Raw genomic sequence first — 60,948 nt, forward strand, 5'->3', positions numbered from 1 at the left:
ATTTAGTTCAGGCGGTGCATCTTCTTTTTGTGGGTTCATTGCCATGTTTGAGTTGGACTTGCTAGTGAGTTGTTCTGCTGCGTAGCATAATGAAATATATTTTTTACCTGCAATTGGGTCGTCATCTGTGCATCCTGGGGTCGAACCGTAAAACTCACAAGCCGGAACGTGACAGTGCATTCTGAAAAATAACAAAGATTCTCTTCAAAGGCGGTAAGTAGTTTCTTCAAAGCTCATTATAATCAAATCATTGCATTTTTTGGCTAAATCAGATTTCATCAATTTATAACATTATGTTCAATATCTAAATATGTCTATGTTACGCGCTAACGATGGATCTGCGCGATCGATCGATAGCGCTGCGCCCAAGATGAATCCATCATTAGCGCACAAATCGATTGATTTCTGCGCTCACAATCGATGGTATATTACTGCGCCCGGGATGGATGTGTGTACTTTGTAATAAATAAACAAATCAAGAATAAAGAAAATCAATCAATCAGTAATAAATAAATAAATATAATAATAATAATAATAAAATGGCAAATAATAAAAACTTAAGAAACCACATATAGTTGCAGGGTAGACAAATTATTTTTTTCAGATTAAAATGAACAAAGCATTATTAGAGCCCTGTAGACATGACAAAACACGACTATAGTCACATTTATACTCTTTTTATTTACAACATATTGCGCAACTGCAGGGTCTTGAGACACATGCTAACTCGCAAACTAGAGCTCTAGCGACCTAAATGGTAGCCTTCAAGTTATTTCCTTTAAACTTAAATAATCAAAAACTTACCACTTCCACATGGATAGGGAGGATAACTATTAACAGTTATTTCACCTTTAACATGAACATTAATCAAATGTAGTAATTTTTTCTGGGTACATGATACCATACAGCATCCATATCAAACTTGCGCGGGCCGCACTAACATTAAACTTTCATATCAAGGCGGGGGCCTCAAACTAGTGTCCTGCGGGCCACATTTGGCCCACGGGCTGTGTGTTTGAGGCCCCTGAAGTAAATCTTCCTGAACAAATGTATAATAACAAAACTTGCCATTCATTTTATACAAGTTAAAAATGTAGCTCTATCACCTTAACTTGCCCTTGCTGGCAAATCTTATACTCCAAAGACATGCAACAAAAAAAAAAAGCCATTCAAAACAAGCTAATCTAGTAAAAATGTTTATTTTTAGTCCTGTGTGCCTTGTGAGATTAATACATATCACAGACATTTGACTGTGAAATCATTTTCACAATGCCCTCTCTTTATTAGATAATCTAATGCCCTTCGTGTGGCCTCCCAAAGGAAGCAATACTCATATGGAGATAGAAAAACAAAGCAGAGAGAGACAACACAGAGGTAGTGCGATAATGAAATAACTTATGGAGATGTGCCTCTCTGAGAGACAGTGAGGGCGAGAGGAGGTAACTGCTATTTCTTCATACTACCTCCAGCTCAGGTCGTCTTGAGGACAAGGCATGCTCTCTGCTGGACGGGGGGAAAGTGGAAAAATAAGTCAACATTTTCCAGATTCAGGAATGAGCGTGCAGATTATGTATGAATTTGTTGTCTAATTTTTCAGGTTGTAACTTACCTGGTGAATAAAATAAAACCTTAAACTATATTAGGAAAGCAGGAAGTGAACAAATGTAACAGTTACTGATTGTAAAAGTACCAGATGGAAGGGTAGGATTTAATAAGCTTTGCTTCTTCCTACTCCTTTTGGACATGTGGAACTGGGAACTGATTATGGGATGCATTCAATTCTAATCTGATGCATGTTCAAATGAAATCAAACCATTACCATTACCATAAATTGCAACATATAGCTACAGGTATACAGTAGTCCCTCGCTATATCACTCCCTCATTATATCATCCCCCCCCCAAAAAAAATTACTAATTAATAAATGATTGCTATTATTAGTAAAAAAATATTGACAGAAGTTATATGGATTATTGTGGTCACTTGAGACATGTTACATTACATCACCTTTCACACTTCATGGCGACTGGCTACTGAGTTTAAAAAAAGTTTCTCCTCGCATTTCCTGTGGAAGTGGTCAATTTTGGGCTTCATATATATATATATATATATATTCTACTATATATATATATTCTACTTAGTACGACACTGGCATTGAAACATTCTCCCATCTCAGTGGTGTGCTTCCAGGGCCTGCAACACCTTCTCTGCTGGCCTAACACTGTCAGAATGACTGACTTACATTTACAACTGATAGTAATGCAGTAGCATTTTTTTTGTTCAATCAGATTTCAGCATCCGTGACATGTCCCTTTAACCATTAGCCATGAGACTGTTTCGTTTATCAGATTTCAGATAGCCTCACAGCTAGCAACGTCAGCATTTTCCCATGCTCTGATTGGCTGATGTCTGAAAGGCTTTGCTTAACACTCAAAGTTATTAATGTGCTTGAACGCCTAACACTTCCATCCATCCATCCATCCATTCCAAGTTGGGTTGCGGGGGCAGCAGTCTAAGCTTTAGACTAAGACTAAGACTTCCCTCTCCAGGGTCCTGAATCTTCCCTGAGGCCTCCTACCGGTTGGACTTGCCCTGAAGCATCCTGACCAGATGCCAGCTTGGTTTGCCAGTCAAGTGCATACGAGTGAGTGGTGAGTGTGAAATATATTTTTTTCATTTTGGATGTTTTTATCATGTTAATAGATATTGATTTTGAACTGCTACCGGTGATATTGTAATGATATATTAAAATATAAAAGGTTAACTGGGTTTCTTGTATTAGCGATATTGGTGTTCATTGCAATTCTGTAATGCAACAAAATGTTGTGTTGCATTTTTGTATATTATTGATGACTTATATCATTCCAACGTGATAATGGTGCTATAAGAGGTCACTTAATTCCTTACAGAATGCCCTGTAAAATATATTTACAAATAGTGAATATTATATTTACAAAGCCAAAACATGCTGACATCATACATAAGCTTTACCCACGCTGGCCGCAGTGCAGTACCTTGATTGTTCAAGAAATTGACGTCTAACACCTCTGTTCGATGTCGTCTTTGCTCCTGGAGAGTCATAAGCTGGAATTCATATGTACACCAAACCCTTCTGATGACTCTTCTCATTTATTTCGAATTATTGTAATTAAATACTCATAATAATTCTGGTCATATCTGTTGATGGCAATTCCGAGTGCTTCTCGAGAGGGGCAAACTTTGATGCTGAGCCTCCTGATCCCTGTGAGACTTTCATGTTAATAAATGAGATCTCCTGCAAAGCAATACTGCTTTAACCCTATGTATTATGGATGAGGCGAAAAAGAGAACGGCACTAAAAAGGAAGAATCACCTAGGCACACGTAAGTGCCAGAATCCAATCTTGGCTCCATTAGTGCAGGACAAATCCTATACAGTGAGAAGGGTCTCCATACGTTTCCATGAGAGAGCTCAGGAAACCATTATGGAAATGAAAGGGGACAAATCACACTTTACAGATCACTGCGTTAAGAAGGAACAAAATCTTGCTGCAGTATACTTTTGGAGGGTTGGACAACACACTTTGTTTTCTGGACTTCTGGACTTCTGACGATCTGTTTTTTTTTTGGTATTTGTGTCATTTTTAGCTACAAAAAGCTGTTTTATTGTTCATGTAGATCAAAGATCGTGCCTCTTTCTTTACTCTTCTCCATGAAATATTGCAGTCGAGCAGCATTCCATCATGTGCCAGCTCTTTATCGCCACTTCTTCTTTTCCAACAACCCCAAGAACTCATTCTAAGTAGACTCCAAGTCACAACAAGGTTATTCGGGAAGACAATTTGCCTGTGTTTTCCAATGTGTTAGCATCCCCTGCCAGCATATGCTCCATCACTGTTGGTACAGATCCTTACAAACAATCTCCCAAATGCTAATTGAGGTAATTAAAGCCGCAGCATCCAGAGCATACAGGTGCAGGTGGAAGACATTACTCATGTCGTCTTGCCCTTGGAGGTAACCCTCTCAATCTAACGAGGTAAACAAGACAAGTGAGTAATTTTTCACTGTTGTCTATGTAAAAAGGGGGAGTGAATAAGAAGCCATATTTCCCTAGTGGTCTGAGAGTGACATTGTTATCGTGTATGAAAACAATAAAGATTCCCTTCTTACCTCAATGCCAATATCTTTTGAATCATATTTGACTTTGTGGTCAGAAACGTCTTCAAGATTAATGTCGTTTTCCTGCTACAGATGGCGTCAAACCAGATTGTCAGGTTCAAAAACACTTAAATACAGAAATACAGAAGAGACAGACAACAATATTCAAAGTTACTCGCAGCGAGGAGAATGAAACAACATAAAACTCTTTTCGGGGGTCTTACTACATGGTCGTGCAACTCTAAGGAGGGGGGGCAGTTGCACAAGCTGTGTGTGTATATATAAGAGTAATTACTTTTATTGTTTTATGAGTTCTTATCTTGTCACATTATTGCAGGATTAACACGAACATCTGCAGGGTTGCTGTTGGCGCATCCAGGCACCTCCCAGGACCTGGGGGTTGCTGGGGGTCTCTGATCAGGGTCACAGAAACCTTCCTTCTATAAGGGTGATAACTAACACTATAATAATTCTATCTACATTTTATTCTACCACAGATGTGCTATATTCTGTTGTATTGAACCTTAATCAACTTAATTGTGAAAAGAAAATGCCATGCTCATAAATGCCACAGATAGAGCTTGGTAGCGATGGCAGCAGGCGTCTGACATTACGACTGAGACCGTGCAGACAGTGATTAGATTAATGCTCGTTAGGGAATATCTGTATCCGAACCACCCCCTCACCGAGCAACAGGAACCTTGGAAATTAAAAAAAGGGAAAGTAATCCTTCTCTGGCCTTCCATACATCAACTCCTGAGAAAAAACAGTTCATGCTAAATTAATGTACATGATGTTCCCAGTGTATTACCTATAGAGCGGGGATTCTTACCTGGTGGGTTGCCAGTCTTGCCCAAAAAAATATTGTGTAATGACCCAATGTTCGTGAATGCACCTCATGTCCGTGCTATTTGCTTGCTACACCACCACAAGGTGAGCATCATGTTTATGGGTGACATGGTCAAGTTTGAGCAGGAGGGGATGGAAAATGAGTGTGGACTTAACATGCCGTTCGTCCCACACACCGCTTTTTGACTTTATACGAGCATCTCACTGCTCCAGCTCACGTTGCGTTGCATGGAGGATTTCTGGTAGACAAGACCGGTATAGTTTCATGCCCAGTTTGATCAACAGTTGTCCCTTTTGAAACAGAAACTCCTTCTGACAGAGGGCACTGCCATATTCTTCTTATTCTTGGTCTTTGTTGTTTAAACTTTAAAAAAATTCTAAATTGTCAGACAACATACTGGTACAATGGTACATGTGTTGATAATATTTCATACACCATACATGTAAAAAGATGTTTTGACCTACATTGGTTTAGTTTTAGCATCTTTAATGCACAAAATGTATCAACGATGCTAAAATGTAAGCTCATTTAAATTTCAGCACAGTTCCTCATTCCTTTTTTTTTTTGGTGCGCTTTATTGGATTTCCATGGTGACATTCCCCCCCAAAAATAAATTAGATAACGATTTTAAAATCCACTGTTAAATCAAATGAACCCAATCTAAAGGTCACCGCTATTCTTGATGTTTCTGAAATATTCATTAGTCTTTACATGTGCTTGTCAAATGGATTCAGCGCAAATAAAATTATAGATCTTCATGAGGATGTTAAAATTGGTGTTGAGCCATTTCGACAGAGGTGTGGAAATGTTAATTTTGCGCGCTTTTATTTGGGAATGGCAGGAACTCAAGCTCATGGGTCTGTACACTAACAATCTTTTGCTTGCTGTCTTATATAAAATCCACAAATGTATGGTAAATAACATGAATAAAAGGATGTTGTGTTACAGGAAACCAGTGGCTCAATGTACCACTAGATTACAAGTGGTCCCATTTTGCAAACAGCTACTGGAAAATAAATCATATTTTGTGATCATATTGTGGCAAGACGAACTTGGGAGATTGTTAAGTTCGCCACCTGAGTTGAACCCCAGGAAATTATAAAAAAGGGGTGATCTCCACCTTGGCCACGCAGGTCAGATACCACTGGGCAGGATGTGTTCTCAAAACAATATTAACAAAATGAATCATAAAAAAAAATCACACACCAGTTCAAAACTAAGAAAAATTGGCAAAACAGGTAAAACGCAGGGCTGCGGGCTTACCATGTGGCAGGATAACCAAAAAGCGGGAAAGTAGGTCCTCAAATGAATCACCCGTGACATTACACAGCATCCTACAACAAAGAACTGATGTGGACTAAAAAAAAAAACAAAGAAAACCACAAATTATTTAATAAACTATGAAACCAGTAAATGAAGTACAATACGATAAACCCCAAAATATACACAAGTCAACATAATCAATGGAAAGTAAACCAAAATAACCATTCATTCATTTTCTACCGCTTTTCCTCACGGGGGTCGTGGGGGTGCTGGAGCCTATCCCAGCTGTCTTTGGGCGAGAGGCGGGGTACACCCTGGACTGGTCGCCAGCCAATCACAGGGCACCAAAATAACCAAAAATACCCAAAACATTTGATACATTGACAAGGAAGGCCGAGGAAAGAGCCCGGAATAAAAGTTAAGCTCATGTGTGACAGCACCTGTTGCATGTTTCCCACCTGTTCCAGTATTATTCCACGTGCCATATCTTAAATATCATGCAATTATGATTGTGCTACATATGTGTGTGTGTGTGTCAAGAAGGCCATCTACGGGAAGCTATTATACTGAAAATGCTCTAAATCCAGAGGTGTATTAACAATATCTAACACTCCCCACATTCAGTGTGTGGCCCTCAGGGGAAAACGTTTGGACAGCCCTGATGTAAACAAAGGCAAGTCGATAAAAAAAAAAAAAAAAACTAGTGAACTGGCATTGTTCGGCTACAAGCTTGAACTTTTAATGCAGTACTTAAGCCAATAAGGAACTTTTTTATTTCATAAAATATCAAACTATCATTCACACCGTTCAAACTCTTATTGTTATCTGCATTGGAAATATGGGGTAATAACTATAAAAGCAATCTTCACTTGCTAAATGTACTGCAAAAAAGGTCGGTCAGGATAATTCATAATGCATAATAAAAAGTAAGATATTTGAGAACAGTGGAATGTTTTATCAGAGCTTTTTCTTGTAGAAAATTGGAACCAAAGCGCCGTTTTTTTAATTTTTTTGTTTTTAATAAATGCGTTTTTTTGGAAAACCTGATGCGGCCCAGTTTCACCCAGACCCGAGCTCCAGTGGCCCCCAAGTAAATTGATTTTGAGACCCCTGCTCTACAACATATTCAAGACTGCAATACTGAGAACCGTCAAACAGTTTTCTGTATTTTAATTTTCAAATGATGAAATTGTCTGAAAGATGTCACAAAGTACAGCGCTTCTGGAGTCCCGCCTACACAGGGGTGTTACCCGTTCCTGAGTGGATCAGTGTGTGTGACGATTTCCGCATCCAACCAGCTCCAGTTTGTGCCAGTCAAGGGTGTGATGCATTCGTTATTTAATTCTACAGTACGTCTACTGTCTAATGCAAGTCAACTCTAACACCCGATGGTACTTTTGTTTCATTTCGGAAGGCACAATAACTGGGCAATTTAGATGTGATCCTCATGTGTCCTTCCGTCCCCTCGGATCATTGGGAAAGACGGCAGTCTTAATAATTGGTGCTTGGAAAGTCACGCTGCCTTTGTGACGCCTCTGCTTTTGCTGTCATTATAAGTGAATGTATTCACGACGTCTTTTTAAGTCATTTTAAGCTATGGGTTATGATCATTAGGATAAAAGGGTCTTACTTTACCAAGCCTGAGTTTGCCTTAAAGGGACAAACTTCAGAGAACACTTCTCTCTCTCAAAACTTTGTGCTCAAACTGAGGCAACTTTAATTATGCCTGTCATAAAGGCTTCACTTCCCTTTTGCTACCGAAAAGGCAAAACTCTGATCTTATGTGTCTGGAAAGGAGTTCCTCAGATGTTCTTTATGTGATGGCTGCCAGCTGCTGCTTCCAATGAGGACTGGTATCAGTTAGGCATCCATAGTGATGGTCAGTCCCGCCTCTTTCTGCATAATTATATAAAGCATCTCTGCTGTGCATTTCCTTCTGTGTTTCCATGTGAAAAGCAATGCTACTTAAATGGCACATTCATTCTGCCAGTTGTTTGTGAGCGACTTGGTTGCACGGTGGACGAGTGGTTAGCATGAATATAAAGAAAACAAATGCAATGCTACTTAAATGGCACATTCATTCTGCCAGTTGTTTGTGAGCGACTTGGCTGCACGGTGGTGGAGTGGTTAGCATGAATATAAAGAAAACAAATGCAATGCTACTTAAATGGCACATTCATTCTGCCAGTTGTTTGTGAGTGACTTGGTTGCACAGTGCTTGAGTGGTTAGCATGCATACAAAGACAACAATTGCAATGCTACTTAAATGGCACATTCATTCTGCCAGTTGTTTGAGCGACTTGATTTAAAATATGTACCAGTGAGGGCTGCACAGTGGATGAGTGGTTGGCATGGAGGTCACACAGCCAGAAGACCCGAGCTCGATTCCACCCTCGGCCATCTCTGTGTGGAGTACCCGGATAAAACCTACGCATGCACGGGAAGAACATGCAAACTCCACATAGAGATGGCCGAGGGTGGAATTGAACCCTGGTCTCCTAGCTGTGAGGTCGCCGCACTAACCACTCGCCCGCATAAAATAACATATTTCTGAAAAAACTTCAATGTTGCAAAAATAACTTTAAATTTCTGCAATGAAAAAGTAGAGTGGTTAGTGTGCAGACCTCACAGCTAGGAGACCAGGGTTCAATTCCACCCTCAGCCATCTCTGTGTAGAGTTTGCATGTTCTTCCCGTGCATGCGTGGGTTTTCTCCGGGTACTCCGGTTTCCTCCCACATTCCAAAAACATGCTAGGTTAATTGGCCACTCCAAATTGTCCATAGGTATGAATGTGAGTGTGAATGGATGTTTGTCTATATGTGCCCTGTGATTGGCTGGTGACCAGTCCAGGGTGGAAGACAGCTGGGATAGGCGAGTCGAAAATGTATGGATGTCGCAGCGACGTAAACCAAACTATTCTTGTTTTAAAAGCCCAGTGTTGCTTTTCTGCTAGTAATGAGAAAAAATACATTCAGCTTTCATGGAAGGTTATTGTGTAGTCGTTTGATGTAACGGGGTAGTTTGAAAGTGTACTGAAGTTTTTATTGTTGTTCCACGGTAAAGTGCTGTCATTAGTGCCTCTTGGATCAATACGCTCTTAACACAATGTCCATATTCACTTGAGTGCAGGGGGCCTTTAAAGAAGCTGTTAAAAAAGCAATAATGGCCAAAAAGACACAACTGCATGTCTCGTTGAACCGCCCTCGCCAAATGGACTCGCCCAGTGAGTGAGCTTGAACTCGAAAAATTTAGAGCTCATGAATAATTGCGGAACTAACATGACAACACTTTTAATGTAACATATTTCAGTCGGGAGGACTGCGTGCATGCAAGCTTGGGAAGCTCCCTGTGGAGACTTTGTTTCTCTCACTTCACGTATGAGGGAGTTATTTTCTTTAGGAGTGCATTAGGTTGAATGTCAAAGAGGCTCAGGTTGTTGTCAAAGTCATTAAAGCTGACCACTGGACTGGGGTCATGACCTGTCCCATTCTGCTGACAGGTTCAACACCATCTGTCCATCTCTTCCTATACCTCAAGATCACCAAAAAAAAAATCTATAACCTAGAGCATGGTTAAAATGCTAACCATGTTTAGAAAGCTTGCTGCTGCTGCCGCTTTCCTTCCCTACTGACATTTGCACAGAGCTTTCTGCTAGTACAGACAAGGAAGGCAAATGTTAGCAGTGCAGGCTGTTGTTGGTGTGTAGAACGGCCATAAGTACCCTTGTTTAATTCAAAGCATGAATTCCACTCTGCAGTCCTGTCTGCACAAACCACCTCTTTTTTATATATATATATATATATATATATTATATATATATATATAAACACACAAGCACAACCAGTGACTTTGTGTGCAACAACCACCCTAAATCAATGAAGAAAACCTTTCAGTTATGTTAAGGCCAGCCTGTTTTTTTTAGAGTTCTATTGATTTTTACATAAATGCAGATTCAAATATCCAACATTGTACTCTGACTTTTTTCCCCCCTGTCAGTTTCTCGACTTTTGGATGTAACCTAAGGCCTTTTTCAATCTACATGAATGATGCAGCACAGTTCCAGCCACCAACACAGCTCTAATTCCAATAGTGAGGAGGTAGAGTGGAAACTTAAGAAGAGGGCTAATAGTGACCTAGACTGGACTTATCAGACACACATAAATAAAATCAGTGATATACTGTATTTTCCGGACTATAAGTCACACTTTTTTTTTCATAAATACACACATTGCATGATGTGGGGACTCTATGGGACTGCCTTAACACTTTTGAGACTTTAGGCTTTCTTGCTAAATGAATGGTAGCCGTTAGCATATAAACTAATTTACTCATGTCTAAAGGCAAATCCACACATGGCATGATGTGGGGACTGCCTTAACACTTTTGGGACTTGAGGCTGTCTTGTTAGGTGCTAGCATGGTAGCCATTAACACACTGGGCCCGAGGTTCACAGCACAGGTTGCAAGCCCATCAAAATTTCCATGGAAATTTTCTACTTCAATATGTAATGCAATCACTACTGGGGAGGGTTTGTTAGGGTCCCTTGCCAAGGGTCCCCTCTGTAGTGTCTATCAGTCCTAACATCTATGGTATGCTTTTGAACATTCAGCCCACTGATACCAAGCCATCCATTTTCTACGCCGATTTTCCTCACTAAGGTAGCAAGGGTATGATGGAGCCTATCCCAGCTGACTTCACACTGGACTGGTCGCCAGCTCCACTGATACCCTGGTTCCTAAGTCAAGTGCTTCTAAAACTAAGCTACTCCCGCTGTTTTCAGGATGTCCATCCCTCCCTCTCCCCTTTTGTCCTGTCGGCCATGTTTTCTTCTGAATTGCTGCCAAGCTCTGTTTGCTTCTGTAATTAGGAGCCGTAAGCATGCTTTCAAAACTCCATTTTGAAAACGGCAAACGCTCCAGTGGTTTATTGATAACGCATTACCCCCTGCTGCAGTACTGTATGGAGATGTACAGGGAGTGCCTGCAGCCCTTTCAGGTGGATCGCCATACAGGCTCTTTCACCGCAAGATGAAATAGCAAAATGTTATTACACCACCATATATAATAGACTACAAAAGCCAAATATTGGCGCACACACGAGTACCAAAAAATACACCAAAAATACACAGAAAAAGGCTATATTCAGTTGATGGAATAATGTGGCTATTAATGCGATGCTGGTGCTACAGGCAGGTTTTCCAGGGTTCCTTAATATTTAAACGTGACACTGGTGACCCTCCACATTTGCGAGGTATCACCGCACATCAGTCTCCATGGTGTGTATCAATGACACCCCTTAATGGTATGTGCACTGGGATTTATATTTTCAATTAATCTGCAAATGATATGATTATCTGCGGCACTGTGCTCGGGTTCTTTTTGAAATGACTTGCACTGCTCATTTTGTTTCCCCTGCTAAGATAATCGGGTGAGTGGAAAACCCTGCTTGTGCACGGAGAATGTCAATATCTGTCGACTTGTCAACACCCTCAGTCCTCCCACAATTTCACCTAGTTGAGAAGAGTAACTGTAAAAGCTATTTTATATAATAAAAACATAAAATCTGTATTATGCAGTGTACTGTATGGATCCAACAGCCACTTGCATGTAAACCCGTGCAAACAGAAAGAAACGCTACTCATTGAATATGAATTATTGATTCGAACATGTCAGCATGTCAACGTGGAGATGTTGCAGGCCGCCGCTGTGGGAAACTGGGATATACCGTATGAGTGTGTTTACCTGGAAGTTTGAACTGTCCTAATGTTTACAGAACAATGAATAACAACGCTCTCAGAAGGCAAGAGGCGTTCAAAGATTGCTTGGTAAGTGATAGTCTTCAACATGGAACGGTATTGAAAACAAAATGTCCATAAAATGAGGCTAGAAACATTTTCAGTGGATGTTGATGTTTACTATACCTCTCTGTAGCAGATGTGTAAATACATTATTTTCTTTTTTACTTTTATATAAAACTCTTTGGTAAATGAATCTAACTGGGTATATGAATCCCTCACTTATCACAGTGAATAGGCTCCAGACCCGGCTATTTATAAATCATAATAATTAGTCAGAGTCAGTGTACGGTCTTCTAAATATGGTTTTTAACCTCTCAACGAACTTATTGCCTCGCGGCTACATTAGCTTAATAATTTGGGGGGAGGGGTCGTCTATATGAAAACAAAACAACAACACAGCCACAGCAAGTTAACGCATCACATAAATCAACTTGTTGATAAACATCAGCTAATCGCAAAACATTCCACATAATTTAAAATAGTTCATTCCTAATGCCCACAAAGCATGCTGGGTAGTCCAGCTACAACAATACATAAAATTCATATGAATGAAAACAAAACAACACATCCACAGCAAGTTAACACATCACATGAATCAACTACTTGAGAAACATCAGCTAATCGCAAAAACATTCTACATAACTTAAAATTGTTCATTCCTAATGCCCACAAAGCATGCTGGGTAGTCCAGCTACAACAATACATTAAATTCATATAAATGAAAACAAAACAACACATCCACAGCAAGTTAACGCATCACATAAATCAACTACTTGAAAAACATCAGCTAATCGCAAAACATTCCACATAATTTAAAATAGTTCATTCCTAATGCCCACAAAGCATGCTGGGTAGTCCAGCTACAACAATACATAAAATTCATATGAATGAAAACAAAACAACACATCCACAGCAAGTTAACACATCACATGAATCAACTACTTGAGAAACATCAGCTAATCGCAAAAACATTCTACATAACTTAAAATTGTTAATTCCAAATGCCCACAAAGCATGCTGGGTAGTCCAGCTACAACAATACATAAAATTCATATGAATGAAAACAAAACAACAACACATCCACAGCAAGTTAACGCATCACATGAATCAACTACTTGATAAACATCAGCTAATCGCAAAACATTCCACATAATTTAAAATAGTTCATTCCTAATGCCCACAAAGCATGCTGGGTAGTCCAGCTACAACAATACATAAAATTTGTATAAATGAAAACAAAACAACACATCCACAGCAAGTTAACGCATCACATAAATCAACTACTTGAGAAACATCAGCTAATCGCAAAACATTCCACATGCCTTAAAATAGTTCATTCCAAATGCCCACAAAGCATGCTGGGTAGTGCAGCTACAACAATAACACAAAGTATGAACAATAATATGTTAACTGCTCCTTGTTTACTTTGTCGATGACCTCCTCAACATGTTTTGCAATCAAGCAAAAATGCAACAAACACAGCAAAATGGCGGAATGTTTATTGTCAGGCTACGGGATCTGTGACCTGACACAATAAATAGATGGCCACCACTTTAAACATAGTGATATACCGAGCTAACTAGTTAGCCTTCAGTTAATTTATTCAAAATATAAGAATGGCTTTAATTGATTGAGGAAGGACCAAATAAGCAGCCAATAAAAAAACAAAACAGTAATCATTTATGAATTAATTTAAAAAAAACGTGATTAAGTGAGGGAGCGATATTGGAACTGTGATGTAGAGAGGGACGCCTTGTAGTCGAAATTCATGTCCTCCCTGGGCAGCAATTGCTGCTCAATACGACATTGGCATAAAACGGGAGTACATAACATTCTGAGAGAAATTCTCACATCATATTAGAGATATTTAAAAAGAAATTGACTGAGCGTCGTTGTCTAAAAGTGGAAAAGTAGTTTCATTGATGCATGTGGTTCATTTCTTTTCTTCATTTGGTAGCAGAGCATCTCAGTCGGCAACAGATAACCATTTTTTTTTTTTTTTTTTACAGCAGATTGAAAGCATGAATAGAACCGAGGTTTGATAGTCACATTTGTAATATTCCCCAAACATTTTATAATAAAACATGGAACTGTCACACAAGCAGAATCTGTACTAGAAATCCCCAAAACATCACTTCTAAAATATATTTCTGTGGTACTATTCTGGAGATAATTTCAGAGAGAGAAATTGGATTATGACTTGCAATCATAAATTTAACATCGCCTCTTAGCTTTGTTTTCATCTCTACTTACTCCTGAGGGAAATATTAGTTTTTACTAGCTCAATAATGCAATATTCGCAAAAAGTAACACCTCCCTCTCACCAGCACAAATTATTATTATAAGATATTTGGCAGCTGCCAAATGACACTAGAAATTTGCTTTATGAGGTCATTATAGAAAGAAAAGTATATTTGCTCACCAAAATACTGAAGTGGTGGAGGATTATTTATACATTTCTATATGGAGTTTCATGTAACACATAATGATTTAATCTATACTTGATATTACATAATTCTGTTTACTGCACTGGCTGCACATTGGTTGAGTGGTTTGTGTGCAGGCCTCGCAGCTAGGAGACCCGAGTTCAATTCCACCATTGGCCATCTCTGTGTGAAGTTTGCATGTTCTCTCTTTTTAAAAAAAATAATCTGGTTGCAGGGTGCCCGAGTGGTTAGGCCACACAGCTAGGAGACTCGGGTTCGAGTCCCCCTTCTGGGCATCTCTCTGTGGAGTTTGCGTGGGTTTTCTCCGGGTACTCCAGTTTCCTCCCACATTCCAAAAACATGCTAGGTTAATTGGCGACTCCAAATTGTACATAGGTATGAATGTGAGTGTGAATGGTTGTTTGTCTATATGTGCCCTGTAATTGGCTGGCCACCAGTCCAGGGTGTACCTCGCCTCTTGCCCAAAGACAGCTGGGATAGGCTCCAGCACCCCCCCAAATGAATGAATGAATGATTACTGTATTGTCATCTGGCTGCAGGGTGGACGAGTTGGGAGCTGGGAGACTCGGGTTCGATTCCCTATCTCTGTGTGGAGTTTGCGTGGGTTTTCTCCAGGTACTCCGGTTTCCTCCCACATTCCAAAAACATGCTAGGTTAATTGGCCACTCCAAATTGTCCATAGGTATGAATGTGAGTGTGAATGGTTGTTTGTCTATATGTGCCCTGTGATTGGCTGGCCACCAGCACCCCTGCAACCCTCATGAAGATAAGCGGTAGAAAATGAATGAATGTTTACTGCACCAAATGTACACATTTTTTAAGTGTTGACTCACCACACCAGCCTGTAAACACACACACACACACACACACACAAGTGTGTATCACAGTCTCACCGAGGTGTTGAAGTGACAAAACTTTTTGAAGTGTTAACAGAAGAGAAGCATGCACAAGATCGGGCTGTGTTAGCGACTAAGTGCACGAAAGCGGGTAGAGAAACAGCTTGCCATCCCTCACGATCATAATCTCCTCTGTGCTACTTACTGCACACCTCAATATCCAAGGCAACACCAGTCAGATTGTAGCTTTGACAAGTATGGATTGCTTAACAGCAGCTGGCGAATCCTCAACCCACAGGCACATGAGCACATCTCACTCTAATTAGATTTATTTGCTGCCTCCATAGAATTTGCCTTTACCATCACCATTCACTTTGAACGTGTCATGTGAGTTCAGTGGATTCCTTCTGTGGGCTGCGGATAGACTGGAGATGGAGATGACGGGAAGATTGAGCATGATGATGTTTTAACAGAATAATTAAATATAGACAGAGGTCTTAGGACAGATTTTCATCTGTTTAATCAGAAATTACGGTATTTTTACGCAGGGTACATATCGACAATGTTTTTTTCCTCGTCTTTCACCTCCAAGAAACAGGAAAGGGGTTCACTCAATGTATTGCTTTCCAGCACCTCTTTGTCTTGGTGGACGGAGGCGGGGCCGCTAGCGTGCAGAAGAGTATAACAATTGAAATCTTTTATGTTTTTTTTTTTTGCAATAATGCAATAATTATCAATAAGAAATATATTGTAATGTCCACTGAAGGAGTGTGTTTCTGTTGCTGTGTGTTCTCATTAACAGTCAAATTCACTCAGTAATTGTCCTTAAACCCACAGAAATGTAATTATAACAACAAATGTAAGCGAATGGGACCTTTCACACAATGTTCTTTTTTTAGTTTAGTTTATTCATTCATTCATTTTCTACCACTTTTCCTCACGAGGGTCGCAGGGGGTGCTGGAGCCTATCCCAGCTGTCTTTGGGTGAGAGGCGGTGTACACCCCTGGACTGGTGGCCAGCCAATCACAGGGCACATATAGACAAACAACCATTCACACTCACATTCATACCTATGGACAATTTGGAGTGGCAAATTAACCTAGCATGTTTTTGGAATGGAAAACCCACGCATGCATGGGGAGAACATGCAAACTCCGAGGGTGGAATTGAACCTTGGTCTCCTAGCTGTGAGGTCTGCGCGCTAACCACTCAATCACCATGCAGCCTAGTTTAGTTTATTTTGAACATAAAAAAAACCATTCTGAGTACAACAAACCAACCAAAACCAATACAAAATAAAAGAAAATAATTATGTATACATACACATGTTTAAAAGGGAGTGGGATGAAGTCAAAACGTATCAATTCCCAACCACCCAAATTCCAACCTCATTCCAACAAAAACATACATTAACCCTTATCATCACAGAACCAACCACCCTCACCCAGCCCAAGGCATCTAACCCTTGCGCCAAGAGCAACCATTCATTCATTAATTTTCTACCGCTTTTTCCTCACAAGGGTCGTGGGGGTGCTGGAGCCTATCCCAGCTGTCTTGGGGCGAGAGGCGGGGTACACCCTGGACTAGACAAACAACCATTCACACTCACATTCATACCTATGGACAATTTGGAGTCACCAATTAACCTAGCATGTTTTTGGAATCTGGGAAGAAACCGGAGTACCCGGAGAAAACCCACGCATGCACGGGGGAGAACATGCAAACTCCACACAGAGATGGCCGAGGGTGGAATTGAACCCTGGTCTCTGATCTGTGAGATCTGCGCGCTAACCACTCGTCCGCCGTGCCGCCCCAAGATCAACCAGTTTGTTAATAATCCTCCTACAATACATAGTCTAGTCACATTTTTTTTTCTAGTCAAAGATTTTATAAAGAATTTAAAAAAAATAAGGCACTGTGAAAAAAATAATAAAGAAAAACTTCCAGAAAGTTTTGATCCTAGGACAGCAGCAGAGGTTTTATCCATGCTGGCAACATGCTTTTACTTGTTGGAGAGCATATGCCATCCAAGCCTCCTACCTATTATCTAAACTGCCTCTCCTGTGCGGGGTTGCAGGGTCACGTCCCTTTCAAAACATTCCCTTTAAGGATGCATCAGAAGAGTGTTTTACTAAAATATTGTACCGCGGACCTTTTTACTTTTTGAAGTAACCCTGGCAAGTTGTGCTTGGCCCCCGTGTGAGTGAAAGGCGGTTTTAGCCTTGTACTGACCTTCGGGCATGAATAGGGATTAGTCTGTATGGATTCTGCAAGGATATAAAGCGGCGAAGTCAAGACAGGGCATTTCTCGCTCATATCTCAGGCAGCACTTGTACTTTGTTTTTAAAAAATGTCCGCAACAGAAAAAAAAAATAATCTCACAATAGTTGGAGGTTATTTCAGGTAAAACCATATTCGTTTTTTAAAAATCTAAATCTCTCTCTCATGGATAATCTAACCATCCTAACATAGAGCTGAACAGGAGCACTCAGATTGTGCAAAATGATAAAACTCAAGGGAGGAGAGTTTCAGAGTGAGAAATGAAGGGGGCAAGGGGTGAGCTGCAGACTTGATAGATTCAATTTTATGGCCAAGAGGAATTTGAAAATCCATCACATATGGGCTAGAGATCATCGCAAACCAGCCTTCTACACCCTTTTCCCCCCTTTTGATTCAAGTAAGTATCAGGGAATAGGAGACATATCCCCACCCTTTTGCTGAAAGAAAAATAGAACTTTACAGCAATCTGCTGAATTAGCACTCATGTAGTCAGTTTTGTTTTTTACCTGTTAATTGCATGCGCGATGAAAAGAGCACAGAAAAAAGCATCATACAGTATCAAACAGTCACGACTCGTGCTTTTGTATACGCAGACCACCAAAGCTGTCATTATCATCACAGAGTCCTGTATGGGAGCATATTACATGTAGAGGCCATTTATGTGTTCATTGTCAGGTGTCACATTTTGTGAGTGAGGTGGTGTTTGGTGCATACGCATTGACGTGTAAGGATGATGGTTTATGGAGATGGAAACATTGCAATTTTTTATTCAACTCCATTTTCACATCATCTCCATCTCACCCTGTCTGCGTGGCTTCTGTTGTCTCATTCATGTCGCCATGGAGATCTGGTGTATCATTAAAACATCCTCCCTCGTATGGTGTGTCAATTAGCAGCTGTTGGACACAGTTGGATCCAGGTTTCCCGTAAAGCGTTCCTTGCAGCATGGTTTCTTCGACATAATCATTTCTACTTTGTGGCACAATTCCAAGAGATTCTCTGCACGTCTAAAATTGGACTCCTTTTCCTGTGTTGAGGCTGTGTGAGCGTTCACCACCACCATGTTTGGAAAATCAAGTGAAGGACATAGTAAGTACGTACTTGCTGTGATTGGTCCTTAGAATATTCCATCTCCATGGTGATGACCAATGAATCAGTCCATCACTTTGCCAGGATAGAAGTTAGTCAAACGATTAACTTAAAAAATATGATCAATTGGTTGTCAAGTAAATTAATCATAATTAATCTTGCAACTACAGCGGCAAGAAAAAGTATGTGAACCCTTTGGGTTTTCTTGGATTTATTCATTTCATTTTCTACCGCTTTTCCTCACAAGGGTCACGGGGGTGCTGGAGCCTACCCCAGCTGTCTTCAGGCGAGAGGCGGGGTAAGACCTGGACTGGTCGCCAGCCAATCACAGGGCACATATAGACAAACAACCATTCACACTCACATTGGCTTTCTTGGATTTCTGCATAAATTAGTCATAAAATTTAATTTTAAAATTAATTTAAATCACAACATTAAAAATGTACATTCTCCTGAAGTAATACTCCACAAAAAGTATATGTTTTGATTTTTTTTAACGAACACAAGATGTTAACATGGAAGGCGGTGGAAAAAGTATGTGAACTTTAACATTTAATAACATTTAGTAAATGCAGAATTGGGGGTAGCAGAGATGAGGGTGTTGAGGTTCTCATTGGGAGTGACCAGGATGGATAGGATCAGGAAGGAGTACATCGGAGGGACATTACATGTTAGAGGCCTTGGAGATAAAGTCCTGTAGGCCAGACTTAGATAGTTGGGACATGTCCAGAGGAGAGATAGTGAATATATTGGTAGAAGGAGGCTGAGGTTCTCATTGGGAGTGACCAGGATGGATAGGATCAGGAAGGAGTACATCAGAGGGGCATTACATGTTGAGATGGTTGGGACTTCTGTCTTCCATCATGACAGAGAGGTGTAGCTTGCACGTGTTAATTTTTTTTAATGTTAAAGTAATTAATTAAATGGCTTAGTCGCTGATATTTTTGACATCCCTAATAATTTGTCAGTAAAACATGTTTTTGAAACCTTATTTTGTCCTGAATATTTATTTGTCACCTTTTCCTGTGACCATCGCTCAGCAAGCGAAACAGTCGGGCCCCAGTTGGAGTTCGTACGTCAGTGCTATTGGAGATAGGTGTGTCTAATTAACACTCCTGCGTGGTGCTATACGGCGCGGCGGTTGCGCCGAGACACCTGTCCTGTCACAAAGCTTTTAACCACAAGAGCGAGACCACCGCCAACATTTGACGCATCTCTTCCAAAACCCCGGCACTCAGCAGTTATCCTTGTCATGTAAAGATGACACGGAGCAGGTGTTTCAGGACAGTATGATGCAGCGTTACCCAAGGGGGTGTTGCTAGCGTTGATCGGTCCACATGTATAATGAGGCACATAAACAGATGGCGGAGCACCGAAATTAAATGTTTGTGATTTCTTTAAAAAAAAAAAAAAACGCTCATCTCCGTCTGCCAGAATGAATGGAACGATGCTTTGTTGGTACAATGTTTATCAGGGAGGATGCTTCGGAAATTTGCATTTGTATTTCGCTTATCATAATCATCATGATACCGAACAAGATTAGTAACAGGAAGTGCAGTGAAGGGAAAAGAGGGCAAATATGTTCTGCATGTGTGCTCATGCACATAGCAGGGAATATTATTTGTTCCACATAATGTTTTTTAATCACACTTGTGGGTGTGTGCTGATGTGAGGACTATTGTTAAAGTGGGCTTTTAGCAGTCAATCAGCTTCCTTTTGACCTATCTGACCCTGTGTCCCTGGCTGGGTTCCAAGGATCCCACAGTTCCATCTTCTCTGCCAGCGTGGTCTCACAAATCCATTTCTTAACACAGCCATTTTTTTTTTAATATTTTTTTTTAGTTCCACTGACACCACAAACACATACATTCATGATCTGGGCTTATTTTCTGTGTAAGGAGTTAACTACATGCTCCTCTGTTGTCTGCAGATGTAACAATTTATTCTGAGTCTGTTTACTTTAATATTCGGGCTGCGACTGTCATGTTTAATTTATATGCTGTTTGTTCAAAGTGCACACACGCGCTGCCATTCCCTCTAAATTGTTTGTGTAATACCTTAGATAGCATGCAATATTTTTATGCCGCAAAGCTACATTTTATATCTTGCATTTATTGAAATGTTGATTATTACCGCCAGGGACCTTTTTATATTTATTGGTCATCTATCAAGGTATTGTTACCCAGCAAGGTAAGGTAGAGATGAGTGTTAAGGCTTTATATTACAGCAAAGTAGCAGTATTATTACTGTTGATTTTGCTGCATCACGTAGCACATTTTTAGTGTCGGTCAAACTCAGCACATGTTTTCTGGTATGCCATTTAACTAACGGGAATCTAAGGAGGGAATCAAACTCGGGTCTCCTAGCTGTGTGACCAAACCACTCCATCACCGTGCAGCCAAATGACAATTAAATTTTTAATACGTTACACTATTCTACACTCTGTGTGTATGCTACTAGGCCCCGCCTCTACCCTCCGAGACACAGACGATATATGACTATAGTACTAATATTTTGACTTTGTGGCTGGGTATGGAATACAGTTTGTTCCAAGTAGGGATGGGTATTAAACAACATTTTTGTGTTTGTTTATGCCAAAATGAACAGTCTTTGAGACGGTAAATGTGATGATTGGTTGGATTGTTATATAATAATTTCTCCACTACCTCATTTTCTCAGCCTAACATGACCAAAGTAATAATGGATAACTTACCTACCGATGACAGTTCATGCAAGACGCGGTTTTAATGACAACTCCTCCTGACTGCTCTCCCACGGAAAGTTGTGTGCTGCAGCGAAAGCGGCCGTTCATTGTTACCTCATTTTTTTTTTAGAATACCTTTATTATTACATTCAGTGCAGCAAAAAGGGGTTTTTAGATCTGGTCAGTGCATATATTGAAATCTAATTACATACTGTAGCAAACGTAGACGAACATTTCCTCAATATAGGCAATAACCGTAGCATCCTTCTCTAATGTGATCTTTGTTTGCTCACTTCACTCAGCAGAAATGTTGTTGTTTCTATTGATGAGCTATAGAATTACGTATATATTATACACCCATCCATATTCCATACAATGTATGTCTTTTGGCATCTCCTTGAACCTCCTATATATTGTTCATTTCTTTAACACTTGGAAAAGATGCTGCTAAATATGGGATGGGAGGGGGGATTGTGCGTGGGAACAGCATGGCAATGGGGGAAGGGTGAGAAGGTTAGTCTGTTTGTATATATATGTGTGTGTATGTGTGTAGGTTTTGCTATGGGGGGGTTGGGTTGGTTGCCGGTGGGACCTGCCTCTCAGTGTAATTGAAAAATGTGACCTGGAAAATGTTTGCCCAGCGGAGCATGAAAGTTACCTCCACATCGATGGAGGTGTGCTCCGAGACGGCTCACCTGCCCCCCTGACAGCAAGAGCCTTGTATTGGGCGGGGGCTCACGTGAAGAGCCACTTTAAACCCCTGCTATGAGCAGAAAAATTAATTATTTAATATGAATCCTAAAGTGACCAGGAAAATGCAAAATAATTCATGCATAATCCCCTCAAGATTGACCTTAACAAGGACTCCTGGTGTGCTCCTCAAGTGTACATTTCACTGTGCATATTTCAAGTAATCCTCACAGAAAAATAAGGAATTTCAATTTTCGACCGGGTATGCACATTGAAAATATGCTAACTGAGGTCTCCCGTATTGGAAGAGGTTGCTGGAAAACATATTTGATGTACCAGGATAAGAAAAGAAGGAGCAACTTGAACTGTATAAGCAGATGATTTTTAGTATTCATATTTTTCTCATTCAATTAGATTCAAATTTGCTTCATTGGTGTAAACTAACTGTAACTATCCCCAGGTCTCGCACACATCTTCACCAATCCTCTTACGTACCAAGGGCATGCCGTCTATGGAACTCGCTGCCAGCTCACACCTTTCCCACCTTACCAAATATGGATATATTCAAGAAAAATATTAATCAGCATTTAGTTGCTATTTTGACTTAAAATAATTAGTATTATTTCGGTCCTTAAATGGAAATTAACTTTAGCTTAGTGGACCGCTTTTCATCAATTCTCTGATGGCAACACCGGGTCCCTTAGTTATTGTAAAAAAAAAAAAAAAAAAAAAAAAATATCACAACAATATTTACAAAGAACCAAGAATCAATTCAACAAAAAATTATGAATTTCATTAATTAAATCAAGGAAAGATTGCATTGTACTGTTAAAATTCACTGTTTGTGGGCGTACATGTGTGTTTTAGTTACAGTATATTATTGTAGTAATAATAATAATAATAAATAAATAAATTTTTGTATTTTCATTGTATGTGTGATTTTGTGTGTATATGGGGAAGAAATAATCAAAAGAAATAATAAAATATAATAGTAATAATTTTATTAAAACAATTGCAATTATCACAATTATGTTATTTGTTATGTTTTAATTTAAAATTATACATTAATAATTAAAGATTCCTTTAATGTATTCAAATGATATTTTTTGAATATTTTTTCCACAAAATAAAAGGAAAAAAAAAAGAATGATCTTGTTAAAATCCTCAAAATGACATATATACCTTCTCCCTCATTAAAAGAAGAAAGAAAAAACAACAACCATAAATATCATTATTTTGTCTCATATTACATTTGTGGGAAGTTATTACATTTACAGATTTTCACTTTCCCACATATGTAATAATTTCCTGCAAATGTAATATTTATTACATTTGAAATTCAGTATTACGTTTGCAGTAGGCAAATTTTATAACGTTTGTGGGAAATTTATTACATTAAAAGCAGCAGATTTGTCTTACAGTTATTACGTTTGCGGGTGTAACAAGGAGTTTCTAATGTTTCATTTTATGATGGTGATAAAATACAATCAAAAACATGACCTCTGTCCTGCAAGCTCAGGTTCCCTTGAGCCATTTTCATTAACCCAAAACCATTATTTAAGCAAACACGTGTCTTTCCACCTCAGCAGGTACCAAGATGCATGAGTGCAGGGCCACACTTTGATAGATCCATAAGACGAATACATACGTAGAAGTGCAGAATCAGCAGAAGATGGTGCTATGATGTACTTTCTAATTACTGTATTGAGACTGGCCAGTACTTCATTATGGGTGGCCATAGAGAGAGAAATGCATATGTCAAAGCCATGTTTTACTACATTGAGTGCGTGAAATGCAATTTCATGGACAAGAGACATTAAGTGGCTACACATTTCCATTTATTCATCTATGCATTTCATTCTCAGTTGTTGACTCACCTGTGCATACACACACAACAATACTTTGCTAGTGAAGTAACATTCTGGGAGGTTTGCAGCGACACACAATAACCCACATGTTTTAGATTTTCCAGAATCTGCACCTATTCCAGCTGTATTTTGTTTAATTTGTGCTTCCTGACTAAAACGGTGTGTGCCAAAATTTCTTCCAACCACAGCCCGCTTCCGGGCATGGCCACTCCGAATGCCACTCCGAAGTGCTTCCCTAACTAAGAACCATATAAAGAAGCCACCCTTTGTGATGGAACATCACTTCCTGTCCTGTGTCACACATTTATTGAAACAGCATGAATGTTAATTTATGTCTTAAATTACTTATTTTCTCTGATTGTATCTCCTATATTGGGTGATATGAGTACAACGGTGACTATAGGGGCGAGAATTTGGGGTCAACAGTCCAGAGCAATGGAGATTGTGAAAAGGAAGTGAAGAAGCATGTGCAGGATGGAACGGGTGGAGGAAAAATGTTAGGCGTGATGTGTGATTAGAAGAGTTTCAGCTAAAATGAAAGGAAAGGTATACAGATTTTTGGTAGGACCAGCCATGTTGTTTGGTCTAGAGACAGTGCCACTGAGGAAAAAAAACAGAAGGCAGAATTGGGGGTAGCAGAGATGAGGATACTGAGGTTCTTATTGGGAGTGACCAGGATGGATAGGATCAGGAAGGAGTACATCAGAGGGACATTACATGTTAGATGCCTTGGAGATAAAATCAGTTATCGGCCAGACTGAGATGGTTGGGACATGTCCAGAGGAGAGATAGTGAATATATTGGTAGAAGGATGCTGCGTTTAGAGCTGCCAGGTAGGATGCTGAGGTTCTCATTGGGAGTGACCAGGATGGATAGGATCAGGAAGGAGTACATCAGAGGGGCATTACATGTTAGAGACCTTGGAGATAAAGTCAGAGGGGCCAGACAGAGATGTTTGGGACATGTCCAGAGGAGAGATAGTGAATATATTGGTAGGATTCTACGTTTAGAGCTGCCAGGTAGGAGGCGTAGAGGAAAACCAAAGAACCGTTTTATGGATGTACTGAAGGAGGACATGAGGGTAGTTGTGTGGGAAACCGATGCAGAAAAGCCCAAGGAGAAAGAAGAAGAAGAAGAGTTGACTATAGAGATGTTATTTCATGTGTAGTTTGCTGTAATAATGGCAAAAATTTGCATTGAAAAAGTCATAGACAGTTTTTCTATGCTCTAACTATGAAGATAGTTTTATTAATATTGAATCCTATTAATGTGCTTTTTATTAACCACAGTAAATGAGGGGATACTGTATAGGGAACTATATTTTCCATCATGACATTGTAGAATATTTCACAATATACTTTATTTTATTCATTTGAAATTCATGTTCCCCTGCTCACACAACCGGTTGCTTAGAGACCTCAATTTGGATTGCTATCTCATTTGACATTTCGGTCATTCACCACTGATAAATTAGAAGAAGTTTAGCGTATAGAAAAGGCATAAAGACAGAAAGTTTCTGCATTGGTTCTTCACCGATTATACGAACATACTGTTATCGTCTTTAGCTCCTAAATAACACATATGCGCATATGCCATATCAGGCAATGTATTAATGACAATACAAATAAACTGGTAGAGTGTGACTCTAATTAAAAGATAATGTCAACTGGTTTGTCGAATGTTTCCTGTTTTGGGCCTGCCATTTTGTCCTGGCGCCTGCTATCTGTTGAGCACTATTGCTCTCGGCTTGCAGGCTGTATCTTTTAGTTATGCTGCTATCTCTGCTCCTTCACTCTGGACCGTATCTCCCTGACTTGGTGGCATTTATGCCAGCCATCATGCTTGTCTGTGCTGACCCACTATTTCCTTCTCACGAAGATCATATAACCTTTTAGCTTCCTGCATCGCATTCAGTTCAGAATAATCAAGTGGATGGCGAAACAGAATAACCGAGCATGAGTCAAACTGTATAGACGAGCATTGGTGTAGCACGTTTAATGATGATCACTAAATGCTTAACTTAAATATTACATTATCAAAATATTGATAAACATACAGCACTACACTAAAGTCTTAGAAACAGTGGCAAAGCCATACAGTTTTCACTGGGATGGCCAAGGTTCGACCATTACTCACATACGTAGGGTTGGTAATAAGTTGATACCTGAATGGTTGAGGTGGTCAGTGGGATGGCCGGAATAGCATAGTTTAATGCATAGTTTCTGGATTCTGCACATCATAATGGCTGCCAAACCTGGGCATGGCATGATATGAACATTAATGCCGACTCCTTGGTTTACATGCGCACTCAAAGAGAACTTCCAATTTTAACAGATTTGTGTTCTCAATTACGCTTTAGAATTCGTCAAAGTCAACATTGTGAGAAAACTGGACTGGAATCGACCAAAGTAATCATAGATAACTTACCTACCGATGACAGTTCATGCAAGATGCGGTTTTACTGACAACTCCTGACTGCACTCTCACGGAAAGTTGTGTGCTGCAGTGAAATGCGTCCAAGCGAAAGCATTAGTTAGGCTGCATTAATGTTCTGCACCACCAAGCGTTTGCATTTGTCTGAATTTTCCCACAGCCCTAGGGGTGGCCGCTGGGAAGTAAACAAGGGTGGCCACAACCATCCATGGCAACCCCAAGTAATCATGGATAACTTACCTACCGATGACAGTTCATGCAAGACACGGTTTTACTGGCAACTCCTCCTCTCTTCTGTTTTCCCACGGAAAGTTGTGTGCTGCAGTGAAATGCGTCCAAGCGAAAGCGGCAGTTAGGCTGCATTTAATGTTCTGCACCACCAAGCTGCGTTTGTCTGAATTGTCCCCCAGCCCTAAGGGTGGCCACTGGGAAGTAAACAAGGGTGGCCACAGCCATCCATAGCAACCCCTTAGCTTCAACACTGCTTAGACCACAGTAAATTAGGATGGATACAGCAATTAGTAGGATTTTGCAAAAAAAAAAATCTCATGATCCCTATGACGTTTGCACATATACTGTTCAAGCACACATATACACACTATCATTTCCAAATAAGTCTGCCTTAAGACTTTAGTTTTGTTTGACAACGACTTTAGACTTGAACTTAAACGAGTCCTTCTACAAGGATTTTATGTATTTCTGCCTGGAGTATTGACTGTCCGTATCTCCAGAGCAGCAACTTGCACGTTCAGAATGTTCATCACTCCACAAACTGGCCGCTGCAGGGAAACTTGAAAGAACACGAGGGAAGAGTTCTGACGCGCCCCTGTAGATGCCTCAAAATCTGCAGACCGTCTTCTTCAAAGAGCCTGTTTTTGAACATGACAGGCAGCCAAAGCGCAACAGACTTTGAATCCAGTGCACTTTTTTTTTTTTATCAAGAATTTATGGTCTATTTGGAAGTAAATTTGATTTCCCATGTATTTATTTCTGCAGTGCAAGGAATTTAATTTGATTGTACATCTCCTCATTTACACAGTGACTCTTGCAGGTCTTAATGTTGATGTTCTGCATACCAGACTTGCATTTTCATCAGCGCTTGATGTTATTGCACATGGCAGCGGTTGATATGGTAAAGCCTTTGATTCCAAAGGTTCTGAGGAAATGCTGCACGGAAAAAAAAAAAAACGCCCCAAAGGCACATGTTGTTTATTTGCCCAGATATGTATTAATCCAATCAATTTGCCTCCACTCGCACCTTGTACAAAATTGCAATAGACCAGATGGACGCTGAATATTCTTCAAAAAAAAAATAAAAAAATCTTCATGCCCTCAGGCCAAATCCCAGGCAGTTTTATATGTTGAAATGATTTAGTATTTATAAATTCATAGTTCACCTGCAGATTATGGTATGATACTGATTTGCTTGCATTGCGTCCTCATAAGTTGATTGCAAGGAAGGTGGTATTTGTGATAAAGGGCAACATCTGTGTTTTCAAGTAACTTTTAGTAACAAGATAACCATAAAAGGAAAAGCGAGATAACGATAAATGCATAAAAGCACATTTTCTGACGTCCGCATTCGCCGAAGGTCAATTAAACAATGTACAAACAACAATGAAAACACTTAGAAGGAATATTGTGTAACCTTTTCAGCCGTGTTTTCATTTCATATTTATTGCCCTCCTCTCGCACTAAAGTCACTCTGAAGATCACTGCTGGTGTATTCATTTCTTTCACTCCATAAAATATCGAGCCCCGGGACACGCTTACACAGTCTTGTTTGAGAGAGAGAGAGAGAAAGGGGTGGGTGGGTGATACGTCTTAGTGTGAGGCCATGTGTGACTGCATGTGTGTATGTGTGTTCTCGCCTGTGTCGCAGTGTCATCCCACCCTGGAAAATGACTTATTAAAATGAAATTACGCAGTGCCCTGACCCACGGCAAACAGCATGAGCCTCAATTTGTCTAGCAGTTGAGCTGTGAATAAAATCTGATTGGCAATAATTTGGCTTTGCTGTTGATGTAGCATCCTGTCCTACTCATCCTTTTCTTCTCGGCGCCGTTCGCCCGCCCCCTCTCCAACTTATCATGGCGGTGTTGATCTAAGGGTGAAATATTACTAATCTATTGACGCGGGGGTCAGCGAGCAGAGCACTGTGATGACGGTAAATGGGCGCTTGTGAGGTTAGAGAAGGGTTACATGAAGCAAGAAAGGCTGATGGCGAAGCAAAATGCCAAAACAGACGACTGATCTTCAATAAACGTGTGACTAATCAAGTGTACGAGGGCTGCTTATTGTCCTTATGTAGCTAAAGTTGACATGGCTTTTTAATCACTCGTTGCAGCCGTTTATTATGTATCCAGGCAAAGGAGCCTCTTCTGAATTTTTGCCAAGGGCCCCGTCAGACTCGATAATTGGCTCTTCATGTTGGTTTTTCTGTTCATAATGATATCGGCGGGCTGCACAGCGGTCGAGTGGTTAGCGTGCAGGGTTAGTCCAGGTACTCCGGTTTCCTCCCACATTCCAAAAACATGCTAGGTTAATTGGCGACTCCAAATTGTCCATAGGTATGAATGTGAGTGTGAATGGTTGTTTGTCTATATGTGCCCTGTGATTGGCTGGCCACCAGTCCAGGGTGTACCCCAACTCTCGCCTGAAGACAGCTGGGATAGGCTCCAGCTTATGACCTTTGTGAAGATAAGCGGTAGAAAATGAATGAATGAATGAATGATATCGGCATAGGAGCGATGATGTTCCACACAGCAACTCCTGGCTCCACCTTCTCCTCACCAACTAACTATTTTATGGCCCCAGCCCCCATTTATTATATAAAAAAATATTTTTTTTGTATTTTTCTTAAAACCAAAAAAAAACCAAAAAACAGTGACAGTTGAAGGAAATTTAGAGGCATTTTTTAATTATAACATCGAGTTTGAAAAAATCTGTAATGCTTTATAAAATTTTTTGGGAGTGGACTTTAGTTTGAGGGTAAGCTGCTATCAGTATCTGTTGATACTGGCATTGAAAATGAAGTGGAGGACAGCAGGGATGAGCGAGTACACAACTAACTGTTCACCCATCTAAAGTATCTGGCTGTGTCCTGTGTGTGGGGTGTGGTTTAACAGGAAGTGAGTGTGGCTTAAAATTGTGCCTGAAATTGACATTGATTGACTGATAGAGTGGGGGGGAGGGCAGTCAGTGTGTTGTGCGTCCAATGTATCTGTAGCCTTGACACAGCCTGCACACAACAAAAGTTCCTCCTTCACGACAATTGCTACGTCGTGTTGGCGTGCTCTATTCCGCACCCACGTTCCCAAATTTCGCCCACTAAAATGCATTATCCGGAACATACGTATATGTACCTGTCTAGAACTTACTGGACAATATTGGTACATCACATTTATAGTGAGCAGAAGCACGAGTCTTAAATGGCTTATTTCCAGTGCGATGTCTAGATGCCACTATAATGTTAAAAAGTAGTTAAAAATATTAGAAGATCATAAGCATTTCTTTTGCCATAACTACAAAAACATTCAATTTATAAATAAGGATTCCTACTATACAGAAATTCACTTATCACAGTTCGGTGTGGAGCCAATGACCGACCAATTATTGTATTTGTTTAAATATGATAACATTGCTTCACATATACACATTTGCTGCTGCCGTCTCTTTAGCCTACAGCAGTACTGCAGTACTTTCAAATTCATCTTGCTTGTCCACCTATGAAAATACACAACCTCTTGCAGGAAGCTAGACACCTTTTGATAGAGGTGCATATTGGTGGCAAAGGGTGTTAAAGACCCTACTGCAGTGGTGGCCTTGGACAGCTTGATATAGTTCCAGCAATGAGCGGCTCATAAAAAGTGTTATCCGTTGGACTCAGGAAGACATTCTATCTCTGTGCTGCTAACGGCACAGCCTAAAATCACCAGCTCCATCAAAGTCGGACCACCTCGCTTCCAGAAAACGCACCAGGAAATCAACACAGGAAACAATAAGAGTGTGTTTGCAATGCATTTGTTGGGATACATTAACTATTTAGCATGGAGGCTGAGTGTGTGCTCTACTTTTGTTTCTGAAATGATAGAATCTTATGTCAAAGTTTGTTGTATCGATGTCCGTCACCATAACACATTTTGTTGAACGATAATTGTCAATAATCACCATTATTGACAACATTTTTAGGGATAATTTTTTTTAATAATTATATGGTGTAATAATGAGTACTTCATATCAAAAGAAACAAACTTAAAATGAAACGTATTTAATTAAACGTATTTAACATTGTTTTAAAATAAATTCAACAAAAAAAACCCTCTCCCTCTTTTAGCCCAAAAAAATTAAATTCAGTAAATTATAAGCATACCAAAAACAATAGAAAAATAGACCCTGCCTCACTCATGGAGTGGTAATGGTAATGGAGTAAAATGCAATGTTTCAACACGTCTTTTTTTACAGTTCAGGAATTGCTGTTTGTGAAATATGCATGTATGTTCTCCCGGGCTGTGCTGTCAAACATTTATAACATTTCCCAAAATGTTGGCTTTTGGACCGTGTTGAAAGGTTGCATTTCTTTTGAATTGCACAGTGTCTGTCACGCTATCTGTGAGCGTGCAGCATTTCATGCTCCTCCCCATTCCCCATCTTCTTGTCACTACTTTTGAATAAATGTGATATATTGGTTTGTTGATGTTCATGAGCTTAGCATTTTTTGGACTATAAGTCGCGCCAGAGTATAAGTCGCACAAGGCCAAAAATGCATAATTAGCTAGAAAAATATATATAAGTTGCACTGGAGTATAAGTCGCATTTTTTGCGGATAATTTATTTTAACTAATTGACCAAAACAGACATTATGTCCTCTTGGAAGTTCTAACAATAAAATAGAGAACACGCTGAATAGGTGTAAGATATGCTAACACAATGCTTATTCAGCTACACAAAAAATAAACATGAACAGAAAATGTGTCCAGTGTTTATGTAACAAACAGTTTTTTCATTTAGAAGTCGCTCTGGAGTATAAGTCGCAGGAACCGCCAACTTATGAAAAAAAAGTGAGACTTATAGTCCAGAAAATACGGTATCCATTTTTTGATTGTCTTTCGATACCATGTCCAGTAGCATTGTGTGTTTTAGTGTACCCATTCTACACTATACAGTAATCTCTCATTTATCATGGTCAATTGGTTCCAGACCAGACCGTGATAAGTGAATTTCCCCAAAGTAGGATTCCTTATTCATGAATAAAATATTGTTGTGGTTAGAAAACCTTCTACGGTCCTCCAGACATAAACGCCCTTATAGTTAACTTTACACTACTGAATAGTATCCATAATAAGAGTAAATAAGCTGTTTAATACATAAATAAGACTTGTGTTCACGTGTGATACTATAAATGTATCCCCTATGCTCCAATGAGACCTTTCCCACCTTACACTCCACAGAACCATCACCCGCACCACACACACACACACACACACACACACACACACACACATGCCAGGTGAGGAAACACTTTCACAGGAGCCATCTGCACCAAGAGTTCATCAGACCACATCCACCAGGACACTGACAAAGGGCACACAGCCTTAAGCAACACACCAACCAATAGACCAGTACCACGGACAGCACCCTGTACAGCAACGCCCTGGTTGACATAGCTCCTAATGCAGAGGGCCCCGTTAGAGGAATCCTGGAAAATACAAGTCAATATAGTCAGACACTGACTAAATATGAAGAATAAATAAATATCATGATGTTGTTATTGTATGTCATACATCTTTCATATACAATATCAATAATTTATTCGTCTTCTACCACTAAGTTGGGATGAGAGGTGAACTGGTCAATAGTCAATAATTATGCCAACCAGTGTTGTCTGATATCTCTAAACTGGTCATTTATCGCCAAGACAGCTACTTCCCCCTGGCCATCAGACTGCTCAATGCCAAATAAGCCCCTCTACCTGCCCACACGCACAACTAAAACTTTAAATTATTGTTATTTATTCTAAATTATTTGAATTATTTGTACAAATTACTGTCCACGCTGTACATTGTTCATATTTGATGTCATTTATTATTTATTATTTATTATTTATTATTTATTATTTATTATTTATTATTTATTATTTATTATTTATTATTTATTATTTATTATTTATTATTTATTATTACACAGGAGCCAGGCAACAACATTTCGTTGGCAATTTCACTGCTGTGTTATTGTGCAATGACAATAAAGAAAGTCTATGTCTAAGTATCTGTGCGGAAGTTGCACAAAACCTGAAAATATATATATTTTTTTTTATTGCATCAACTCTGAAGCAGAAACAAAAATATACAACTTGTCAACCTTTTGTGGAATTTGTAGCTCTTAAATGTCTTCCGCCTACTTTAAACTGTGTTGACAGTAACTTCTCAGGGTTTACCTTCTATGCTGTTTTAGGGTTGTGCTCTTGTCATCAGTCACCGGACAATGGGAGAACTGCGCTCCTCTGCTTGAGTCTTCCTCCAGAGACAGATAACTTGAATTTTCCTTCAGAGCTAATAGAAATTTAACTCTAGCCATAACTCCTCCGAGTCCTGGAGGCTCAACACAAGGCAGGACCTGGGAGGAAATAGCTTCAAATGTCATTTACTTAACTGTTCTCTTCTTATCTTTTTCATTTCTTCCCCTTCCCTGCTGCCATATCTTTTCATGATGTTTGCTGTCATTGGCAGCCACTTGAGTGGCCATGTCTCAGAAATATTGATTCCTCACCTCTCTTTTTCCCTCCTTAGGAATCCTTTCTTGTTTCCCATGTTGCATTTGTGACTGCGGTATTGACGCAAAACACACTCCAATAAACATCTCGTCCTTTTTCATTCATTCCACTCTCCATTTTTTTGTTTTTCTTTTTCAATTTTACCATGCTTGAATCCAGCGACATGTGATGTCAATCACTGCCACCGGGGACTCATTCCTCCTGATAATGAAAACCGTTTGAGAGGTCACTGTGAACTGAAAAGACTGGCTGCGTTTTAGGTGGACATCAGTATTCCAATACTAACTCAATTAAGGCAACGTCTCCTAAAAAGAACAGAGACCCCTTGGGTTGAGGCTGAAACGCAAGTTACCGTTCCCATTTTAAGAGAACTTTGTGGAAGGAATATATGATCAAGGGGCTTTAATCCTGGTATTATGTCTGGAATATTATATAAGCACCTGTAAACACAATAACAGAAATGTTAGGATTGAATTGGATAGTAGGGTTATTGCTATTCATGCAAACAGCTAGTGTTGGTCTCGGTAGGATTCACAAGGACAGAGAGTTGAGTTTGCAGCAATAACTTTTTTTTGCTTCTTAAAGTACACTCGTGGTATCATTTTTTTTTTTTTTTTTACATTTAAGAAAAAGTTTTACAGCTATTCCCGGAGAGACTGAACTCTTGCGTTTTGACATAAGCAATGAATAATGACAGGGGCACCAAGGGGGAATTCTATTACTAAGCGCCAGAAGACAACTGACAGGAAAAAAAAAAGGTTGCTTGTCTCATAGTGGCATTAAGTTGGTGTCTTAACCCCTAAACTAGACCAGCACCCCACACGAGTGTGGGACTTTGATAAAGTGGAAATGACAGGACATTTATTTGATGGTTAGAGAGTTGAACGTAGGAAGAAATATTAAAAGGTCATACTTTCATAAATTTGGTCCTTGGTTATCACTGGTACTCAGCAAGGATCGCTGACAAAAGCAAAGATATCTTTATGAAAATAAACTGAGAGTGAGAAGAAAGTTGCTTTTTAAACTCTAATGGGGGTATATATTTTCATATTAATGACATTTTATATTAATTATTATATATATAATATTATGATATATTTATTATATATATAATTTTTATATATTATATTATTCATTCATTTTCTTCTGCTTTTCCTCACAGGGGTATATTATATTATATTATATTATATTATATTATATTATATTATATTATATTATATTATATTATATTATATTATATTATATTATATTATATTATATTATATTATTCATTCATTCATTTTCTTCTGCTTTTCCTCACAAGGGTATATTATATTATATTATATTATATTATATTATATTATATTATATTATATTATATTATATTATTCATTCAGCAGGTCGCCAGCCAATCACAGGGCATATTTAGACAAACAACCATTCACACTCACATTCATACCCATGGACCATTTGGAGTCATCAATTAACCTAGCATGTTTTTGGAATGTGGGAGGAAACCGGAGTATGTGGAGAAAACCCACACATGCACAGGGAGAACATGCAAACTCCACACAGAGATGGCCGAGGGTGGAATTGAACCATGGTCTCCTTGCTGTAAGGTCTGCGCGCTAACCACTCAACCGCCGTGCTACCGATATATATTTTTATGCATAATATTTCCTCATTGTGTGTCTAATTTATTATAATCTGCAGTCTTTGGAGTGTTTGATTTCTGTTAATTGATACCGATCATAACAAAAACCACACAAATAAGTCTCTTGTTGTTCCCCTGTATTCAAATTTCAATAATACACATTGATTGCCTTACCTCGCTTCTCCCTCTGACTGTTAATGCATATTGACCATAATGACTTCCAACCCAGCAGATGCCCAAATGCTCCTCACTGAGGAGGGCATTAGCATTGTTGCTTTACTAGCTCCCATTAGCAGTAAACAAATGCACCTGTCCCTGCTTACCGTCTTGTTCTGTATTGCCTCTGACAACTCATCGACGCTAAGTCATAATCACAAGGGAGGAGTAGTTCATCTCTATTGCATGTAATCATTTTAAACATCAATATGGGCTATATGCTTCCACCTGGACTCTTCTTAGAATGTTTGGTGAGTTCACGATGCAGATTTGTTGAAATCTGTCCGGTCCTGTACTGTACTCGCGAGGTGCAGTGGCAATTAGGAAGCGTGCAGGTGCTAAGCTGATGAACACGGTTGACAGCGTTAATAGACTGAAGCTGAGGTGCCCGGCATCCCGATCTGTCTTGATTCTCGCACATAGCGTTCTTCATCAATTACTCTATACAGTTCTGCTTTCCGGCAACTTGAGCATGAAACGCCAGTCCCCGGGGGGGAGCAGCTGTAACATTCCACATGCTGTATTGTGCATGAAATTACAGAATATCACATTGAAAATTGTCTCATATTCAAAGCGGTTTCCCCTAAATTTGTCATCTGCAGATACAGTCTACAGTAGCCTGATTTGATTAGAATTGCAAGCTTGTGATCTGTAGCTGCAATGCTATCTCCGAGATATGGCGAGAGCTCTTTGCTCTCAGTGAAGAGAGATGATGCCCAGATAAGACATTGATGGATATGCTCTCTTCACAGGGGCACAGAGGGAATTAAAGGTGTCCTCTCCCATCTAAAAAAAAAAAAAAAAAATGGTTATTATCTCCATCACCTAGTCCCTGCACCTGACACCACGCAGCACCTTTACTCAAGATAAGACCTAATCTGGACTTGCTTATATCTTTCTATATTTGAGTCAAGGTTATAAACACACATGAAACAGTACATGTCGTCCTCCTTCAATCCAAGACTGAGGAAAAGAAATGGGAAATCAAAGTGAGGCTTTCTACTGTATGTGCAAAAGGAGCTCTTAAAGTTGAATCATTTGGAACTGGGAGTGATATACATTTCTAAAGTTACACACAACAGTAGGAGAGTAAGGAAATCAAACAACGCACAACGATGAGCAAATTAAAAAAACAATACAAGCAGTTGATGTTTGCTAAATACAAGGATGAAGAGTCTTGAACCAGTCATGATGTGCTATATATATCACTATATTGACACTTACTATGGTACACATAATGTCATTATATGGTCATATCACCTCATACTTCGGTACGAGGTGCATTATTAAGAAAACCAACAAAAAAAAAAACTTAAACTATATTATGGAAAGCAGGAAGTGAACAAATGTAACAGTTACTGATTGTAAAAGTACCAGATGGAGGGGTAGGATTTAATAAGCTTTGCTTCTTCCTACTCCTTTTGGACATGTGGAACTGGGAACTGATTATGTGATGCATTCAATTGTAATCTGATGCATGTTCAAATGAAATAAAACCATTACCATTACCAACATCGGAGCCTATAATGATATAGGATTCTAGTGCAGCATAGCTAAAAAAGCCCTGTCCACAATTTTTGGATTTTCATAGAAAATCTGTGCAATTCTAAGAGTAGATCCCAGCAAAGATAAAAGCTGTCCGTAAAGCATCTTAACTGTTATGCTGCTAAGCTAAAAAGTGCTAAAAGTGGAGTGGCACAGAGAAGAAAGTAAAACACTGGCCACTAAACATCCCTTACTTTAACTGGCAATGTGCTATAGAAACTGTGAACGCTGTCACATCACACCTTGGATTTCACGGCTTCACTCTATCACGTTTTTTCTTCAGATAATTAGGTTTCCGCATTTGGAAGTGAGCCGTTAAAGAACTTAAGGATGGCTCTGAAGGCTCGGTTTCCGAGTTTTTTTCCAACACTGTCTATTTGTGATGTCATAGTGTGCCAACAGTTCGCACGCCATACACCCAATGACTACTTACTTTCCTAAAGTGTCAAGCATCAGGCAGAAGTGGTTGGAGTTGATGATTCTAAGCCGCCAAAAGAAACAAGTGCAAAGAGAGCTTTAAAGACAGACCTACATTAGTTCAAACACCATAAGTCAGGGGTCTCCAGCCAGTAGCCCATGAGCTACTAGTAGCTTCTCAACACTTTTCAAGTCGCTCTCTAAAGGGTTTATTCATTTATTATCAACAGACAAAATTAGAAAGTGGGGTTCGGCAGTGGTCCGCAAGTCATAGGTAGAGCTTGGGAGTGTGACCAATCACAGTGGATTGTGCATGTCCGGAGAAGGCCTGTGGGTGGAATAAGTTCAAACCGTTTTGGAAATACAGCTGGAATAGGTGTAGAATTTGGAAGATCTAGAAAGCTTTAGTGATATTGTTTTATCGTGTTTAGCTGCTCTATAGGAGTCGATATAAAGGGTTGAAAATTAGCATCATTAATAAATCATCAGGGCTGCACGGTGGACGAGCAGTTAGCACGCAAGACTCACAGCTTGGAGATGTGAGTTCAATTCCACTCTGGGCCATCTCTGTGTGGAGTTTGTATGTTGTCTCAGTGCAAGCGTGGGTTTTCTCCGGGTACTCCGGTTTCCACCCACATTCCAAAAACATGCTAGGTTAATTGGCCACTCCAAATTGTCCATAGGTATGAATGTGAGTGTGAATGGTTGTTTGTCTGGCTGGCCACCAGTCCAGGGTTGTACCCCGCCTCTCGCCTGAAGACAGCTGGGATAGGCTCCAGCACCCCCCGCAACCCTTGTGAGGATAAGCAGTAGAAAATGAATGAATAAATCATCACTGTTTTTTGGTTGACTAGCATATTATTAGTCAAAAAGAAAGAATTGATACTTGATTCATCTCTAAAAGATATTCACACCCATTTAAACACACTTCATCATCAAAATTGTCAAGTAGAAAAAAGGCTAAATAACCAGGCAATAAAATATAACTATAATATATAAATATAACAATATAGGGATAACCATACTAATATGGCAGAGTACAGTGTGGCACTCGAATCAACTACTAAAATCTATTAAAAACGGCTTTTCAACAAATGAAAGACAAAGGAATGTCACTTGGTATGAAGTTGAACATGCCGCAGTAGCCGAAATGAGCTTTTGTCTTTGTGGTGACTGAACGGCATCTGCAAAGCATCTTTTAGCAAATGATTTTCATGTGTTTCTTCTTGACACAGTTAATGACACCAGCTGTCAACAGGACTATATACATTCCATCAGGTAAGGATACACATTAACCAAAACGGCCTTCTTCTTTGGTGATTTTCTCCTTAGGACAAAGCGGCTTGTTATGTGAAATGGTGATGACAGACAGTGAATCTTAATTCCCTCGGATTGTTTCTATAACCTTTCTCAACTGAGGAATAACATAGACATAATCCCAGCACCACTGCTCTTTAGATTGCTCCCTCGCTGTCATTTGACACAAATAAGACAGTGACGCCTGGGATGTGGCGCCGCTTACCTCGCCAGTAAGTAGGGGAATGTGCCATCTTATGACCTCCTGATGCATTTCAGAAAAGGTCAAGCTGACAGTCGTCGTCTCATCAATCCGCTGTTGTGATTCTGTCAGTCTTCTTCTGGGACCCCGAGAGGTGCGGTGGTAGGCGGAAAAGTGTTACAGAACAAATTTCTGATTCTTCACCACCCACCAATCGCTTTGCCTTAGAGAGCCGGACTTAGTATAGGAGAGGTGTGACCTTCGCAACCCGCCTTATCTTGTGCAAAGGTCACAGTGAGGGCCTCTTGAAAACCAGAGGGGTGGGGAGGATCGATCTGGAGGCTTCTTTTATTTATCTCAGTGGACATGCTGCTCCTGGTGTTCTTCCAGGCCAGTGGTGAGCGGGAGAGATAACAATCTATTAGTGTTGCAGATATCCTCCTCCTTACCTCTATCTCCCAGCAGGCCACCTTGTCCCTCCGTCTCCCTCCCAGCGACCCTAACACAACAGCGTACACTGGTCCCGAGCCAGAAGTGCTCAATGCGAAGAAACTTGGAGGTCATCAGAACGGGATGGTTCACATCTGAGGGGTCAATGCAATAAAGCCGTGTCTTTGGTTAATACGGCGTATTAAGGGTTGAGAAATTGGGCCATCCTGATAGAAACCACAAAGCTATTAGGAGAGCAGGACTAAAAGGGGGAAGATCATCAACATCACATACAGTTTTCTGTCCGTCCCCTTTTGACTTTTGCGGCGCGGTGTGTAATCGCTCGCTCTTATCGCAGTTTATCTTTTCAAGAGCGCAATATGTAGGAAGTGCTTGCATCAGTTGAGAGAAAACCGCCATCAGATAGAAATGTCATATGGTGAGATGTTGTCGATGACTTAGATAATTGGATTAAAGAGTTTTTATTCATTTGGCTTTTCCAGTAGCAGATAGAAAATGAATCAAATGGCTCATTGGCTATGTTGCTGAAACGGGGAGAAGTGATCACAAGCGGTGTTTCCTCTCTACGACCTTTAGTGGGATTCAGAGTAATGGTAATGATTTCAATTCATTTGAACAGGCATCGGATTACAATTGAATGCATCCCATAATCCGTTCCCAGTACCACATGTCCAAAAGGAATAGGAAGAAGCAAAGCTTATTAAATCCTACCCCTCCATATGGTACTTTTACAAGCAGTAACTGTTACATTTGTTCACTTCCTGCTTTCCATAATACAGTTAAAAGTTTTTTTTTTAAATAATGTACCTCGTACCGAAGTACAAGATGATATGAGCATCCAATGACATAATGTGTACCATAGTAAGTGTCAATATAGTGATATATATAGCACATCATGACTGGTTCAAGACTCTTCATCCTTGTATTTAGCAAACATCAACTGCTTGTATTGTTTCTTGAATTGGCTCATCGTTGTGCATTGTTTGATTTCCTTACTCAATCCATTCCATAGTTTGATTCCACATACTGAAATGGTCTAATATTAACAATTCGACTAGACTGGGACTTTGTGTAGGTTGCCTTGCGAGGTCACCCGCGAATGTCGGAAAAACTTGAATAATTTTTTTTTTTTTTTTTTTTTTTTTTAGAGATGCTTGATGGTTGGTTATTGATTTTTATCAATAATCCAGTGACAGGTGGTCAGGGCCGGCAATTTTTGCCAGTACATCATGACTGGTTCAAGACTCTTCATCCTTGTATTTAGCAAACATCAACTGCTTGTATTGTTTCTTGAATTGGCTCATCGTTGTGCATTGTTTGATTTCCTTACTCAATCCATTCCATAGTTTGATTCCACATACTGAAATGCTATGGCTTTTTAACGTAGTCCTAGCATATAAGTGTTTCAAATGTAGTTCTTCCCTGAGATCATATTTCTCCTCTCTTTTAGAGAAGTATTGGATTATATTTTTAGGTAATTGGTTGTTTTTAGCCTTATGCATTATTTTAGCGTAATGGATCAGAATTACTGTGGGTCATAGATTCACGCATTTGTATGTGAAATTCAAGAAAAAAAAACAATATAAACACATTTTAATCCGTCACAGTGACTTCCATAAAGCCCCTCGACATTGTTGATATTTCTTCACTAATACCTTGCAGAATGTGTATATGCGTGTACGTGTACCCAAACACAGTCGTAAATCTATATTACAGATGATAAAAAAAAATACTTGGCACACTTGCAAATATCACTTGTGTGCATGTTGTAAAATCTCCAAGACACGGCCAACCCAAACTTATTCCAAATATTTCTCCATTACCCTGCCACCATGGTCAATTAGGCCCCGCCTTTTATCTCCTTAACCAGGGTCCTCATCCACTGCTTGTGTCACAGGGCCTGCATATAAATAATTCAGGAGAGAGGGGAGGAATTTACAGCTCCCGTCTTACACAGTCAGGCTGTAAATTCTCAATGAGGGGAAATGGGAGAATATAGTAGGGGAGAAGGAGAAGGTAGATGAGGGAGGAGAGGGGCTGCGGGGAAGTGTTCCCTCGGGGGCCATAGTCTCACACAGGCAACATCATAAAGTCACCATTAGAATGCTGTATTTATAACAGAGGGTTTGCCCCAGGCTCAGGCTGTGATGCTAAGTTCCCCTTCAAACACATACACACTTACTGTCTCTTCCACTTTGGAGCACACTAATCACACAAGTACAATAATACAGTACACGCTAGCTATGTACTACACATCGTCCATATCCACGTGTCTTCTTCTTTTTTTTTTTTCAAGTCTTAGGAGAATATCTCAATAAAACACACACTGTGTTCTGCTCTTGGCACTGCTGTCCCTATATGGCATTCAGCAGGGCGCCTGCATCACAGAATATCAATGGCTTAATGAGGCGAGGGCTCTTTCTGATGTGCCGCAACATTGCCTCTTTGGGGGGAACACGGAGAGTGAAACGGCTTTGTGAAGAGATAACAACGCCCCCCAATGGACTGCTGGCCAGCGTGGAGCATGCTCAGTAGTGCCTGACATAATGGCCGCCTGAAAATGATACCAGAGTACAAGAAGCCTTTTTTTCTTCCCTTTTCTTGGGGTTATACAATACCAAAAACTCATGAGCATTTTCTTTCCACTGGGATATTTTCAAGGCATCAAATATAAACATATTTGTTATTGCGGGGCCATTCTTAAGCAATGGGTCGCAGACCAGTAAGAAAAAAGTAAAAACTGAACAGAATGGAGGAACCATGACTGAAATAATCAGTTTGTGATTAGTAGTAAATAGTTTAACAATCAAACCAACCACGGCATTATGATCCGAGGTTAGAAAAAAAAAGTTTTTATGAGCAAAAGTTGTCATGTCGAACGTTATTTTACACGAATACTAAAAACCAGAACTGTCTTTGACTAAAGGTGTTCATAGTCCACTCTGATTCATTGTCCACAGTGGACGCATGTTGTTTCAGTTTGTTTCCTGATCCATACAAATGAACCGATCTCATTTGGATCTTTGAGAAAAAGTAGATGAGCTAGCTGGGAATAGTGAAGACAGAGATCTGACTGTTTCTATGATTGGTGATATATGGTCATAATATACATGTTAGGTGCTACTCATACTCAACAATAGCCACGTTTACATGAGGAGATTTTCCTCTGTCCGAATGGAATCTTTCCGAATGATGTACCAGAAAACAGTGTATACATGGAAAAGGAATATTCCAATCTCATGTCTACATGCACCGCTATAATCAAACGGAATAGTCAATGAGGCATGCGCAGTAAAACGTAAACAACATCATGTAATTCATCGAAGATGGCGGACGAGAGTGTGATTACCACGGTTGTTGGGACAGTTGCTACGCTTTCTTCAGTTCTTTTAAAGTTTGTATCAAAAACGAAATTTCCGCTGTAGTCCAGTGATGACTGCACGCCGCCATTTGCAAAACCTGAGAGACGTCTGCGTGTTACGTCACAGCTGAGGATGCGATGAAAGAACGCACCCTGACAACTTTCCGATTTCTTTCAATCGGATTGGGGAAAGGAATATTCCACCCCTGTGAATCCGATTATATATTCATTCGGATTGGCACTTTTCTTTCGGAATGAGGAGTATACAAAGGTTACATTCTTTCCGTTTGAGCAAATAACCCGAATGGAACTGGAATATTTGGGTCCATGTAAACGTGGCTATTGATCTTCTTTGGATTAGTATATTTAGGTGATCGGTATCGGACGATTTCAGTCCTGGATGATCAGTCTCAGAATCTGCAGCAAAAATTCGGAGCGTCCATCCATCCATTTTCTCTACAGCTCTCTCTATAGCTGGAGCCTATCCCAGCTGTCACCAGCCAATCAAATAAATATACAACTTGAGATATGTTTTTGTAACCGGACTCTTACTATTGATATTTGTTGTCATGTTTTCACATTGAGTGGACAATAGTGAGCACATTGTATTGTATTGTAGTGTCATAAATAATTGAATAGGTTACGTGTACCAATGTAATTGTAGCCGAAGCGCCACTCGTCCTGTAAACTAACTCCTACATTCAAAATTCAACAAGTATACACCTCTGTATTGAGGTGTTCTGCGTTCTGCATGTATACTACAGATAACATATTCCATCCACGCTATTCAAGTCATTAAAAAGATATGCCAGAATTGTGTAATGATATTCACGAAGACCAGAAAACACAAGAGCATAAAGCCCAGAGCTTTTTTTTATGCAGTATTGAAAAGCAATAAGAAGTAGTACAGTATCTTTTGTTTATCTGTCCCACTCATGCATTTATTGTCAAATCTTGTTTGGGAATATAATTTCCCTTTAACTGGCCTTTTGCCTTCCTGGCGCTCATGTCAGCGGTCTACAGTGGGGCCTGCGCATTGGAATAAAGTCCTTTTATTTAAAGGTAGCCAGAGGGGTCGGAGAGCCTGATCTGTCATTGGCAGTGTAATAAACAGAGAAAGAGAGTTCCACATAAACACCTCCAACCAATATGAACAGCCCACTACAGGAAATGAAAATGTGGCCCACAGGAAGTTAACCCTTAAGGAGCCGTTAAGGAAGGGTTGCAAATCCAGTCTTTAAGTGAATGCCTCCATTTTCTTTTGTGTGGGTTATTTTAGGGAGCATTGCCCGAGGGTGTCTGAACATGCATTAATTGGTTGTCATGGAGAGATACGACTAAATGCGGACAGGGTGGCGGTGTCGAATCCCATTTAATGAGAGAATAAAACAGACTCCCATTGAAGGCAGATAGGGGGAATCATATTGACCCGTGTTGGTGCTCGTGAATAACCAGTTGTCTCCCTCAATCGATCACAGCACAATGAGACACAACAAGGAAGGAAGGGCGTCATGATTTGTGAATGACACACAAGGTTAAAACACGTGCACGATGCCGTTATCCCCCCCCCCCTTTTGTCATATATCAGTAATTTTGTCTTGGATCCCGGATGCACGCACGCACGCACTCACGTGCTTGCCTCGCCCATATTCTTGTCGGTGACAGTGTCCCCTCGGTTGCATCGCTCCGGCTTCCACCTTCTCACCCATGCATGGTCATTAAGCTCAACAGCGCAATTCCCAGGGAGGGCAGCACCAGAAACTGAGCTGACCCTTCAAGGGCGCCACTCTGACTTGTTACTCCATCTCCTTCGTCTTCCTCTGTTCTCACTCATCTTATTCCCCACAGTATGTCTGTCAAAGGGCCAAAGCTTTGGCTGCTTGTTGCGCATGCTAACATCTAAAAAATGTGAAAGATGGGACCGAGAGAGCGAGAGTGAGAGAGGAAGAGGAAGAAGGACAGAGGCCAAGACTGTTAAAGCTATGGTCTCCAACCACAGACACACTTTGAGAGTTGAGTGAATAAATGCCCTGTCGACTTGGGACCGGGTGCACTCACTCTCAAAACCCGGCACGCATGCATAAAACCCTCGGGGTCGGAGGGGGCTGAGCAGTGGAGAGATTTTCTGCAGAGAGATTGATAACGCCCCCTGCTTCAAACAGCGGACAATTTAAGCAAGCCCGTGTGACTTTTAAAAAAAAAAAAAAACACATGAACAGTGGCTGGAGATGGGTCAAGGGCAAGATGGGTGGGGGGCGGGCGAAGGAGGTTTTCTTATCAATCAGAGAGTCATGAGGAGAATGTGAGAAGACAAGGGCCAAGCTGGGATCATTTGGAGGGGGCGATGGGAGCAGGATAAAGCCCTGCTGGTAATTGTGAAATAGAGAAACAGATGCAGAGAGGAGAGAGGAACATTTAAGGCCGGTGATGGTAAAACTCGAGGGTACTGAAGTTCCCAGGTTAAAGTCCCTTGTACTGTATCATGTTGGACAGGCTTCACTGTTATTTTCCTAGTATTTAGCCCAGCAGGATACTTGTACTAGCTATGTATGGGTCTGTAAGGACAATTCTTTGACTATAGTTGCTGCGGTGATGGCTGCATATTTGCTAAATTGTGTCCGAGTACCGGCTGTACCTGACACGTGATGTTTAACAAGCAGGCTCTCAAGTTCTTTTATGGGCACAAGTTTGGAGATGTATCTATGCAAACCTCAAGGGCACTAAACGTTACATCAAATAGGCAAGAACTACTATGAAATTGCCTTTACATTATTTTAAAGTTTAAAACGTAGACCATAGACAGTATTGCACATTACCCTTTAACCCACCTTTAGATTTGTTGCTTTAGCAGCAAAAGCAGTGTTTTATTGGTAATGGTAATGGTTTTATTTCATTTGAACATGCTTCAGATTACAATTGAATGCATCACATAATTAGTTCCCAGTTCCACATGTCCAAAAGGAGTAGGAAGAAGCAAAGCTTATTAAATCCTACCCCTCCATCTGGTACTTTTACAGTCAGTAACTGTTACATTTGTTCACTTCCTGCTTTCCTAATATAGTTTCAGTTTTTTTTATTTTTAATTTTTTTTAGGTGATATGACCATAACATGACATAATGGGTATAGTAAGTGTCAATATATTGATATATATAGCACATCATGACTGGTTCAAGACTCTTCATCCTTGTATTTAGCAAACATCAACTGCGTGTATTGTTTCTTGAATTGGCTCATCGTTGTGCATTGTTTGATTTCCTTACTCAATCCATTCCATAGTTTGATTCCACATACTGAAATGCTATGGCTTTTTAACGTAGTCCTAGCATATAAGTGTTTCAAATGTACTTCTTCCCTGAGATCATATTTCTCCTCTCTTGTAGAGAAGTATTGGATGACATTTTTAGGTAATTGGTTATTCTTAGCCTTATGCATTTTTTTATCTGTTTTAAGTATTTGTGATTTTAGAAATAAGGAGTTGGATGTTCTATGTAGGCGGCATTATGAATTATCCTTACTGACCTTTTTTGCAGTACATTTAGCGAGTGTGTGATTGGCGATTGGTGTTTGTCTATTTATGTTGTTCATGGAGGTTACTGATTTAGTTACTGCTTATTCTGGGCAAAATCTTTCTCTTCACAAACACAAACCCACCACCTCCGAAACTAAACATGTCCAAGCAGCCACATGAAAAAACGGTGAGAATTGTCGAAAACACTTTGAAACTCATCTCTTATGAAATATGAGTGAAAGCCTGGGGTTACATGAGCGGAGTACTCAGTGTGTGTACACTGTGTTGTTTTACTGCTTGTTAATGTAAGCAAGAGTTTTAGCATGCCCGCTGACGTTGTGAAAGTTGAGTGAAATAGGAACGCAAGGCATGTTTACTCTAGCACCCAGCTCAAAAACAAAATATGGGTGTCATTAGGCAATTGGAACTGCATCAGTGACTAAGTCTTCTTTAACTACAAATAAGGACATTACAACATGTTGAGAATTTTGTAGCAATATATCCAAAGCCTGACATCCTCTTTATAGAAATGTTTTGAAATACTGGGAACAAATATGCAATGATGTGTTGCATCAATAAATGCAAATTAACATTTACACAAAAAATAACCCTGTTGTACTATGTCATGTATTCCAATGTAACTTGTGTGCATGTTCAAAATAAATTCAACCATTACCAATTACCTACCTGGGCGTACCTGTACTCATTCATGGAGGATGATACACAAATGGATTGAGGTTGGACAGTTCCATTGATGCCACAGTGATGCAAAATGGTGAAAATACCTTTATCCAGAACTCATTAAAAAAACTAAGCTCTTGGTGTCACTGTGGTTTCCTGCTTTATTATGACAACAACGCACAGTACTTTGTTTTATTTCAGGCAGGAGAGACTCATGACCTGAACAATAATGCCAATGTATTTTATATTCTTTCCCCAGAGATGAATTACTGAAAGCGGGAGAAGTGACTTGAATCAACTTGATTGGAAATGATGTCCTCTATTCAAAGAACACCCAAGAAGAATAACAGGTGGGAAGGTCTTTCATAATGGCAAATCAATATAGAGAATTTACAGCAGAGATCAGCCTAAATGCCACCTCGCCCTTTGGCCTCTTATCAGTACCCAATCACAGGCAATCAAGCTCTTTTGAAGACTGATTTAACCCTGATGAGCCTTAAACTGGATGAACCTCACACTCGCTCACACACGCACACACACACACACACACACACACAAAACACCGTTTGCAATATCGCTACCGAGATTAAAGCCACATGAAAGGTTAGAGACAAAGGTGACGTCTCCTCTTTTCAAATGGCAAGAGCCTAGTTTGACATGAAGCGAGTGGGCGTGCGCCTGGGTGAACAAAAGGCTGGCTCCATGTGAGAGAAAGGGCACGGGCGGCAGTGGTGGGGGGCAGGCCTTTAATTAAAAGGATTATATTGAGGTGCACCGTGCTGCAAAGGAGCTGTCCACTGGGCCTAGATTGACTACAGTAATGAAAACTACCCCCCTGTCAGAGGAGAAAGACTTGGGGAGAGTGATGAGTTTGGAATGCAACACCGGAGCATTGTTCAGAAATGATAAAATAATGTATTAAAAAATAAATAAACATAAACATGATGAATAAATGCAATGCAAAGAGTGCTCATCAAGCAGATTTGGACGATGGTGGCTTAAGTAATAAATATACAAGGTCATAAAGCATAATAACAATGAATGAACTATGGCATTAAATTAGAAGTTCTTGTAGATTAAAGTCATTACTGATATGCTTCCGGCCAAGTGAGTTTCCCTCTTTAATGTAAATGAATGCCAACTTTGGCATATCCATCCGGTGCCTCTGCTTCTCATTAATTTTTATCTCTGCAGATATAATGAAGTCATAATAGCAGGGGGTCTGATGAGTTGTCAATTAGAAACTTGAATGATCCCTGTCCTGGAATAAAAAAAGAAGTCTCATAGAGGAGGTTATTGATTCTGGCCTGTCTTTAACACAGTGGTAAGCATCACCTGTCATAGCCGTGTTTGTCCTTCATTCACAGCAGGGAGCCATTAATGGCATTTTTATGGGATGCAACACGGATTCACTTTTCAAGGAAAATGCTCTTTACTTCATGTCCTGTAAGTCAGCTTGCTCCACAGTTGGATCTATTTAGTGTGGAATTTGCTATACAGAGAATCAGCATAACAGACAAGAAATGTACTTTCACACATGGCCACTTGCAAACTTTCCTCGGTTGGAGATAAATCCACAGTGTCTGCCTCTGACTATATTTACGTTATCATTCCAATCCGTTGTGTTGTGTGTGTGAACTGCATGGTTTCCGACCGCTGCTGACCAAGATTAACATTATCTCTGACCACCCTGGCAGAAAACCAGACTCTGCAGTAAATGAATTAGATAGAGGGAGGCCAGAAATGCTTTAAGTTTTTCCACCTACTGTCTACTATATTCCACTGGTGGGCCATTTTCATTTTGTCTGTATCGCTCATATATGCTACTTTACTGTTAACCACCTTTTTTACAAAACATGTCTAGTCACTATTCGATGACACAATATTGGAGACCAGAATACGGCATTTCGTTGCAATGTTGTGCCAACCTAATGGACTCTAATACAAAAACCATATCATAAATTCTTACTCAAAGATAATTGTTTTCATCGATACTTTCACAGTGTCTTTATTCTTGTTGTTGTAGAAGTGATATCCTGAGGCCCATTGTTGTGGCATACAATCGACAGATGATGCACGGCCCCATGTTCCAAGGATCTGTACACAATTCTTAGAAGCTGAAAATGTCCCAGTTCTTGCATGGTCAGCATACTCACCGGACATGTCACCCATTGAGCTTTGATGTTTAGAATGTGCTTGACCGGCATATATGACAGAGTGTCACAGTTCGCACTGATATCCAGCAACTTTGCACGCCCATTGAAGAGGTCAAAAGTTTTAGAACGCTGCAACTTCTGTGGACGAAAGACCTGTTGAGATGGCCTGTCTTTATTCCATAATTTTCTTGCCATTTTTGGAACAACAAATCACTTTCTCTATGTTCTGAACACTGTTATGTCATGCAGACAAATCAGCTGGTAAATACTCCAGAACTTGGACACCTTGATCAACCTCCTTTTTTGCAGAATAGCTTTACATTCTTGACCCATTTTGTGATTCCTGAAGCAGGTCTTTTTGTTTAATTCTGAAATACATATTGTTTTTCAATTTTGAGTTTTTATTTCAATTTATTTCAATTTTTTAAAACTCTGGCACTTTACCTTTGCACCATTTCAATCTGTCGATTGAACCTGAACTACTTGAATTTTAATTTAAAGTTTTTATTTAATTATACTCAACGAAAATATGAACGGAACCCCTTTTTCAAGAGATGGATTTAATTATCAAAATTCATTCCAGATACACAAAATGTGTGATTTTATTTATTATGTTTATTGGGAGTCTGCAGACTCAGAACAAGTCAAAATCTGGTGTATATACTTGAACAGTTTCTGATCAGAGGATGAAAAAATGCTGACATTACACCTGCTAGCTTGCCTTATGAGGCGAATCTGATAAAAAAAACAAACAGCTTCATTGCTAAATATATTTAAGCGACCTCGGCCAGCACTCTTGATTCTGAATGCTCTAAACAGATTAGGTAGACATGGCAACACACGGAAGCTTAAATCTGATAAATACACATAGACGACTGGAAGCAATGCAACCAAGACTCAAGCTACGAAATGAAGATAATGGACTGTTTTTCTTGTTTTGCATGGAACAAATACTAGAATTCAGGTTGAAAATGTAGGTCAGTATTTCTGATAGTGAGTGAATGCTTTACAGGCCCTGACCACCTGCCACTGGGTTATTGATAAAAATCAATAACCAACCATCAAGCATCTCTATAAAAAAAAATCAACATTTTATGTCTCAATTATTCAAGTTTTTCCGACATTCGCAGGTGACCTCGCAAGGCAAACTACACAAATAGATTGGATCTACTGTGTATCTTTATTCTTTTTCTTTAAGACCCAGTCTTGTCGAATTGTTAATATTAGACCATTATAGTATTTTCAATAACTACTCAACATTGTGTACTGTATGAGTGCATCACTCCACATATTCTCCCCAGTATACACATATCTCATCAGGTATTACCAGTATGAACTGTGAAACAAATTGTAGTTTTTGGATGGTTGACCTCCGGTCATGGCGAAGCAGTATAGCAGTACAATTCAACATAGTGCCTTCCTAATAAAATGACTTACACTTACATATTTTTCCTCATTCCGCAGCAGGAATGTGACTAAAACTACAGCATACTGTTCATGCTACGTCCAAGATAATATTACCTCACATCATTTGAATTTATAAAGGTCAGCCGGAGAAAGGCAAAGCTGTCACAGACAATTTAATATTTCCTAATAAAAAGCATGACTACATTTCAAGGTGCACTGTACTCAAGGACATATAATCTGTTAACATAGACTTTCTACAGATTTATGTTACTCACCTGTCAACTTTTTGTTACCGCTAAATGGCTTGTATGAGACGTCTGAAGCTGTGTTAGTGTCAAACTAACCAAAAACATCTTCCGAGTTACGGATGGTTGGCCATTAAATGTATGTTTCAATTTTAATTTAGTGCCACTTTTATACCACTCACATTAAATCATGGTCTACCATACTTAATATGCTTACAAATACTCTATGAAGTACAGTGGAACCTTGCTTAGCATCATTAATCTGTTCCAGAGGGTAACTCTCTAACCGAAACAGACACTAACCAAAGACATTTTTCCATTAGAAATGATGTAAATCCAATTAATCTGAAATCACCTAGAGAGAGCCGTGGAGCGTGGAGTCCAATAGGATGAGTTTTATCATCAGAGACACATATGATGCCGTAGCCAGTCCAACCAAGAGCATGTCTCCAGTGTTCTGCACCAGCAACCCTCAAGTACATCTTATTGGGTTGCAAGACCGGCCTTTCCGGCGCTACAAATGCAAAAAACGGCGGCCTTGTCCCCATAAACCCACACGGCATTCCAACCAACCCCATTCATTCAGGAAGGAATCAAACCCAAGGAATGCAGGCCTTGGGAGAGATTGAGACATCCGTGTTGATCTCGCTCAAAAGCTCACATTCCCACTTAAAATCACAGCAACTAACCTGCGCCCAGACCTGGTCCCCTGGTCTAAATCCCGTCGGGAGGCCTTCATCATTGAGCTGACAGTCCCGCTGAGCAGGCGATTGAAGAAGCTAATGAAAGGAAAAACTACGATACGCCAACCTGGCAGCTGACACAGAGGATGGGGGCAGGAACGTAAAGGTTTTGGAGCCTGTTGTTATTGTTCTGCTTCATTTTATGCTATGACCTTTGAACCCTTCACTCCCTAAGTGGACGGTGCCACAAGGAACAGTCCTGGCAATAAAGTCCTTCCAGAAAACAAATTTAAATTAATATGAATACATACATTTAATACTACTTTAATCTTCATTGAAGACTTGACTGGTGACGGGACTGTTGTGTGACCCAAAGACAAATATCCCAGAATGGAGCCAAAGCCAGGATCACGTCTTCAATAACGGTAGAAGTTACCTTAAATGTTAATTCATCCCTTTCATTAATGTGTTAAGAATTGTTTTATGAATGTAAAACTGTAATTACAAAACTCTAAAAACATGTTTTGTGTTAACATTTTAACACTGACGACATCATAATCAGGGCGGGCGACCGGTTCTGGTAACCATTTTGTTAGCAAGCTAAGGATGCTAATAAGTACATTTGTGATAAAGATACATTAAGAAAACAATTGGACTCACTTTAACCAAAAAAACAAGCTAACTGAGGTTCCACTGTACATGTATATATAGTAAGCTATACAATCATGCGCATTGATATCCAGCAACTTTGCACAGCCATTGAAAAGGAGTGGACCAACATTCCGCAGGCCACAATTTACAATCTGATAAACTCTTTTTAAAGGAGATGTCTTGCACTGCATGAGGCAAATGGTCCTCACACCAGATACTGACTGGTTCTGAGTCCCTAGACCCCAATAAAGCAAAGAAAATTCACATTTCAATAAGGACATTAGTATAAGGCTAATAAGGACATTTGTGATAAAGATACATTAAGAAAACAATTCGACTCACACAGTATAATAATTAATTCCATATTGTATGCTAATTGGAAACTGTATGAAAGAATTCTGGCATATTTTTGACTTTAACCAAAAAACAAGCTAACTGAGGTTCCACTGTACATATATAGTAAGCTATGCAATCATGCGCATTGATATCCAGCAACTTTGCACAGCCATTGGACATATGCAGGTGTCTTAAAAATGAAATAAACCATTTCTTAAATGATAAATATTGTTAACAAATTTAAAAGTGCAGAATTTTAATATGTTTCACACACAGGCACACTTATGGAGATGGAAGCTGGAGTCTATTTTCAAACAAAATGGACATCAAGTCCATTTAGGCATTAAGGTAGTTGAATTAAGTATCTGTCGCTCATTGATGGTTGATACTCGCTTGACTGAGATATTTTTTTTCTTGAGCAACATGGAGCCCTTTCAAGAAGTGACACTAGCTACGTAGCTCACACTCTTTGCTTAAAAGTTGCTTATGTTTTGTCTTGGCTTTGCGTAAAGACATTCCTTTTTACTCCTTGAGTGTGCTTGAAGAGCTATGAAATCCATTTCATACCTCTTTCCCCTCCCTCATTTCCCTGACATTTTTAGCTGGTGACCTCTATTCAAGCTACGTGTCTCACTATTACAGAGCTAATCCATCCATGACAATGTTCAATTTCCTCTGGGGAATATTCACAGTGTTGGACTGTGTGGCCCATCCAAGATGCGTTAATGACACTTGCCTCATCTCCAATAAATAGCACTACCGCTTTGTTGGACATGTGAAATCATTTGGAATGTTTTGAAATAATACCATTTTCTATTACATATATGTAATGTGTGTATGTGTGTGTTTGTCCTTTTGGAACACATTTGACAGACTGAAAAACCGTCTGTAAGTACATAGAAAAAATAAAAACAAAACTAACTTAGTGAAGTTAAACTCATATTCTATAGATTAATCACACACAATACTAAAGTGTGCCCCGCCCCACTTTTACTCATGTTTTAACTGTGTATTAACCAATGAATGTTGTATTTTAATGTATCTTTTACTCTGTTTACTTGCTTTATTCAACTCCATTCTTCCGTAAAGTGTCTAAGTATTTTGGAAAGCGCTATACAAATAAAATATATTATTATTATGATTATTATTAAATCAAAAATGTCTTTATTTCCAGCCATACACACTGAGCTACTTAAATCAAGTGACTTTTGCACAATATTGGAATTTATTGACACTATATTTATTGATACTATATGCACCCATATAGTATCTCATAAGAGTGAGTATTGTCTTCCCTCCCAATTCAGCAAACATTCTTCCTACCATATATCTTCTCAAGGGACAGTACTACAGACATGAAACTTGGGTGTTGCAATTGTTACAATTGCAATTGTTGCAATTGTTACCTAAGAAAATTTTACAAACAAGTGGAATCAAAGAGGAAATACATGTGTAATACAGTTCAATGGGCCCATTAATATTTGTTTTATTTTATCATAATATACAGGGTCAGGCAAAATGATCTGACACATTTGTAGGTTAAATAAAAGGCAAATAAAGTAAAGAAATAAGTAAAGTGTTTTTATTTTTAAAAAGTACATATAATGCCATTCTGTTTCATTATGTTTTAAAAATTAAATCAGTTCTGGCGGTGCGAGGTCGGCCGGTTGATTTTCGTTTCAATGCAGATCCAGTAGCTCTGAAGTTGGTAACCCAAAACAAGATGGTGTTCGGAGCTGGTACGAGATCATGTCTACCGAGATTGAAGTGAGAACAGAACGCTTGTTGTGTTGCAGTTAAAGATTTGTTCGTTTTGATAAACGTTTCCACAATGAAAGCACGATGCTCACCAGTTTAATTCATGGCAGCAACTGAAAAGGAAACAAAAAATGACATTATAAAGAAACAAAACAAAATGGCATTATATGTACTTTTAAAAATAAACACTTTTTTTGTTTCTTTATTTTTCTTTTATTTAACATACAAATGTGTTGGATAATTTTACCCTGTATGAGTCTTACTAATGCCTTATCCTCATAATAATCCTAATAATAAACCTGCCAATTACTATAAGAAGAATTATATGGACCACTGTGTGTCTTGAGTACGTCACGTAGATCTATTATTTCAAAAATGATTAAAACAGCACTTCCTTGGTACATTAGATTTTTTTTATTATGCCATATATATAAACATGTCTGAAAACACTTAAAAACAAAGTCTTTTCAGTCAGTTTGGCAGTGTAACGGCTGTTTTTGGTGCCATGATTGAGTATCTATGTTACTTTTAGTGCTGTTTCCAAATTTAGCATCTATGATTTATGTTCTCTGTATAATATTGACAGAACAATCATTCTGCAATCATGCTCAGCATATACCATCTTTAATACTGATTATTGACCCATCATCATCACTACTTTGCCGACCGACTCACAGAGACACATCGCCTGCCAGCAGAGGCAGGGAGAAAGAGACCAAAGCCGAAGTGAGAGTGTCTGTGAATCTGTCAGCTCTCTAATAAGCTGATCTACTGCTGTGTTTGGGACGGCTAAGTCAGTGACCTACAGGTGGCAATTAAATGTCAAGACATTTGGATTCCAATTCTGATGTGCTGCTGAATCGGTAAGTCATGTGGTAAATTCAGAAGTGTCAAACGTGCTAAATGGTTTCTATCAGTTTTAAGTTGCTATTGGATCAGACTTCATCCTGCATAGTGCTAATCATAAAGTATATGTGGCCCACCAGGTAATATTAATTGTCGATATTAATGATGTTGGGAAAATTGTTTTGTATACCGCCGAAACTGCCTCTAGGTCACATGGCTGCAAACCAGCAATTATTGTCAATGTCATATATTGTCATATATATTGTCTCTCACTTGAGACATGGATGGATCACAAGTGGTTCAAATGTTCTCCACATCTCCTGTTCCGAGAGCAATACTATACTCTGGCTTCATCCTTACAAGCTTTGTCAGCCTTCTGAAGGGTTAGTAAGTCCTGAATACTGCAGGATTGCATGGGGTATAAAAAGTTGGTCATGTCAGCGTTCACTGAAAACACAATGGCACAGGAAACCTTACAGCTAGGATCAAGTTGCTTTGCTAACTTTTTTGATTTTTCATTTCTATCAACCTGCGGCTACCGTGGTCCTAGGTTTTTGGTGTCCCATGAACACTATCATACCTGTGTATTTATTTTCTTCACAGTTCTGAACCCAATCTATTCGAAAGTCTATGCCACAATACCATAAGAGTATGATACACTTTCCTTGATCCTGTAAAATATCAGTTTGAACTGCAAGGAACGTATCACATTTGACCATATTCATGACTTTTCATTTCGGATTGATGATTGATTCCTGTTCAGTAAATGTATTACAGGCCGTTATGAGCTGTTTATCCTGACTACTGCGGTACAGCATCATTAATTCAACCACCACCCAATAAACTTTTGGCCGCACAGGCAAACGGATGCACAGAAGCGTCTTTGAGATATTGATATTGTGTATTTTTCAATTCTCATCACATTTCATATGTGTGCAGTTGGTGGTGGTGCAAGTGGAATGTCAATGAGCAACGTGGGAGAGACATCCTGACATCCAAAGCATCTCCAAGGTCAGTTCTGAATCAGCGCCGTACTTCATTCGGTCTGCCTCAGCCAGACCGTTCCAGAGTGCTTCAGTCATTCCTGTCAACCAAGTTACCATAGAATCAATTACAGTATATCATTCAGTGCAAGGAGGCAAGGAGTTTGTACTTTGCAGTTGTAAAATACAATGATATACAATGCCTTTTGTTTTGTGGCTACTGTAAGATGAAAATTGTGTGGCTACAGTTTCAGTAGCCCTTTAAAATATTTTAAATGGCTTTTTCCAATTATATCTACTGTATTGGGTAATTGGGTATTATGTAGCGGGTGTTATTTTATGTCTAGAGGCCTTTAAAAATGTTTTTTATAAGGTTATAAGCAGGTTTTCAATGCCCTAACTACAGAAAGATTACATTTATAAATAAGGGGCTGTATTTTGAAAGTATCGAACGGTTTAGATTCTGTTCCATAGATGGCGGTAATGCATACCGAAATCTGCTTTCCAACCGCTAATAAACAGAAGAAGAAAAACAAGACAAAGAAGAACGCACCCTGACAACTTTCCATTTGAACGGGTACAAGATACCTCAATCGGATTGGGCAAAGGAATATTCCACTCCTGTGAATCCGATTATATGTTCATTCGGATTGGCACTTTTCTTTCGGAATGCGGTGTATACAAAGGTTACATTCTTTCCGTTTGAACAAAAAAAAACGAATGCAATTGGAATATTTGGATCCATGTATACGTGGATATTGTTTGACTTTTAAATAGGAACTTACAAAAATCCACTGGCCAAGATGACTTTGTCCAATTTAAAATACAACTTTTGGAGACTACGTGATCCAGTGCAGATGTTTGCCTTCAAGAAGAGTTTAGCACTTACCTCATCTCACAAGTCAAAAAAGCTATTAAAAAGGACTTAGATAAAGTGAGACCTAGGAAAGGGTTGGAAAAGGAGTTTGATTCTCCAAAATAATAGGGGTAAATGTATTTGCTGGCAGCTCCATCACCAGGATTATGAGTGATATAAAACGCATTAGGTGCCGGCAAAGTCGTTTGTGATGTAAGTCAGTGTGCAACTTTAAAGCCTGCCTGTAGGGACCTAGTTGGGAATAAACGGAACTCATGTTTGCATACATTACTGCTATAAAGTTTTAACGGCCGAGAGCTGAGCTGATTACACACCGACTCCCTACAGGAGAGCAGCCATTAGCATTGTTGTGCAGCTGTCAGGAACTCTTATCCAAAAACTTGTTGTCATGGCGCACGTTGGACTAGAACCATAAGTAACCACATTACTGTCTACAGCAGCTCGTTTGAACGTGTCATACATAGACTTAAAGCTTGTCGCTTTGAAAGATGGTGAGGACCAATAGGCTGTCACCTGATCATTTTGGTCTGGAATTGATCTCAATGTGAATGCTACATCTTGAACGGCCTCTTTTCTTTCTTTTGTCGGATATGGATGCATGATATGGAGGTTTTACAACCCATACCATATCTCCATGAAATATTCAGTGATAAATGGATTCCCAATTTCTACTATTTGTATAAAGCAACACATGCACATTTAACCTTGTGTCACACTTCCCCGCTTTTGGGCGGATCTCCTGTTTCTTCTTTGTTTCCACAACACAACCTTAGAATTTACTGCAGGGCCAAAGAGTAAATGTGCATATAATGTCAAGGACGGTTGTCAGTATTCATATATCATGCCCATGTATGTAATACATAGCTGTTAAATATACATGCTCCCATGAAATAAACATGACCATTATTTATACAAAGCTCATGGCTGTGGTAGGATTGGTTAGAAACCCCAGCAGGAAATGCATATCTCCCACAGGTGCTTCTCCATCTGTTATCTTTCTTTTTCATTCATTACCAGCCAACATTGACATGCTGGACATTGTATCAAACAAAAGCGCAAATGTTACATAATAAATAATTGGGTTATTCAATACTATGCTGCGTATTGAACCATATGGGTTTGAATTGTGCAGTGTTGAAATCATTTTGTTTTGGTTTCACCATCCTGCTGTGTGTAGGTCTTGTCTCTACGCACACATACTTCATTTGTCTAGGAGAAGTGTGTGTGTGTGTGAGATTGTTAGTGGGTAAAGGGTTCCAGATTATCAGGGGATGAGAGTGCTAATAAAACACAGAAGCTGCAGGGGTCCAGAGGTCAGATGCACATGTAATGAATGGAGAAATTTAACTCATCCAGCAAGCCAAAGCAAAAATCCATATTGTTACTCTGGGCAGATTGCCCAAATGCAAAACTAATAATGTCAAGCAAAGCCCCTTCCTGATGGAGTGTGTGCGTAGTTTACCAGGATAAGTGTATCTTCTAACGTGTTGCAGCAAAGGGTGTCTTCATTGAAGTAATTTATGGTGATATTCATATTTGTGTGTACAAGGTGGCATATGCATTTGTGATATCAGTTGCTATGACGTCTTGTGGCAGTTTTTATTTTAAAATGCTATATTTTCAGCTGAATCAGCATGGCTGCAACAGCTGATGGACTATCCTTTACTATATATGCATCAATGTAAGGTCAGCATCCTTGGAGAATATGCCTGCTCAGTTTGTGGTTATCGATCGCTCTGTCTTCAGACATACATAAGACAATAATCATGCATGTATTGGTTTAAGCATAAAAAAATAGATGCCAGATAATGTAAAATATGCTTTCAATTTTGATCTTTAGTTTTGCTTAATAGGGAACACCTTATATTCTACAGGGATAGATACAGTATGTGCTCAAATCTCCGATAAAATATCCACTTTTATTCAGAAAGGAAAGGCTTCTTAATGAGGACAACCAATACATGCTCTCATTTTTTTGTTTCCAAAAGAAGAGAACTGGGTGAGAGAGAAATTAAAATCATAATCTGATCTATTTTGCTCATTTTTATTTTGATTTGTTTTCAAATTGGGAGCCATTCTCCCTTGGAGGCAAAGTCATTAGGCTTTATACATAACCATTGCTGCCACATTAAAATCACATTACACAACACTGATAATCATTGCATTCAATTACACATGGTAATAAATACCGAACACCATCTTCAGTAAATCCATTAGCCTTGGAAACAAACACAAATGCCTACACACACACAGAGACTCACACAGATGCAAACACGAGATCTGAGTGTTTAGACCCGTTTCACAGATACTGTCATCTGAAAGGAGTGGAAGGAAGCCTTGGGTGGATGCTAATATTTTATACCAGTCATTCAGCACAAACATTCAAACAGCAAAAAGTGGGAATGTGAGGTCAACAGGTCATTGTCTTTGTCCCTGACCCTTGTGCTGAAGAGAGCTGAGTGAAAGTCAGAAGGCAAAGTCCTAATTTAATAATCGATCTAGCTTCCCACCCTCACCTACCCGTATATGGTCATGAGCTTTAGGTAGCGACCAAAAGAATGAGATTGTAGAAATTAAATGAGTTTCCTTTGTGGAGTGGTTGGACTCACCCAAAGACACAGGGTGAGGAGCTTGGTCATGCAGGAGGTGCACAGAGTAGATCCGGATGTACCCCGGATGCCTATTAGACATCTCCCTGGTCAGGTGTTACAAGCATGCCCAGCTGGGAGGAAGACCAAGACCACACTGGAGGGATTATGACTCACAGCTCGCCTGTGAACACCTTTGGAACCTCTGGAACTAGAAGAGGTGGCCAGGGAATGGGAAGTCTGGACTTGCCTACTGAGATTTCTGCTCCCACACCCTGGATCCGGATGAGTGGAAGAGTATGGTCTATGGATTTTTTTTACAGTTTGCAAAAGTGTAATTGACTCAGTTGGACTTTCATAATTTTTTTAGATCAATTTGATGCACCGGCTGCATGGTGTATGAGTGGTTAGTGCGCAGGCCTCACAGCTTGGAGACCCAAGTTCAATTCCACCCTCGACCATCTCTGTGTGGAGTTTGCATGTTCTCCCCGTGCATGTGTGGGTTTTCTCCGGGTACTCTGGTTTCCTCCCACATTCCAAAAACATGCTAGGTTAATTAGCGACTCCAAATTGTCCATAGGTATGAATGTGAGTGTGAATGGTTGTTTGTCTATATGTGCCCTGTGATTGGCTGGCCACCAGTCCAGGGTGTACCCCGCCTCTCGCCCGAATACAGCTGGGATAGGCTTCAGCACCCCCGCGACCCTCGTGAGGAAAAGCGGTAGAAAATGAATGAATGAATGAATTTGATGCACCGGCTACACAGTGTGGGAGTGGTTAGTGTGCAGGCCTCACAGCTAGGAGACCCAAGTTCAATTCCACCCTCGGCATTTTCTGTGTAGAGTTTGCATGTTCTCCCCATGCATCTGGGGACTCCGGTTTCCTCCCACATTCAAAAAATATGTTAGGTTAAATGGCGACTCCAAATTGTCTTCTGTGATTGGCTGGTGACCAGTCCAGGGTGTACCCCGCCTCTCGCCTGAACACAGCTGGGATAGGCTCCAGCACCCCCGCAACCCTCGTGAGGATAAGCGGTCGAAAATGAATGAATTTGATGCACCATAAATGATTCAGACTTTTCAAATGTTCCATAGAGACCAACTGCCATAAAAGGATAACAACTATATAAAGAACATATTTACCTCAGCTTCATAGTCCCCGTGCCCCCCCTGCCTTCCACTTTCCTTTATTACCCCTGAGTGTATCTATAGCAACCTTCCTTCATTCTTTGCCAAGATATTAATGCATTGCTCTCTAATCGCTCTCATGTTTTTTTATGCTTCCGAGCCTTTCGGTTGACAACTTCTGTGTATCGTTGAGTTTTAGCTCCTGTGTAGTGGACTCACTCTGCAAATGTTGATTTAACTCCTCCATATATTGCCCCCTTCTCTCATATGGTGTCAAACAATGAAAGGGCTTCAGTGCTATAATAAGTCAGCGTGTGTTACAAGGTCCATATTTACATCCAGTTCCTTATTTAAACTATCTTAGCACTCAAAGATGTTGGTGCATTTCATTTTTATATCTACTGCTTTCAACCACTCAATACTCCATTGCGCCAGCTTTTTCTCTTTTTACCTCCACTTCTCTTCCTGTTACTTGATGGCGGCCTCACTTGTAATTAACTGTTATGTGGGGGATTGATTGCATACAGCTTAGCATTGACCAGCTTCATTATGGAGTCCCTTCAAAGTGGGAATCTGTTCCTGCCAATACTCCTGAGTTTATTTCAGTGAAGGGATCAATAGCTAGCGCATTAAAAGCTTTATTTGGGCTTTGTCCGCCCCTTGAGTACCTTTGCCCTGGTTGCTCCGTGGATCTTAATGGTGCCGCCACGATAGCTGTTTCGACCTTTCAGAGCTGGGTGGTCAACAGCTTGTACTGTTATGGTTTTGGAAATCTGTGCTTATGTTGGAGGGACTGGCAGAAAACCCACTCATA

General features: G+C 39.7%; 1 long non-coding RNA gene across 2 annotated transcripts; it reads left to right on the top strand.

Moving 5' to 3' along the window:
- The first annotated feature begins 2,522 nt into the window (after positions 1-2,522).
- On the top strand, positions 2,523-55,641 carry LOC144901251 (uncharacterized). Of its 2 annotated transcripts, none has more exons than XR_013629415.1 (3): positions 2,523-2,651; positions 46,737-46,827; positions 55,499-55,641. It is a non-coding gene; the product is annotated as an uncharacterized LOC144901251 (long non-coding RNA). The 2 variants fall into 2 exon arrangements; XR_013629416.1 differs by lacking the exon at positions 55,499-55,641 and adding an exon at positions 46,919-47,062.
- The last annotated feature ends 5,307 nt before the right edge of the window (positions 55,642-60,948 follow it).

The sequence above is a fragment of the Doryrhamphus excisus genome, linkage group LG11 (genome assembly GCF_037039965.1).
Source record: "Doryrhamphus excisus strain RoL-2023G ecotype Guam linkage group LG11, RoL_Dexc_Guam_v1.1, whole genome shotgun sequence".
Lineage (NCBI taxonomy): Eukaryota > Metazoa > Chordata > Actinopteri > Syngnathiformes > Syngnathidae > Doryrhamphus > Doryrhamphus excisus.